At 34.1% G+C, this 72,089-nt stretch overlaps 1 protein-coding gene and 1 long non-coding RNA gene across 2 annotated transcripts; both read left to right on the forward strand.

Moving 5' to 3' along the window:
- Positions 1–650: 650 nt before the first annotated feature.
- LOC138709048 (SLIT and NTRK-like protein 2) lies at positions 651–9,575 on the forward strand. Its single transcript, XM_069839542.1, has 2 exons — positions 651–787; positions 7,728–9,575. Exon 2 carries the CDS (start codon positions 7,731–7,733, stop codon positions 9,066–9,068), a length of 1,338 nt encoding a protein of 445 aa, XP_069695643.1. The 5' UTR covers positions 651–787; positions 7,728–7,730; the 3' UTR covers positions 9,069–9,575.
- Positions 9,576–21,405: 11,830 nt separating this feature from the next.
- On the forward strand, positions 21,406–31,352 carry LOC138709049 (uncharacterized). Its single transcript, XR_011334815.1, has 2 exons — positions 21,406–21,602; positions 27,210–31,352. It is a non-coding gene; the product is annotated as an uncharacterized lncRNA (long non-coding RNA).
- Positions 31,353–72,089: the final 40,737 nt, after the last annotated feature.

Raw genomic sequence — 72,089 nt, forward strand, 5'->3', positions numbered from 1 at the left:
ACATCGTTAGGTTTATCGGATATGATGTATTTCCATAGCGACTAGTGCAATATCCGTTCCAGCAAATCCTTTTATTTTCTCTCTTATTCAGTTTTGTGTGTAAAATTGTAGTGTAATTTGTAAATTTGTAGTGTTTTTGTAACGCAGTCTTTACTCCTGGTTGAGTGTTAGAGAAGGCCGTATGGCCTTAACTCTGCCAGGTTAAATAAATCATTATTATTATTATTATTATTATTATTATTATTATTATTACTATTAATGTAGTTCGAATACAGACTTCATATAATTAGACTTCACAAGTCAAGAAAGACAAATCTCTCGAAATCCTCTTCTGATTTGTTTATATTGTGAAATTTTTTACGTAATTCATCAGAACTGGCTAATTTTATTTTCGGAACGTTAAGATCACTATATTGAAATATAATTGAAGAGCATTTCATATGCATCAAGCTTTGTCCAGTTCACTTCACGCTTAGATAGGTTTTCTTTACAATGGGGACTCACAGGGGTCTTCTGCTTCTGTAATACGTCAATGAGTGAATCACCTTATATTTTCTGTAGGAAATATAGATGTTAGTAAGGACTGAACAAGCGTAGCGTAGTTAGATACATGCTGAGAAGAAAGCGTGACAACTTGGGTTTTTGACATACTCAGGAAACGACTTTGATGCAACAGGAAGCTCTATTCTGTAACAACCAACCACATAATATGACAGCTTCAAGTCCACAGTAATAAGTGGGTCGTGTCTATAGTGATACGGTTCAGCCATACGGCCAGTAAGAAAAGGTAAGAATTATTCAACATACTTTCATGCATAAATACATAATAGCACAGTAGTAGTAGTAGTAGTAGTAGTAATAGTAGTAGTAGCAGTAGTAGTAGTAGTAGTAGTAGTAGTAGTAGTAGTAGTAGTAGTAGTAGTAGTAGTAGTAGTAAAACAGACAGGTGGAGTGCATGCATTGTATATGCACTAGCCTATATTATGTGTTACTCCATAACATACATACATACATACATACATACATACATACATACATACATACATACAGCACATACATACATATCTATAGCTTATTTCTGCAGAAGATCTGTGTGTGCACCGTCATTATCATGACATAACTAATAGAAAGCCATGTTCGACGAGAGGTTTGTGAAGATAATCTTCCGTTATATTCCTGAATGTTTCTGTTACACCAAAATTGCAAAATATTAAAATATATTAAAATATTAAAGTACTAAAATATTACAGAGGTAACGTGTACATTACATTCATTCATTCTTACATACATTACGAACATACACACATAGGCCTACATATGAACATTAATACATACATACATACATACATACATACATGCATTCATACACACGCGTACATAAATACACACGCGTATATACATATACACATTACATATATACATTATATACATACATTCTTACATTATATAGTCTACATACCTATAGCCTTTGAGGGCTGCCCTCTAACAATCAAAAGGTCCAAAAATAACTTAGGAAGACTGGTGTAAATAGCAAGGACATAAGAAAGCGCAGACTATTAAAGATGCAATTATATTAAGCAGAAGAAATTGAGCTACCAGCAGTGACTTTGCAGGGCTGTCTTCCCCTTTGGACTCTTGTTTATGCGTAACTAAGTTGATATGTAATCAAGTTCATGAATGACTTTAGGCTCATTGGTGATAGTAGGTTCACATGTGATTAATTCCGTGTGTACTTGATGTGTATTAATTAAATTGATATTGTACTTAATTGTTGAAGTGTATCGGATGTTGATGTGTATATGTTGTGTAGGTCTATTTAGCCTATGTGTTATTTAGGCTAAATGAGGTATTTTAGGTTTAACCTTAGGTATCTAAAGTTAACTTCAGTTAATTTAGCTTCAGCTTTAAGTACTCAGACTTAGTTTCCTATGTTGTTAGTCTTTTGGGTTATGTATATTCTTGTGATATTGTATGTGTTTGGGTATATTATGTGATACTGCCACCTGGAATATACCAATTCACAGTTAATAATAAATATAATACAAACGTACTTTTTTCTTAAAGTTTAATTCATTTCTTGTGTGCTTCTCTAAAGTTTGATCAATATTGCAGTAACAAAGCGGGTCATGACTTGGAAATAATCGTCCAAAATTTGAGGGAGCGGACGGCATCGGGGTTGTAGTCGTATGAGATTAGCCTCTTTTCAATGAAAAATTAAATAGCGTTGTTCTCAGTTCTTAAGATTACCGGTCAGTTGCAGCTTTTTGCGAGAAATCGGTGCATCCAACTCCGATTCGAATAACTTATTCGTATTGTGACTGTTTTTCTTTCTTTTATATATATATATTTTTTTTCAATTGTAGAATAAATTTCTACACTACTTTTACACTTATACTGTTTTCGTAAACTCTAATAGAACCACATACATAGAAATATGTACAGTACGTTTCTACCTGTACTGAACTGTGAGTTTCTAACATTGGTGTAAATAAGGAATACACCTAAAAATGTGTGAAATTCAATACAAGATAATGAAATTAATAATATTACAAAAAATCCAATGAAATAGAAACACAGCCTATATTAAAAAGAAAAATATACAAATACGGAGATTCGAATCGAAGTCCTGAGAATACTTAAAATTTTCTGAACCTCTACGCCTACAACATAATATTGTGCTCCAGTACACACTTCAAACTGTACATATTTCTGTGCATTTAATTACAATATTGCGTTTTCAGGCCGTGCCATTTTTATTAGTAGGTAACGAATCAATGTACAAACACTATTAAGGATCGTGAATATTTTGATACAGTTGAACTTAGAAACAAGCATTTCTTGAAAACCTTTGTAAATGGAAAGGCATACTTACTAAGTTACGAAAATAATACGAATATGTAAAAGAAGGGAATTTTCTTGAAGTTTAGCGCACTGGGATTTACCCAAGAATATGCTGCGGTGTGACGGAATTCCGGATGTGACTATGGAAACCCGTTGTAACCACAAAGTCAAATATTTTGGTTAATAGCAATAATAAAAGTAATAAAATAGTCGTAATAATAATAATAATAATAATAATAATAATAATAATAATAATAATAATAATAATAATAATAATCTGGTCTCAATGACTTGAAAGGCAACATCTTGATTTGAATCACGCTAGTGCTAGATTTTTGTTCATTGTCAATATTAAGTTGATTAGAAACTTCAAACATTATATCCCAGTAGTGACCCAAGTGATAGGTGGTAAAATATTCAGTTACATTATATTTTAAATTTAAGATTCTTTAGATTACATTATTTGAAATTTATTGTAAAATTCTAAGAAAAATTATATTGTTAACTGAATACAGGGTGTATCAAAAGGTCAGGTCAATCCTTAAGGAGATGATTCAGGACCTTATTTGCAACAAAAAATCCTAATACACTTTTTAAATATTCATCCCCGTTTCCGAGTTACACGAATATCACGTAGGCCTACCGTATCTATCCCCATTTGATTCCACACCTAATGAGCCTGTCTGCTTGAGAGAAGGTAGGTTAATTGTCAATTGTCTAAAGCAGATACTCAAGATGTCCCCCTCTCGCACGAACACACGCTTCAGCACGCCGTCTGACCTCTCGCTGCACATTATCCAATCTGTGCTGGTGTATCTCCATTGCAGCCGTGTTAATCTTTGCAACGAGCTCTTCCCTGCTCGCTGTCTCCTTTTCGTATACTTTCTCCTTCATGCAGTCCCAGAGAAAGAAGTTCAATGGTGTTAGGTCTGGGAACCGGGCTGGCCAGGCAATGGGACCACCCCTTGCAATCTATCTACCTGGAAAATGGTGATCTAACCATTGGCGTACCAGAAGTCTGAAATGTGTTGGAGCACCGTCTAGTTCATACCTGCACAAACAGCGCTCAACGAGCGCGCACGCTCCTTCGGAGTGGGAGAGCTGTGTTTACCGCTCGCTGAAACGGAGAGGAAGATACGTCAGAATGACATAGGCTTGCTATAGGTAGAGGAGAGGGAAACGACCACTTAGCCACCCAGTGGAGTGCAGTGTGTAGGCCTATTCTCAGTAACTGTTTCATGTTCCTTACCTACTGCTGCAGTACAGTATGTAGTAATCTAAAAGACGGAACATAACATTTAACTATTTACAGCTCGAACTTATTGATGTTCAATGTGACCTAAGGGCTAAAGATCGTTTAAATAATACTACTAGCCTGGTTGAGTTTTATAAGACTAAACATTAGCAATAATATCCATGACTACACAGGCTGGTGTGAAAATGATTGCTATGTTTGGCTCAACATTTATATTTGTGAGCAACTGTTTTCTATAAACACCTTTAATAAAGGCAGACATCGAACATCTGTAACTTATGTTTCATTACGATCAGTAGGCTACTGTTCCTTTCAGCTGCCAACAGCATAAAACCTCGTTTTGATGTACTGATAAATAAAAATATAACAACATGATAGTGTACATTTAAGTAGCTATAGAATTTCTATTATTTCTGTAAAATAAATATTTCTTTATTAATTAATAATAGTCCAAGATAGTTTTGCAAACACTGAACGGGAATTCATTTCATAAACACTCGTAATAGTACTTCCTTTTGTGTATATTTTGTACGAGATCACCCCTTCTTCCAGTCCACCCTTATACAGAGAGTAGCTAATATCTGCATTCCACTCATGAGCTGTGAGCCGGCTCGAAGAGCGCAAACCTTGTGCAGGCCTGGTCTAGTTGATACCATAGTTGCCTGTCGAGCCCGGTCCCCAGACCTAATACCATTGGACATCTTTCTCTGGGGCTGAATGAAGGAAAAAATGTACCAAACGGAGATAGCAAGCAGGGAAGAGCTCGTTGCAAAGATTAACAAGGCTGCAATGGAGATACACCAGCACGGATTGGATAATGTGCAGCGAGAGTTCGACGGCGTGCTGAAGCATATGTACATGCGAGAGGGGGACATTTTGAACATCTGCTCTAGACAACTGACAATTAGCCTACCTTCTCTCAAGCAGACAGGTCTATTAGTTATGGAATCAAATGAGGATAGATTCGATACGTGATATTCGTGTAACTCGGAAACGGAGATGAATATTCAAAAAGTGTATTAGGATTTTTTGTTGCAAATAAAGTCCTGAACCACCTCCTTAAGGATTGACCTGACCTTTTGATACACCCTGTATAATAAAGGATATGAACCATAGGCCAGTTTTAGACTAAAGTGAGAAAAAGAGAATAAATAAGAGGCTGAGTCAAAAAGTAACTTTAATATATAAATTACAAATCAGTAGATCGTAGTACTACAAATATACAGGGTGAACCAGAACTCTACCGACAAATTTTCACAGGTTGTTCAGGGATGTTGGCTGAGTGTTTTGATGTAAGGAACCTATAGTCTCCGGTGATTTATTACTGAGTTGATGTGTTTACTTGTAGCATGTCGTTTGGGCTGTAATAAGATGGGCTCTGATAGATTACAAGGGAAAATTAAAAAGTAATCAACTATGTTCTGAAGTAGGTACTGTACTATCATAAACTATAATACAAACAATACAAAAATTACATGACAAACCTTAGAAAAAACGCACACTTCTTTGTTAAACACAAAATGTCGACCGCCAGAATCTCTACAGACTCCAGTCGACACTGAAATGGATCTGGTTGCAAGGATTCTCGCAGCCGCTGAAGAAGTGCGCCAATCGCCTGGGATGCTAGAGCGTATGCGACAGTCCATGGTTCGTCGCTATACAGTTAGTAGAGGTCATGGTGGTCGACATTTTGAACAAAAGAATAAAACAGTCTATTTGTGACAAATGTATGTACCTGGATTATAAATTAAGTGACTGAATATTTCTGGCTATGCTTGGGTTTATAGAATCTTTACAAGGCCGATGATCAATTGCTCAGTAACACGTTATTTGTTTCATTAATTATACATAAATTTTTATCATTGTATAGGAATACTATAACTTGCTTTTTGTGTGTCTTTCACGTGTTTAATTTGAACGATCAGAACCTCCAGACATTCGATCGGATTCACCCAAACTTGGAGGGTAAATCAGATCGTTTGTTGGACTCGTAAAATATATAAAACAGCTGAATTAGAATGTTCCGAAGAAGTATTTTCATACTGCATATTAGAGGCAAAAGGAGCAACGTTTTATTCACAACATAGTCTTGTGAAAATATGTTATATTTTTTAATTTAGAGGCAATTCCCCCAAATTCGATCGGAATCGCCTTACTCTACTCTATTTCTAAGTAAGACGGAACGTTAAGTTATTATAAAAACTGAAACATTGTTCACAACAACAGTATTAGTCTGAGGTCAAGATTATAATATACTATAATCAAAATGCACCCTGAATTTACAAGATTTTCAGTCATTAATTCCAATAAAAATTTAAACATATGCTTATAAAATGTAATACTTAAATTGATCCTATATAACATATTTTTATGTTCTTATTTTTCTTTTGATTTATAAGGTATTTCTGCGCATTAACTTTTGCATTTCTTGTGTTAGGTGGAACTACACCCGAACACGAGCTCTGCTCAAACGGATGTTCCTAATTTTTTGTTTTATATACTACACCCGAACACGAGTTTTGCTGAAACGGATGTTTCTATTTTTTTGTTTTATATACTATATCCGAACACGAGCTTTGCTCAAACGGATGTTCTTAATTTTTTATTTTATATACTACACCCGAACAAGAACTTTGCTCAAACGGATATTCCTAATTTTCTGTTTTATATACTACACCCGAACACACGCTTTGCTCAAACGGATGTTCCTAATTTTCTGTTTTATATACTACACCCGAAAACGAGTTTTGCTCAAACGGATATTCCTAGTTTTTTGTTTTATATACTACACCCGAACACACGCTTTGCTCAAACGGATGTTTCTATTTTTTTTGTTTTATATACTACACCCGAACACGAGCTTTGCTCAAACGGATGCTTCTATTTTTTTTTGTTTTATATACTACACCCGAACACGAGCTTTGCTCAAATGGATGTTCCTAATTCTTTATTTTATATACTACACCCGAACACGAGCTTTGCTCAAATAGATGTTTCTAATTTTTTGTTTTATACTCGTATACTACACCCAAACACGAGCTGTGCTCAAACGGATGTTCCTGATTTTTGTTTTATATACTTAATTTAATATAAATAAATATCAAATATATTCGTGGCAAAAATAATAGTAGAAGTATCAAGGACATTTTAGAAATTCTAACAAAATAGACTTGGTAGCAGAAATTCTAGTGTCAGCAGTAACATTGGTGGTGTTAGTCATGATGATGGAAGTATTGGCGATAGTATTTGTAGCCAGTGATAGTAAGTACTAGCAGTAACAACAGCAACAGCAGTAATGTGTTGTCAGCAAGTGTTATATCAAGTGGTACTAGCAAAAATAGAAATATAAGCAATATTAATAAAATAAGTGTAGTAGCAATATCAGTAGCAGCAATAGTAGTAGAAATAGTAAAAATAATAGGAACAGCAATACAAAGTAGTAGTAATAAGCAATAGTGGTTGTAGCAACTATGGTACAAGTGACAACAGTTGTAGACATGGTAACAGTAATGTTAGTACATGTATCAATATTAAAAAATAAAATAAAATTTGAGCTATTTATTATGAAGACAAACAGATCGCTATATTCAACTTTCGTGGTTCATGATGATGATTGACGTTTCTGTTACAGAATATGGACATCTATTTGGCACTGATTGTAATGTTAACTGCAACCACGTCTACATGTTCGGTAGTCTCACGGCAAGTGAATGGTTCGGCTACACAATGGTGTCCTGGAACGTGTTCTTGCGTCCTGTTGTACCGCGTGGACTGCAAGAATAAGATCGTGGGAGACCTTAATACTGCCTTCTTCCCCAGAGACTCCGATAGAATTCGCGATCTGTGGTTGGATTACAGTAATATCAAAGTTTTGAGGTGGAATGCATTTTCCAAATTGAAAAATTTGAGACGCTTAAACTTGGTTGGAAATGACCTTGTCACTTTGGATCCTAGAGTATTTTCCAATTTGTCCAAACTAAAGTTCCTTGATCTACGTACTAATTCCCTCCAAACACCTCTTCACAACAATCTATTCAAATCACTCGCAGAACTCAAAGTGCTAAGGTTGGATTACAACAAGTTGACAGTAGTACATCTACAACTTTTCGAGATAATTAAGAATAAGATTGAAAAAATAACCTTATCAAACAATCCGTTTGTTTGTAACTGTGAAATACGAAATGTTGTTCAATGGTTTAGAAGTGCTGGGCTAGATTCTGAAGCAACTTGTGCATCACCAGACCCTGGAGTGCGCTGGGAACAACTTCCGTTCACTGGGCCATGTATTGACATGCCCATTCCTAATACAATGTACCCCCCAGAAAAAGGCTTCGATACAAATGAAAAATCATCCGATTCTTCTTTTCCTCTTGTCACAGTTCTAGTGGCTGTCGTTTGTGTTGTTTTGCTCCTAATCTGTGGAGCAATATCTATATTCTACTGGAGAAAATCAAAAGTTCAAATTTCCAATTCTGGGCGAAAAGAAAACGAAAGCAGTATTTACGATGACGTCAAACCACATGGTTATTATTACTACGAAACAGTTCGTCCATTCCATCAAAGATATATCTCCGTTACTCCATCTAGCAGATCAGGTGGTGTGCCAGAACTGCCCAAAAGACCGAAAGCTCAGTCAAACAGAGAAACGAAAGAATATGACGACATTTGCAATCAACTCCCAATGAGTGTTGCTAGCAATTCATATATAGAGCCGGATTCTGAAGACGTAATTACAGGTGTACAAAGACTGCTACGTGATAGGGCACATTACAAACAGGCGACAAAAAGTGATGAACATCTTGCAACGACGGAGTCTTCAGTTGAAGCACAAGAACATAATCAAAGTGGGAGCCAATTAGGGGATTACGTAACAATGTCTAAATCAGTTGCCAGTGCTTTGGATGATAGTGTGCAGTATCGCAAATCTGATATTTCTGAGTTGTCGAAAAGAAGTGCTAAGGACGTAGCATAACTTCGGGACAGAAACAATTCTGGCAGTTGTAATTCATTACACGCTATTGTCCAAAAATTATTTGCCGACTAAAAACGATTATTAAACATGAACGTGTGAAAGAGAATTGTTAATGCATGTGGATATCAATCAGAGTTGACGTGTTTCAAACACAGGTGCTGTTATTATGTGTTGCTACTTACTGGAAAACAGTTTCTAATATTAATATTATAGGAATATTCAAAAGTCAAGAAAGATTTGAATGTCTAACTTTGTTAAGAGTAAGTCTTTTCTTAAATAATACAGGTTTGTTCACAGAAAAATTGGTTTTATTTAGGTGTAAACCAATTTCAAAATATTGCGATATTGTTGCCATTTTCTCTTCTATCATTCTACGTAGAAGATGAACAACATTCAGAAGAAATCTTACGAATATTATCAATTTTTTTAGAAGCTTCCACAATGATAAATTGTGGATCCATACCTCAATCTGTTTAGAGCTCTGAATCTTCTTAGTGCGTTAGAACAGTCTCAATATTACATTCACAATAATACTGAATAAGAAGAAAACCGTTGTTTTCTGATATGAATTTACACAAAATTATAAACTCACTCAAAAATAGCTTGAAAATTTTGAATTATTTAATTTTCCATATGTACAATAGTGAAGATATTGAAAAAGAAGTTTACGAGAATATAAAATAATATTTTCTGACTTTTGGATAATCATAATATTTAGTTTTCGATAAACTGTAAAAATCACCGAATAATTGTGCAGACCCTTATATTTAAGAATAATTATTTATGTATTTAATCACTGTACTGTATCTGTAGTCATAAGCTTTGCAATATTATAGTCTACGTAACATTTTGAGTAAAAGGTCTGTTTTATACTATTTTTCTAAGTTTTTTATTTCTAATTTTTATGTCGTGTAAAGTTTATTTTAATGGTAGAGAAAAGATTATTGTTGTTTAGAATTTCTCTTATGATTAGAATACCTAAATGACTTGAAGGAAATATGAACGAAACAACGTAAAATATATGTATGTGTATTCTAGTGTCTAGAAGCCGGACACTGCAAAGTTGTTGTAGATATGTCTCACTCCCAGTCAATATACATAGGGGAGTTAGGCCTAAAATGACATACTTGGGTAAAATGACATACTATGCGTTTTGTGAAAACACTGTAAGCTGAGTTTGAATTTACAGCTCTATAATGCACAGAAGCTGGAAATAGTGGTTACATCCAAGTTTTAGCAAGCGAAGGCGCTTTTTGGTGAAGCAGGTGCAACTAAAGAAAAAAAGTGCAAGACGATATAATATTGTTGAGGTATGTTATGTATTTTTTGTCCTTTTAAGTTTCAGATATTAGTGAAATAATATTCATGACTGAAAACATGAATATTTTCTCTATAAAAAGCACTACAATATCCAAATTCATAAAGAGGTTAGTTCGTACTAACACTGCTTCTTATTCTTCTTCATTCCGGGTAAAATGACATACCACCTACTTGGCTAAAGTGACATACTATGTCATTTTACCCATGTGCATGTTTCTGACAGGAAATGAGAAGCCATATATTATGGGCGATAGCGATTTGCAAAATTGGTATCAAATTTGTTTACAATGGCTGATTAGTGATTACTTCTGTGAAATTATGTAATATATAGTGGCATCTCTCTCATTGCTCCACTGAATTTTTCGTAAAGCTAACTGATTTTAAAACAGGTGAGATGGGGATTTCTTTAAAATATATAAAACCCTAAAGTTTCTAAAATAAATATATTTTCAATATATAAATGCACTGAATTTTGTTACTCTGATTTATCCTCTTATGAATGAGCTAGGCTTGGCGAGTCTGAAGTTTACTTGCACCTACTTCACCAGAAAGCGCTTTTGTGGAAAACATTGTAAGATGAGTTTGGATTTACAGCTCTATAGTACACAGAAGTTGACAACAGTGATTACACTGTCATGTTAGCCTTCCCTCCTCACTGCACCCACCGACTCCAGCCACTTGATGTCTCTTTCTTCGAGCCTTTGAAAACATATGATCAGGCCGTTAAAAAGTGGCTGAAGAACCTCCTGGATGGGTGATTACACAGTTTCAAATTGCGGACTTATTTCTGAAGTCTATGGAAAAAACTGCAACTATCACCAATGCATTGGGTGGATTTTCTTCAACAGGAATTTGTCCCAATATTTCCTGATCACTTATTTAGTCTTGCAGCACCCACAGACAGACCTCTAACGAATCCAGTCCCTACAGACGGGCCATAGAGTGCAACACAGAAGAGCAGTTCAAAAACAAGAAATACAAAAGAACAAATGATAGAGCCATCACCACTAACTGCACCAGCGGCGGAAACGTCACAAACGAGGCCTTCACCTCATGTGACACAGCAAGAGATCTCCCCGATTCCCTCTGGCACTAGATCTGTGGTGAGAAGAAAGAGAACACATGAAGGGTCCCAAATCGAGCATCTCTTTTATTAACAAATTAAAATTAAAGGAAGTTGAAAGAAGAGTTGTAGAAGAAAGCCGTTCAGCAAACAGAGGAAAAACATAGCTTCAGTTTGATCTAAGCAATGGGGACCAAGGTGAAGAGAGTGACTTCGATGGTGATGTTGAGAACGATGCACCTTGTCTGTACTGCAATGAATTTTACAGCCAATATAAACCAGAAGAAACATGGCTACAGTGCAAGAAATGTTTCTCATGGGCACACAATGAATGTGCAAGTGTATCTAAGAGAACAAACATTTTTTTTTAACTATGTAAAAATTAACTCAAGTGTGTCATTTTACCCTAGTAACTTGGGTAAAATGACATAGTTTGTTTATTTTCAAACATACCTTTCAGTTAAAGATTGTCAGTATTTTCCACTTTCTGTTGATCTTAATATATGTGTTAATATTGTAGTATCAGTTGTATATAATTGACCAAAACAAATTTGGTAAGAATACATATTTTTTCAAGATTTCCTTAAGGTATGTCATTTTAGGCCTAATTCCCCTACACATTAACTAAATAAGATGCTTACAATTAATTAAAATTTTAACACATATTTTAATAATTATTATAATAGAAAGACGCCTGATTTATTCAAGTTCTTTGTAACAACCGTTTATATTTAATTGTTGAATTTTATCGTATAAAATGTTATAATTAAAATTATTTTATTATTACTATTATCATGAAGTAATTATAGTCATAATCATAATCGTATAATCATCATTGTCATCGCCATTACTCAGGAGCATCATGTTTGAGGGTAGAATGTTACACCACAGTCTAATATATACAGTCAAGAAGCTTGGGATGATTTTTTGCATTTCTCGCGATAATTGCTAGCCGTTTGGAACGCTGTGAGTACTTGGAACAATAGACTGTGCCACTACCATCGTGATCTAATACAGGCCGTAAGGCAGACCATGTAACTCGCTTAACCGATCACGAAGGGCGGCGTTTCAACCTTATAAATTAGTTGGAATGCATAAAGAGTAACATATATATTTCTCTAAAATGTAGTGCAATTGCATTCATAAAATTTAAAACAATTATTAGAAGACACTTCAGACATAATTCACTTGCGAGTTAAGGTGTAATATTATTTTTGGTGTGAAAATTACGTTGTTCGTATGTGTAATACCTACCTTTATTTCGATTAAATATTTCGAAATTCTTGTACATTCATTTATGCACAATTCAATAATTTTCAGTTGCATCGCACGGATATTTAGATATGTTGACATTATAGGTTATGTTTACTGTACCAGTTGCCCCTTTCTGTCTGATTTTAGTGGTCTCCAATGTCTTTCTATTCATATCGAAATTATAGTTATGTTTACTATATTTAACCTATAGTCCTAAATTCGCAATTATACATTATAATTAAGCATAATGTCATGTATGATACCCGCACATTCAATTTGTCTGTATTTTAATACTACAATTGAGTACTGAATTATTATATTTATCTACTACCTAACAGATGAAGTAATACAATCATACGTACACTAATTTCAAGGAATGGTGTGGTAAATTTTCTGTCTACAATTAAGGAAATTAATTAAATTAATTAAATTAAAATCACAATATAAATTATTTTTTATTAAACCTCAAAATAGCTTCCATTCTAAATTTAAAATGTTGTACATCTTATACATATGTTGATGCGTACAGATTATGTTAACATGTAAAATTCTCTTCACATTAAAATAACATAGTTTTGTAATTATTTCTGCAACATATTATGCAACAAGAAGTAAACGAAGCTTATGGACGCATTACACTAAATAAAACTTAGCAATGATACGCAATAAAGTTAAAGTTATAATAGGCTATAATATTTCACTGAGCTCCATATACTGAAATAGAAAACCCGAACAAACATTACGGCCTGGTCTAGATCGAAAAGGCATTGACTGTGCCGTATTTCACATTGTTGTGAAAAGTTGTGTAAATTGTGAAATGTTCGTTATCGGTTGCAATAACTGTAAATGGCTAAAATACAATAATTTGAATAATAATATGGGACAAGGAGACGTTTGTAATACTATAAATTGTAAGAAAAAAGAGGTTAGAGTTATTCTTCTTCCGAAAGATCCAGGAAGTTGAGTTTATAAAATATAATATACGTATACTGTACTGTACTGTATACTTTATACTGTATACTTTATGAAAATAAAATATAAACCTTATGTATTTCATATTTCAATAGTGGAAGAAAGGTGTTAATTTTTTCAAAAGAACACCATATTGAAAGTACAATACATTTTATGGTCTGCTAGGGAAAGGATCTGTGATGAGGCGATAGTAGCGATCCGGTGGTTAGCAACTATCTATGGATGCATATTTATTAAGTATTGAGCTTCGTGACTATATATACTAGACTGTGGTTACACCGTTCCAACTTAAATAAAATTTACCTACCTATCTTATTCTTTGACGTTCCACTCTTTTGTTTTAATTTCAGTTAAAATGCAGGTGGTTTCTCTGCTGCTATTTATGGTATCTGAACGTACCAATTCTACTTATAACTCTTATTTTTACTTTCTCATATGGAAATATAAAGAGAAAAAACATTATGCTGCTGGGGAACATTAATTTCGAAATTCTCACGGAAATATACATTCTTAACACCTCTGACAACAAATTACTGGACAAAAAAGTCTAATACAATTTTTCTTTAATTTCGAAATTCTCACGGAAATATACATTCTTATCACCTCTGGCAACAAATTACTGGACAAAAAAGTCTAATACAATTTTTCTTTAACTTTTGTGGTTTCACTAAAAAAAATGTTATCTTTGAGTCTAATGTTTGTGGAAATGATAGAAGACCGTCATTATTTACTTCAGTCCGCCACAAACATTGTAACTGTGGTGATATCCTTGTTTACAAATCAGAGTACTCTGTTGTCTCTCAATTGTGGGGTGTATGCATGTATTGGACGGAAGATCATTGCAATGACGTTAACATTTACTCGAACAGCAAATATTGGACTACTATCAATCCTAAAAACACGATATTTTAGGAATTAAAAACAAAATTAGAACAGAAAACAAAATTTCACTACACATCAGGTTTAGTAGACCGAGATGTACATATATATATATATATATATATATATATATATATATATATATATCCGACTTCAAAGCGAGAAGGGTTGCCTTCCGGATCCTAGTTGCCATCTTCTTCTGTCCTCCCAATCACCATCTTGTAACTCTCTCTGTGACATAGGATTTTTAACTCCTTTAATCTACGTATCTCGCGGTCGCCCTCTTCTTCTTATTCTTCTTCTTCTTCTTCTCCCATTTGGAACCTATTTCAAGATAGTTTTCGGCAGTCTTTCGTTTTCCATTCGCTGAACATGTCCGTACCAAATTAATTGTCTTCTTTGTATTTCTTCGATGAGAGATGTACATACAGTCTGTATAATTTTGACAGTTTATATCGTTTACACCTGTATATACAGAGTTTTTTTTAGTAAACTGCTGAACCTGTCTAATCCATTTTCAGTCTCCAGACCTCGTTTATTTGAATTGATGCACATAAAATAGACTAATTTTGCTGAACGTTATTGAGATTTTATTACTCTAATAAAACTGTGAATTGATATTGACAAGAAATATATTTTCACTATTCCATCCGTCAGAAATTAGAAATACCCAACGAGCGGTGGAGTTCCCAGCCGTGCACACAAGGTCACTAATGTTGTTGGTAGGTGTGACGGGGAATCTCGTAAACGGTCAAGAGAGAAATGAATATATATTAGAGAATAGTTGGATATTTTCAATCTGAGAGAAAAAATTAAAAAACAAAAGCAGAATTGATATATCCATCTAAGACGGATGGAATGTCACAGGATACCAAAACAAAATATTTAACTATATACAAACCGGAAGGAGAAATATTGGGAGGCCGAGGACAAAATGTATTGATGATAAGTCTTATATACTTTGAAGACGAATAAGCCAGCAGTCCTAATCCATGTAGCTGAAAAAGAAGAAAAAGAAGAAGAAGGATTATTATGGCCAAAACATGGAGTATATCATAATATTCCTGTAAGCCATCGCACTTTTAAACTGATACATATTACTATGTGAAACCCGTCATGTGGGAATCACGTCTAAACTAGACTTGGGTCCACAAACGTCACAGACGCATTATAAGAACTTCGCTCATTCTATGCATGAAGGTCCGTTTCGTATCTGTTGTATACCCCAGATCTAGGATTACAATCCGTCCAGCAAAAGGAAGACATGTTCTCTTTATTAATCATTTTATCCTGTTCGGCAGGCATTTAAAAAAATAAATTTCCGGCATTTCGCATTTCAACTAGAATTAATATGAATATTGAATAATGTGCGATATTATGCATAGAATATCTAAACAAATGGTGAAAACCTATGAAAGAATTTAACTGCTTTCACAGGTTGAAGCTGGAGCACATAAAAAACATAAAATATGATGAATTATTGACATGCATTCAATTCTTATACTCTAAAAACGTAACTATTCACGATTCTAAGCTATTTTATCAATTTTATTCTGCAATGTACAAAGATATGCCAATCAAATTAATTTTGACAAAGATTTAAGTTTAGATAAACAATGGTGCAAATTCTTCAATTCCAATTGTTCTGCGAGCACTGAAACTTTCTCAGAACTCTTAGAAATATGTCAATTCTATTTGAAGAGTCCACTGCAAGAATGATGGATGTCATTTGGAATACATTTTGCAGGAGAAGCAATTGAAAGTTTGAAATGCTTAGCGCTCAAAGCTTAACTGTGATTTTCCGATCATTACTAGACAATGACTATCAGTGTTAATGCTATATAACTCTCTATATACATTCTATATTTCTTAAGCTATGCATTGACAGTCTTGGTTCATTTTCGACAAGAAAGTGATATCCATCATTCTTGCAGTGGACTCTTCATTTATTTATCCTAAGTCACAATAGAAGTGCTGAGAGAGTATTTTCCCTAATATCTGCTCAATGGTCAAAAGAACGAAATCGCATGCTAACGGAGATAGTCAGAGGTATCATCATAGTGAAATATAATTTCAAAGACATGTCCTGTGAACAGTTTCATAGTTATTTGTTACAAGATAGAAATTTGTCTCTTCAGGCTCTTGTGCACAAAGTAGGCTCCACCGATAAATAGCGTACAGATGTAACACTGATCCTGCAACTAGTGAGAAAACAAACTAAGGTGAGCCATTGTTTTTATCTTTATTTAATTTTGTTCATACCATTTTTTAAAAAGTCCTCATTTTTCAGCAATGTTCTCTTAATTTAGATTCCATGTCCTCCTATATAATTTCTTCTCATGGTAACCCTACCCAGATCATAGTGAACAGAGTGTATACGAAGCGAAATCGTTTTACTAAATTGGCACTACTGGATGTCGGTAGTTATATGTTTTCCCTGAATTATTTGTGTGTTGGAATGTTGATAAACTTATAAATAATTGTTACACAAGTGCCTCTATCACGTAGCAAGATTACATATCACTAGGACATCCTGTTAGCAAGAGGAATGACGCATTAAAATAATTCCTGAAGTAGTAGCACTATCTTGTTTTCCATGTTCTAACCAGTTCAATGCAACGTCTATAACATAGCTTTGTTTTCATCATTTCTGACATCTAACTTCGAATAGGTGCACTGACTAATACTGAATATTAGAATATACTACAGCTGTCTGCAACCTTTCCACCACTCCAGAACATTCTAACTCACATAGCATATTGTAATACTAGTGCGGGAAAGGCATCATTGCGAAACGAATATGAAATTTGAACCTTGAGCGCAGGCGATGGATTTTAAGTCAAGAAGGGAGATGAAGAGTTTATGGGCACATCACCAAACGTGGCAGCAATAGTGAAGGTATCTTCAAGAGAACTGTTGCCTGAAACATCTGATGGAAATTTAGAGATGTTTCACGAATTAGCATCTATGATCTATTCTAATTCTCAGTCCTTTGTATTTAATGTGAAGCGTTTCATATTTCATTTAGTGTCCTTGATTTTCCTCAATGAATGTAGGAAATCGTACTTCCAATGCCAGTTCTGTTGCCAGGAAACCTATCACTCCGTTTCGTAGAAAAATATATACTTTTTTTGTTGGAAATCGCAAGATTCGAGCCCTGTGCTGCATGATGGAAGCTCACAGACATTTCCTCCGATTTTAGTGGCGCTCTCTCTGCCACACCAACCTTGTGTGGCCCTGCGTTATCTCGAAGCGAAAACCACTTCCTTGGAAGGGAGATGGGGAGGGAATGGAATTTTCTTTCTCCACGCGTTCTTGCAATATTTTAGCCTATAAGAAAAACAACGTAATATTTCTAATTGCTTTTTGCCCCTAGATCACTCAAATGTTTGAGAATAACTATGGTATCAAAGAAAGTAAATAGTATGATCTCAGCAGAGGGATGCAGAAGATTTAGCTCTCTATGTTATCAAAGAAAAACAAATAGTATGATCTTAGCAGAGGGATGCAGAAGTCTAATTTTATTGCTAATGACTGAAAAGTTGAAGACCCATAGTCATTTAAATGGATGTTATATTAATGGCACTTTATAAAAATAAAGCCAGTTATTTTGTGAATGAAATAATGTTTCCATTTATGCGTACTTTGTATTGAATTTTAAATTAATTTCCCTAATTTAAATCTATATTGTAACTGATTTTTCCATTCCTCTATTACACTTAACCCTCCTGCTACTAAGAAGGATAATAGGATTATCCCACTGGTAATTTTTAATATTATTTTCATTTTTCTCCATATTTATTTTTGAAATTCTGTGTATTTGTCCGTTATATGTCTACTGACATTTTGAAATAGGAATACATCAATAATTAATCTATTTACGCAGTAATTCGCGTTATTTTAGTGGGGTGATCTTGCTGTGCTCCTGGTAGTCTGTGTAACGAAAATTCCAGGATATGAAATTCAATTTGTAGCTTAATTTTCTACAATTTTTAGCTTGTCTGCTTTCAAATTATTTTATATTCTGTTATTCATATCATTATTCATATTGTTATTTATGTTATCAGGAGTATCATGACTAGGCTTCGAGACTTCGGACCCAATAGAGCAGTTCAGTGGGAAATCAGCATAACAGCGTACTGAGTATAGTTGTAAAGCGTACAGTGGGTGGGGGTACTGTAGAATGAATGCCAACAAATACGCAAATAAAAACGCTCTGGATTTGGAGGTTCTGACAAATAATTTAGTTTTCATACAAATCTATTTTCAAACTCTCTGAAACTATTACAGGTTAGAAAAGTCAGAGCAAGAGATGCCGGAAGCCATCAAATTAATTTAGAAAATGATGCAGAGAATTAATGAGACACCAAGTACACCGGTTACTGAACGTGTAAAACAGAAGTGAAAATCAATTTTATGTAAAAATAACGGACATGAAACATTTTGTAATATAAACAGCAAATTTGTGGACATAGAGTCACTCGAAAATAAAGGACTGTCTCTTAGAGACTGCAGTGATGTCAGGTTCTTTCGTTTTGCTCCTATCACGTCATGCGAAGTAGAGCGCACCTTTTCACAGTACAAACTTTGTTTGGTAGATAACCGAAAAAGATTTACGTTTGAGACACTAAGAATGTATCTTGTAGTACATTGCAATTCGGTACTGTAACTGCACTTCCTAAAGACGGCCAATAGGATAAATGAAGAAATTAAAATTGCTACATAATTTATTTCTATCATTAACATTGTGTATAATTAAACACAAATGCTTATAAAAGACAGGAGAATATATTCTTTTCACATTCTTTTTACATTGTCATCATGTAACGTATATTTACTTTCAGAATAATACATATGTGTGTGTTTCCCCATACTACCGTACTCTACTCTAAACAGCAAAGTTGTTACCTCAACACATCTCTACCTTTCAGTACCTGCAGCGAGTCAACAACCTATAGCACATGCACAGTAAACGTATTGTATCGGGTCCCAAGTCCCTGATCATGACTTTTGCTTTAATTTTTTTTTTTAAATTTCTGTTTGTTATGGTTATTCTAAAAGTGATTTTGTTAGAAATAATTATTAATAGAGCCTTTTTCCGAGATATTCATTGTAGTTACGTGGTGTTCATATATATATGAATTTCAACAAAAAAATAAATTTGATTTTCTTGAATTTCTTTTATTTATTTATTTATCTTTAGCATTTTTAAAGATTTTATTTTATGAAAAACAAATGTCTTGATGTTCATTTATGTAGATATTGTATTTTAATACTTAAATTTCAACAAATACCGTAACCGAAATGATTTACAATTTCTTTTTATAAATACTGCGACTTTCATTGCTTGTAGCTGTGTATTCCACCCTGTTAAAATTATACAGCATTGAGAGTTTGCCTTGAAATGGAAGGTAGGCAAGTTTAACTTCACTGATATGTTTTCTTATAGTGTCACCAATAACATATCTGAACTTCATTAATTTTGGTACACGTTTTTAACAAAATGGAACGGGACTTTTGAATCACCAGTAATTTTAAAAAGTGGAAAATTATTTTATATTTTTACAATTTGCATAGGTTCATAGTCAATGATATATGCATTGTTCATATTCCAAGTGTTTAACAAAGATTGGTAGCATGAGTGTGATGGGGTAATTGTATTATCCCCCTTGATAGTAGTGAGATGCAAATATCTTGGTAGCATGAGGGTTAATATGTTATATTTTTGTAGTTTCCTAATTTTAATAATTGTAATTGTAATAAATTTGTACTTGAGTATCTAATACTAATACTAATAAAATAATAATAATAATAATAATAATAATAATAATAATAATAATAATAATAATAATAATAACTAATTTATGTATGTATGTATGTATGTACCTTTTTGAGCAGCATGTTCCATTGCAAATGAGAAATAATACTACGTACATGCCTAGGTTTACCTTCAAGTACTTTATCCATTTATATTATATATTGTTATGTTGCTATTCTAGGTTAAGTATGGATTAGTGTAGTTCATCTACGATGTGTAACTGTCAAGATAATATTGTTACTTCTTAGTCTAACTTATTTTCCTATTCCTAACCTATGAAATACAAGAATCTATTTACATAATCTAGCATTTAAGTATTTACAGTATTTACATATTTACTATCTTCCTGTTGAGCTTATTTTCAAATAAATTATATCCTCTAATATTCAAACTTATTTATAGAATATAAGTAACCTATTTTCGGCCCTTATCACTTAATTCTGACTTTTAATCTCTTTATCTTCCCAAACTAACATCCTTATGTACTCGTACTAGTCAGCCTATTGTAGTTGTTCAAAGTCTACACTATTTGCAAACTTTATAACATATTTTATATAACTTTTCACTAATTTTGTCTTGTATGTATGTATGCATGCATGCATGCATGCATGTATGTATGTATGTATGTATGTATGTATGTATGTATGGGAGAGTCGGGTAGTATCGGACAGTGCGTTTCTTTCATCTACCACCATATGGTAGTACCTGAATGACATTGTTACGTTTCTCTATGCGACATCACAGAAACGTATCTATGTCAATCAGGTACTATCATCGTGTGGTAGATGAAAGAAACTCACTGTCCGATATTACCCGATGTCCGATACTACCCGACTCTCCCCTATGTATGTACTGTATGTATGTGGACAAGTGTGTAACATATATTGGTTATTTAATTCGAATTAATGATGATTTTGTGTAGTAAAAGTTGTAGCCACATAAAAGTTATGGTGGACTTTATACGTTATACGTTCTTTCAATCCACATCTTCGGTATTGTAATATGAAGCTCGGGAAGGGTGCGGCGGAGTTTATTGAGTGGTGTTGTAGCCAACCACGTGAACGGAAGGGCTTGTCTCATCGTTGTGGGAAATCCGTTGCGTGTAACCAACAAATTTGCGAGACCGAGACCGTCTTAATGGCGTGTATGTACACTAGTTAGTTCCATGAAAGAAAAAGCCATTTTGTATTCAACGCTTCACGACGTCTCCTTCTCAACGGCCACGCAGGTAAGTTTTATTAAAACTAAGTTATTAAATTTGATATTCGATTGTAGACGTTCTTCATATTTATTTTTTAATTATTGTTGCTAACGTAACTTTAATTATGTTAGGAAAGAGAATACAATACGAATACGATGTAAACTTCATCACATCTCAGAATCAATACGTAGAGTGTACAGTAAGTATGGTTCAATGTAAGAGAGGGACCGGACTTTTTTGGAATTGTGTAGTCTATTCTTTCTCATCTATAAATAAACTAAGGATAAGTATTTCATAATTATGTCTCTATTAAATTTTACTGTTACATATTCGTATATAATATGTCATAATAAGTTATAATTACCGTTGAATCCACATATTCCAGCTTTTCAGTTGCATAATCAATTTTACAGACGTAATGAAGTTTGGTTTAAAATAAATAAATAAATAAATAAATAAATAATAATAATAATAATAATAATAATATAATATTATTATATTATACTAGTGGCTTGTGCAGCAAATGCTGCTGCAAACTAAGTTAGTTAGACGTTCAAATAAAAATTTTTCAGATTTATTTTCAATGAAGAATACTTTTCTTTTTGATAGTTATTTGCTTCCATAATAATGAAACATACTCCCTCTGAATGGGTTTTTTAGGCCACATACTTTTTTTGAACCTATCCACCTTCAGTTTTTGAGTTTCAACGCGGAAACGCAAGTATCAATGTCAGGACGACAGCAATAGCTGTTTCAGGTCATTGTGGATTGTAGGCGAGAGTTAAAAAAAATGTCAGATTTGCTAAGTCTTCGAACAATAGCATTTTACTGCATGTAGAACTTGAAATGTAGAGCGTAAAATCATTTCATCCTACTAAGAGATCATGCTGAAATGATCTGGAGACTACAACATTTTCTAGGCCTCTTATTTTATTAGTAAGTAATACCTTTTGGTCTTTCCTTAGGAACTGTATTTTTTGCGCTCTATAGAGCCAATACTGAAGACAATGACACATATCAATATCTACACTACACCGCCATTAAGTATATGAAAAAGACCCAACCCCACTTGATTAAGAACTATAAAAATATTTGATTTTTAAAAACAATATTATTATCTTACGTAAGTTTTTTAGTTATATATAGCCGCCACTCAGTAAATTATAGAAATGAAGATCTAAATTAAGATATTCTCTACATTTACTTACATAACCTCAAAACGTTTCACTTTCATGTCATCAATATAGCATTAATATTATGTATAATTAATGAAAAATAGACGCATCATCACATTAACCATAATAATATGTAATTTCTAAAATGGTAATAATGTCATCAAACCACCTCAAGTTTCGTAGATTTGAATATCCAATACACAGCTCTACTCACAAAATTATACATTGCAGAATGAGACCTGTAAATTATTTTTAATAACAAATTGAATTTGAGCTCTAAATATGTCGGCAATCCTGCAGGTCATGGCCTTCGTGTAATGGCCTATTGTTTATTGTAGAGTGTGTTTTGTTTTGTTCTGAAATTCAATCAAGTCGGCCGTGATTCAATAAAATTAGTTCTCAAAACTGACAACAGATGGATTTTGGAAAAAAGGAAAATGATGTAGGAAAATTGACATTTCACTGACAACTACTACTTTTCCGAAAAACTTTGGGTTCCAAGCTTCAAAATGAGGGGTCATTTATTAAAATCCGTTCAGCCGTTTTCCCGTAATTTCCATTACCAGTTCAAATTATATATATATAGATTAATTATATTATATTATATTATTATTTAGGCAACAGTTTAATTCTGTTAAATGTAATAAAGGTAATTCTAGACTACTTTATTTATTTTATCACGATAACCCTTTATTCAGGCACTTTATTTTTGTTGTTTTAAGAGAATCTTTTCTTTATTGGTTCTATATCTATTATTATTATTATTATTATTATTATTATTATTATTATTATTATTATTATTATTATTATTATTATTATTAATTTGAATAGGACTTACAATTTATTATTGAAGTATCGACAGGAAATGTATGTTTTTGTTGTTCTATTTAGTTACAATACAAAACATTATGCTTACTTACTTATTTATGACTTTTAAGGGGTTAGGTACAGCTTACAGCAGTAAAAGTTTGGAAATATTCAACACTTTTTTCCTGATTACTGTATCTTTTACAATAATGAAAATTAGTATGTGTAAATCACTGTCCTTCTGCTATATGAAAAAAAAAATTACGATTTAAAACAAATATTTACATTTTTTTTTTCAAAATTCAGTTCACTGTACAGTGATGAAGCGTTTCTCACATAACTCAAAAACTATCCAACATTCTGCGATGACATTTTTTGTGTATATTTTGCATGTCGTATCTACAATATGATGCAAGATCACTTCTATACCTTCGACAAATTGTCCGATAAGAAATAAATTCATTTAAAAATGGTCAAACATTAGTACTTTCTCCTAACACAAAATAAAAAAAAAATATATTACTTATTAAGGAATGTAGTTGAAAGAGCATGATAGTGTAAACACGAGTTTCAGCAAGAAAATAAAAGAAAGAGAGAATATGAACAAGTTAACAAGTTTATGAGTTATGAGGGAAACGCTTCATCACTGCAGAGTGAACTGCCACCATTAAAAATTTTGAAAGAAAAAAACATAAATAATTTTTTTATCGTAAAAATATTTTTTTTCATATAGCAGAAGGACATTATTTTACACATACCAATTTTTATTATGGCACAAGATACAGTAATGGAGGAAAAAATGTTGAAGATTTCCAAAAATTTTACTGCTGAAAGCTGTACCTAATCCCTTAAGGAACCCCGAGGTTCATTGCCGCCCTCACATAAGCCCGCCATAGGTCCCTATTCTGATCAAGATTAATCCAGTCTCTATCATCATATCGCACCTCCCTCAAATTCATTATATTATCCTCCCGTCTACATCTCGGTCTCGCCTAAGGTCTTTTACTCTCTGGACTGCCAACTAACACTCTATATGTATTTCTAGATTCGCCCATACGTGCTACATGCCCTGCCCATCTCAAACGTCTGGATTTAATGTTGTCTTACATTTCCCTACCCATGCAAATTTCGGCAATTTTCCGTATTAAAGTCTTCTGAAATCAGAATCTTGGCTTCTGCATATTGCCTTCGGTACTTTGGGCGAGTATCACTCATACAGAGCAAGGGATCGAATCGCTTCTCTCGCGAGAACTGCGGCGCTTATCTCTACGCTCGATGTGCAGACTTTAACATCTTCGGCGATCCTGCCCTGTCGCTGTTCTGTCGTGCTTCTCTCCTCCCTCATGTGCTAGCTATTAGGTTACGTCCATTTCTCGGCTTTCAAAATTCTCCATTTTTCCTTCAATGGAACGGGGAAAATCGAAGTGAGACAAGTGAACAACAGGTTTGGATCTCACATAAACACTTTCTCTCAGCCCCAATTCCCCTTGCCAAGGACTCGTTTTCGCTCACCTTTTAAATGTTTCTCCTCCAAATTTCCCCATTTACATTAATGTAGAAAGTACGATAATAGTACATTATGCAACGAGCCTATAATGGTAGTAATTAAGACGCAAGTATGATTGTTTATGAAACGAGCGCAAGCGAGTTTCATAATTTTCATACGAGCGTCTTAATTACCATTATAGGCAAGTTTCATACGACTTTTTATGCTCGACTATATTTCTAACTTGAAAGTATTCAAAATTATGGTTATGTGCGAAATGACCTGAATTGTAAGATGTGCGAAATGATCTGAATTGTAAGATGTGCGCAGACGCGAAAGTATTGATTTTTTCCGAGGCCGAATTTCATTGACCTTGGCACAGAATAAGATGAACATTACTCTGATATAACCTGAAAATTGATTTAGAATTGAAAAACGATATGACAACTTGAATTTATTTGAATATTATTTACAATTAACTCTAATTATTATAGTAACAGAACATAACCTTCTGCAACAGTATTGGATTTCCAGCCTCCGTGACTTTTCGCTAATTCTCTTTCGATTGCATATCCGAGAATAATCGATAATGGCGGTTTTATAACGGTACAAAGCTGACTTGTCATTGGCTGAACACCTGTAAGCTGACTTGTCATTGGCTGAACACCTGTACTTTAATGAGTAGGTGTACTTTAATGACATGCATTAAAGGACTGCTACCAGGTGTATAATTACTACATTTCAGCATGGTCGAGCATAAAATTGTTTATGGAGATGAAAACTGAAATGTGATAGAATAACATAAAGTAAAAAGATGATAGAAATTTAATTTATATAAGTCGAAATTAATTGAAAGAAACAAAATGTGCTCAATGAAAAGAAATATAATTAACGTAAAATTAAATTATAACGAAACAAAACAAAATTAAATTACATTTCAAGATATTAAGTAACACATTAATGACAGAAAGGGAAATTAATTGAAATGAAAAGGCGTACAGCAAAATATAAAGTCGTCCACACCTGTGAAGTAACGGTTAGCGCGTCTGACCGCGAAACCAGGTGGTCCGGGTTCGATTCCCCGTCGGGACAAGTTACCAGGTTGAGGTTTTATTCCGGTGTTTCCCTCAACCCAATATGAGCAAATGCTGGGTAGCTATCGGTACTGGACCCCGGACTCATTTCACCGGCATTATCACCTTCACCCCATTGAGACGCTAAATAACCTAAGATGTTGGTAAAGCGTCGTAAAATAACCCACTAAAAAATGAAAATACAAATTCAAAATTATCTTTAACGGATATTAATCCGAACGAAATTAAATGGAATAAAGACAAAATAAGTTAAACAAAGTCAAAGAAAGAGAATAACATACAATACAAAGAAAGTGGAAGGAATAACTGCGAATGAAGGAAAATAAGAGCACATGAACGAACTAAAAATATTTGCGAGGCACGTAAAACTCAAACAAAGTCTGCAATTGAAGTAACACGAAAATATGCATTTAGGCTAATAAAACTAAATTCGATTTAATAAATGCAATGGAAATTAATACGAATTAACAAATAGGACATGAAAAAATAACTAAATTTAAGATGAATATAGTCTATGTGGTAACGTGCAATCAGTCTTAAAATATTGTCACAGAAAATGGCGAAAAAAGTGATAAGTCGTAATATTTCTAGAAGGCATATAAATCATTTACTATTTGTATATGTTGTTGTTGTTGTTTAGTCATTTATCAGAAGACAGGTCTGAACCTCACAAGTAACACCAATAAGACATCACTCATGAGGCAACTAGGCCAGGAGATAATGGTATAGGGTGGTCAGTTCCTTTCCTCCTCCAATGCATAGATCGCCGATTAGCTACATATTCCACTAATCAGACTTTAGATGCATATAAACAATATTGTTTTTCCTCTGACACATATATCAAGTGAGATGTACTTCCTGATAATAGATTTACATATCAGCCAGAACCTCAACCAGAGGTTATTTATATGTAATAGAGTTAAATTATTCTACCATTATTTATTAGTTAATTACGTCATGTTTTTAAAACATCAAGTGCAAACATCTTATTAACATGAGCTTATACACGAACTGTTTTATATACATGTTGATTTCGTATTGTTTAAAGATTTAATTTATGTTTTGATTTCAGACCTATGGAATCTCTTCTCCTCGTGATATGGACAATCACTTCTGTTGGAGGACACTACATTACCTCAGCTGGAGCCACAATGTTAGAAACTTGTAAAATAACTTCCATCAACAATGAATTTATGGACTGTAATTTGAATTCTTTATCTTGCCACAATGCAACTCTTGAAGATTTGAAAAGTGACTTAAAATCAGTGAATCTGCACAAATTAAATTGTTTATCTGTAACAGAAGGCATTTTCGAAAATTTAGATGAAGACATTTTCATTGAGGCAACTAGTCTCAAGTATCTCGACCTACAGGAAAACTCTCTGGAAGATCTTCATTACAATTTGTTTAATAATTTGAAAGATCTCGAATATCTCGATCTGAGATATAACAAGTTAACAGATCTTTCAGACTCACGTCTCTTTATTTCTCAAAACAAACTAAAGATCTTGAAGTTGAGTTTCAACAAAATAAGATTCGTGGACGTCAAAGTTTTGGCACCTTTGAGATCTATTTCAGAGATTCATATATCTGAAAACTCTTTGATATGTGATTGTAAAACATACTGGACAATGATTTGGTGGGAACGTAAAGACTTCAAAGGTTACGTATTATGCGATGCACCGATTAATTTGAAGGGATTAGCATGGACAGTCTTGAGAAAAATTGAATCTTGTAGTAATAATTCCACAAGTGAGGAATCACTCACAGACCTTGCCAATTTAATTCCAAAAGATCTTGAGAAATCTAATAGTGTTATTTCGAAAGGAATCATATTTTACATAATTTTGATAGTCATAATGGTAATGTTAACAATATTCTTTATTGCCATGCTCATTTATCTAAGGAAATGGATAATCAAGAAGCATATTACACCAGTGGTTGAGTGCAATGCGAGATCAAGTGCAGTTTTTGTGCTTACTGAAAAGAATGAACAGTCAGCTACTCCTGATCGATGGCGAGAAAGTTCACCGTATGACAATATAGGTGTGTGCAATATAAGTAGACCAAAAGTAGGCAGCGTATACGTTGTAAAAGATGGAGAAGTTACAACAGAGGAACCTTCCCTATCTGGAGTCTCTAGCGACAAGATCTTGAATCCAAGTTCACAACAAGTGAAAAGCGACAAATCAGAAAATGATGAATTAAACAGCAAATATTTGGGGTTTCAGAATGAACTCTATAATGCAATGAATGTTAGAATGTAATGTATATTTATTTTAGATGCATCTCCGTAATACGAGGATACCTCAGAAAGTAATGCATTTTGATTTATCGTAGGCATTATTGGAACTATGGAAATGACATTTATTGCATCATAATTCAGGTTTCTATTCATTTTTCTGTAAAAGTATTACAAAATTCTATCGCTTTCTGCATCACTCAACAGATTTCTATATCATGGCATGTGAAAGTCCCCATCGGTTTCAGTGACCCACTTCTTACGGGTACACATTCACGGGAATTTTTTATTTCTACATTCAAGCACACTTGGAAAATGTATTCAATTCAGGATACACAATAATGACCATGAATATCATAAAAATGGACGTGCTGACAGCGAAGTTGTGTATTTAAATTATACGTTCTGAAAGGCATCGAACTGCATTTTAATTCCGAATTTTTTACTCTTAACAGACGTCATACGGATTTTACGTGCTGTTGTGTTTAACTGCCTACAACTCACAATGATTACATGCACACTGAAATACTTATAAATAAAGCTGAAGTTATCTAGAGAAAATCAAAACTCGAGTGGGATTTAATTGGCTTTTACAAGATTAGAAGAAAATATATAAAGATTAGAAGAAATAAAGTACTCTAATACAATAAAATATTAATTGACTTACTAAAATTCTATTTCACTAATGTTAGCTTCACCAAAACGTTTGAACGGAGCCACCATTTTCAGTTCACTATCTATGCGGTAAACAAATGACGATCGCAAAGTATGTTTTATTGTCCCGTAAAGAATTTGCAGTTTGAAATGTTGGCAAACAAAGAAACAAATTCAAGGGCAGTGTTAAAATTGTAGTGATAAACAGCCACGATTAGCTGAGACACGTCCTTTCGTACCTTTTATTGGTCTAAAGTGGTATGACGTAGTAAAAGTGTAATAGTCATGAAAAAATATTACAAGAATTGAAAATCTAAGGCATGGTTGGAAATTCTTTGTGTCGTGACTTTTGGATAGAAGGATTTTGAGCATCATCATCATCATCATCCTCATCATCATCATCCTCATCATCATCGTTATCGTCGTCATTTCTCAAAATCAGAACCACTACAGTCCGTTCCGCTTTCATGACTAATATATTCAAGCAAATTTTTAGCAGCCCGAAATTATTAATTCTTTCTACATGTTCTTCGTAATGTAGGTACTTCATTTTATATAACTTTTTCTGTCAATTCGTATATTGAATATCCAGAAAGAAATAATACACATATATGAATGAAGTAGCATTTCATTCTTGAAATATTTAATACGGAGATCTCAAATCGACCCTCCCAAGTACTAATATTGTAAGTCACTTTTTTACATTTTTCAGGAGATGAAAATGAAGTTTTAAAATGATCGTGTAAATTAGTGTATACAAAAATGCAGAGTAACAATAAGATTTTACATACAATTGGGAAGGTTTAGAGCTATACAATGATATACTAGGAGAAAAAGAAACAATTTAAGACCATATTAACTAGGACAACTCAAAACCATAAAAAATTTAGTTACAATGTTAGTACTTGGGAGGGTCGAAATTTTAAGAAAAGAAAAATGTTATAATAAATTAACTTGTAAACATAGTCAATATAATAATATAATTAGACCGCGAAACTTCATGGAATTGTCCACACCTGTGGAGTAACGTTAGCGCGCTGGCCGCGAAACCAGGTGACCCGGATTCGATTCCCAGTTGGGGCAAGTTACCTGGTTGAGGTTTTTCCGGGGTTTTCCCTCAACCAAATATGAGCAAATGCTGGGTAGCTTTCGGTGCTGGACCCCGGACTCAATTCACCGGCATTATCACCTTCATTTCATTCAGACGCTAAATAACCCAGGATGTTGATAAAGCGTCGTAAAATAACCTACTTAAAAAAAAAACTTCATGCAATTGCATGTTCTTATTGATTTGGCATATAGAAAAGTTAAAAGTGGATCTTTCCTGAGCATTGTTTTTACGTTCGAATGAAGCCAACTTTATTTTGCATAAATGCATATTTCGAGGATTTTCCATAAAAAAATATATAGCATATTTGAAAGTGTATTTTAACATTTTTCCTTGTTTGTTCGAGTTACTATTTACTCGTAATTTCAAAATTTCTGTCTGATAAAATTTGTAAAGTCATTTTTAAATCACCCTGTATAATGTTTATTGATATTCAAGTAAATGAGTAATGAGTAGAGTTCAGATTTATAGGTTATACCTCATCTAATCTTTTGTTTTGTCTATTTCAATTATATGGTATGTTTTCTGTTCTTATTTCTTGGTATCTATTATGTAAATCCTACTCGATCTAAAATCAGTTAATCTAAAACAAGACAAATTGTAGCGTATGTTGTTTAAATGAAAAGAAAATTATCTACACTCACTAACTATAAAAAATAAAAAAATAAACTTCTTTACTAAAATTTCGGGTATTGTAAATTAGGTTCAGAAAAATCTTAAAACGTAAAATAATACGAAGGCTTATTGTGAGCTATTTAGACATTATTAAATTTTACACCTTTGAAATAATTAGACTAGTCATAAAGAGGGTTTTCTTACACATTTGGGTGAGAATAACAACTCTGTGCCGTTTAGACGTATGGCAAGCTAAGAGATCAATAAGAAACATTAACTGACTACAATGGTGGTTACAGTTTCTCTGTTATAAGGGTAATGTAGCAATGCAACATGTTAAATTCAGCGTCCGTAATTAAAAATTTTACTTCGATTTACAATATTTAGGAAATTTGAATATTCGAATGTACATTACAGAAGAATAGTTTCTCCCAACAATAAATCTGATTACCCATATTTCATATTCTACCAATCCTGTCAAATGTAAGTGTACAGTCAATTTTATTTAGCCTATAAGAAGTTTTACTCCAAGAAATATGAAAATATGTGAAATTGAGAACAGCAATTAAGTCTAAAAGTAAAAGATGCTAAAGTGATATGTTTGATGCTGATTTTATGAATTTGAATAGAATGGTCTTTTCGTACGACATTTTAAAATGTGTTCACGAAAAGATAAAATCCGAAACTTTGTTATAATAATTTTATAAGATTGTCATGGTAATGATTGAGCAAATACAACATATCAAGTATGTTCACTATAACCTGTGATGAATTTTATTCTAATGCGTTGGAAATATTCAAAGATAAAGGCTACAAAAAATGTTAAAGCTGTTGTATGAGGGTCTGGTCAAGAAAGACTGACTGATTTTTTCACAGATGTTTATTACTCTACTTCAATGTTTACATGATATTTTAAAAAATAGTTCTATTATATACTTGGTTGCACTTGGTATAGCGTTTCTTCCACTCCTCGAACACATGATGCAGGCCATTCTTTGTCAGGTTCTTGAAAATCGCCTCATATTTCTTGAACACTGCTTCAGAGTTCTCAAATCGAAATCCCCGGAGCTCTGCTTTAGTGAAGGGAATAAAAAAAGTCACAGGAAGTAATTTCGGGGCTATAAGGCGGATATGGTAAACAGGTTATGTTGAATTTAGCAAAAACTTGCATGACTCCATTCGCAAGATACAGTCTCCACCCATCCCAAAGAAGTTGTGATCGTTTCTTTGCAATGTGGTTCCTCAGTGTGCCAATATCGACGTGTAGCATGCTTTAAAAGCGAAAACAGAATTTTATCGTTCCATACTGCCTCCCTTGCTTTACCTCCATTTTGTATGTGAATGCAAGCAGGGACTATACGTACGACAGTGCTGACGTCTATGGACATTATACACAAAACCCGCTCTTTTCAAATATTCAAGTTACAGACATGTATAACTACCAAGAAGATTTACGGGAAAAAATTAGTCTTAGTCTTTCTCGATGAGCCCTGGTACTAATGAATCAAATGTAGAGAAAAAACACAAACTTAAAAACAAAACGTTATATGCAATCAAATAGTAAATATGTGTGTATTTTTTTGCCTTTTTTTCTAACAGCATGTTCCATTACTAATGAGAAGTACAGTACAACTCCGATTATCCGTCACCCTATTAATCGATTGTCGGATTATCCGACTTTTTTCTAGCTCCTATTTTCTTTTCGCAGCAGAAAAATATATGTAGTACTGTGCGTTATGTTTCTACATAGTTTTTTTTTGTATAGAAGGTTATTACAAACCTTTGTTCTTACTACAAAGTATATGTTAGAAATGCTTAGCTGTCGGCAACAAAAATAGTTACTTGCAAAAATAATCACTGCTTGCTTCTAAAGAAATTACTCCAAGAATTTTCAATAAACCCGTGTACAATTCAATCCTTATCTTTACTATTCTAGTGGCCGTACTGTATAACTTCTATGCAAAATGTCTTCCACAGTTGTCAAAAGAAAACGAATTGTGTTTATTTATTTTAAAAAATTACAAATAATTGAGAGATCTAGGGAGTGTAAGGTAAGGCTGCGGGTTATCACCGCTCCTCTTTAACCTGGACTTAGATGCAACTCTAAGAAGAGTGAATGTTTCCCCTAGAGGAATCCGTTGGGTGCTCTCCGGTAGACTAGAACATCTAGACTATGCGGATGATATCTGTCTCTTAGCTCATTCCTTTAAAGATATGAAAGCCAAACTGCAACAATTGGAAAAGGAAGCACAGAAGGTGGGTCTTCAAATCAATATTAATAAAACCAAAGAATTGCGCATAGGTACCAATCAACCTACTCTTCTAACTCTAAGCAGCTGCGTAATTGTAAATGTGAAGGAATTCTCATATTTAGTCAGTATAGTCTCCCAGAATGGTGGTACAGATAGCGATGTGAGAGTAAGAATAAAGAAGACAAGATATGCCTTTGGGCTGCTAAAGCCTATATGGAAGAGTGCTTACTTACTTACAAATGGCTTTTAAGGAACCCGAAGGTTCATTGCCGCCCTCACATAAGCCCGCCAGCGGTCCCTATCCTGTGCAAGATTAATCCAGTCTCTATCATCATACCCCACCTCCCTCAAATCCATTTTAATATTATCCTCCCATCTACGTCTCGGCCTCCCTAAAGGTCGTTTTCCCTCCGGTCTCCCAACTAACACTCTATATGCATTTCTGGATTCGCCCATACGTGCTACATGCCCTGCCCATCTCAAACGTCTGGATTTAATGTTCATAATTATGTCCTAATTGGTGATTATTGTTTCCTTCCCCATAATACAACAAGTAATCTCCTATTTGTGATATGCCATTCCCATCTAACCTAACCTCTTGTACTCCTACGAAGTCTATTCTATATCTAGCTAGTTCTTTTGCTACTAATGTTACCCCTCCTGTTCTATAAAGACTAGTTACGTTCCAAGTGCCAAATCTCAAAACCTTATTCCTTTGCTGTGGTCGTGCCAGAGAATCAGTCCTATTCCGAGGCTTATTATAGGAGTACGTAACAAGCTGTTTTTTACGGTGATGGGTTGTTAGCCCTTCGCCCAACCCCCAAGCTGGAGGACCACCCCTTATCGGCTGTCCACGACTGCTTATTCAATATATTCGCAGCTACCCTCCATATCTGGAGGCCGTCTCCTCTATCCGCAACCTGAGGACGCGCCATGCCGTGGTGATAGGGACCCACAATACATGGATGGAAGAGTGCTACCTATACAATAAATACTAAACTGAGAATTTTTAACACAAATGTAAAATCCGTGCTTTTATATGGCTGCGAAACCTGGAAAATAACTAAAACTATTATCAATCAACTACAAGTTTTTATTAATAGATGTTTGAGAAACATATTAAAAATATTCTGGCCGGTCCAGATATCCAACGAAAACCTATGGTTAAAAACTAAAAAAAAAAAAAAAAACAGTTGAATTTGAAATTCGGCATAGGAAGTGGGGATCGCTGGGACATACACTTCGCCGACCTCCAGATGACCCCGCCAGGAAGGCATTGGATTGGAATCCGCAGGGCAGCAGAGGAGTTGGCAGGCCCAAGATAACATGGAAACGAACTGTTCTCACAGAAGCAAAAACGATGGGGAAGACATGGAGTGAGATTAAGGCGTTGGCCAGGAATAGAGTTAGATGGAGAAGCTTTCTGAGAGCCCTATGTTCCACCTAGGAATGATGGGAATATTGAGAGATCTAGGAAATAAGAAACTGTGGTTAATGCTGCTTCAGAGTAGGAGATTGGCATTACAACTGTACGCGATTAAAAAATAAAAAAAACAAGGATAAAGTGTATATGGTACGTAAATCTACAACATGAGACTTCAAGTATTCCTATATTTCAGCAGACAACCATCAATCATCAACCCTTGATCCTCAAGAACCTGTCGTTGACAACCGAACTTTTAATGAACTCCTGATCCACTACAAAGCATGTTAAACACAAGATCACAAAGGAAATTACGAAATTTTGTATTATGAACCTAAGTTATAAACTTCTTTCATGGTACGGATTATCCGATTTTTTCGATTAACAGTTCAGTCCATCCCCTTCATTACCACGGATAATTTAGGTTCTACTGTAATACTATATGCCTAGGTTCATTTAAAGTATATACGTGTGTGTATTTGTGTTTGTGTGTGTGTGTGCGTGCGTGTGTGTGTATAAACAACTCTCCTCAGCGATTCAAATAGCGCTTCTAGCTACAAATTCTGAAGAATTTTGTTCCAATTCGCGGAGATACCGTATTAGTGGAGTTCATCTTCCTGAGACAGAGATACAGCTCGACCAAGTTAAGTCTGCGAGCCGAGAGGGGAAGTTGGAGGCAGTTCTGTAGTGAAAGGAGGCGGTAACGAGAGGAGACCAGTACAGTCTCATATGACAGCAAAGTTTTCCTACTGCGCTTCAGTTCATAGAGCGGTAACAATTTAAGACGCTTTGAAATAGACTGTACTTCTACTTCTGCTTGACAGTGAGGTTTGGCGTTCTGATTGGCAAGCGTGGAGAAAGTTGCATGAGGAGGGAGGCTGGGAGACAGCGTAACTGTTGCCTTTATCTGAAGACAAGGACAACAAATGCGTGCGCTCCGTAGTGTATTTTAAACGATGTGCACACGTTGAAATCTGAGCGTCAAGTGACCTATGTGGCAACTGTGTTTTGCCTCTACATTCCATCCTGTTATCCCCACTCGCAGACTTGACTTGGTCGAGCTGTAGGGTAGGTATTCGGTATTCTGTGTTCGGTCTCTGCTGTTCTGAGAGATGTTCTCGCACAGTGCTACCTGACCCGAATTTGTAGTATCGATTCATATCTCTTACAAATGAGAATGAAACTAGGGAAAAGGTGGCTATCCTTGAGGATGGACGATAAGATAATGATACAATTGATGGACATTAATAAGTGATAATTGATAACACTTATGTTTGTGGTGTAGGCTTTAAAACTATCTGTTCAGACATGTTACCTTTAGACAGAATTTCCAATTTGTCGCTGACAACAGTGATAACAGAGGCTTTTTGAGTAAGTTATTTTATCATGTAGAATGTAGATTAAAGAAACAGCAAGTAAAAACCAAGTGAAAAACAACCAAACAAATGTCGATGCTGACATCGTTTTAAGTACATGATTTATAGCAGAATCGAGTTAAAGATAAGAGAGTCGAGACAACGATTTAGTTGCATTTCTCTGTCACAGTTATTCTAGGTCACGAACATCGCTGTAAGTCCGTAGTCTTGCTTTTCAGTTTGATATACACTGAGTATGGTGAAGTTTCTGAGGAGGAATAACTGTCATAACACCCGGGAATCCCTTGTTTGAATTTGATTTTTTTTCTTCCTGTTGATAACAGAAGGAAGATAAGTCCATTCTCAACAATAAAACACGTTCGTCTCTATTTCCTTATCTTCTTTAAAGAAGAGCAAATATGAAGACTTCTCTGATTCTGACATACATGAAAAAAGTTACATATTTCGTGTCCTTTCTAGTAATTTTAACTTCATAACATGGTGCATGTATTTTACTTACCAATAATGCAGAAAGTTCCGCGCCGTATCGTAGACTCGTGGTTTAAGGCAGTGATTCTTAACCGTTGTGTCTCAGCCCTCTGGAAGGGCGGAAGAGCAGTTAATGATGATGATGATGATGATGATGATGATAATAATAATAATAATAATAATAATAATAATAATAATAATAATAATAATAATGAAATGAAACTATAAAAATTGGAAATTTATCTTTGAAGAAGTGGAAAAATTAAAATATCTTGGAGTAACAGTAACAAATATAAATGACACTCGAGAGGAAATTAAACGCAGAATAAATGTGGGAAATGTCTGCTATTATTCGGTTGAGATGCTTTTGTCATCCAGTTTGCTCTCAAAAAACTTAAAAGTTAGAATTTATATAACACAGTAGTTATATTACCGGTTGTTTTGTATGGTTGTGCAACTTGGACTATCACATTGAGAGAAGACCAGAGGTTAAGGGTGTTTGAGAATAAGGTGCCTAGGAAAATATTTGGGGCTAAGAGAGTTGAAGTTACAGGAGAATGGAGAAAGTTACACAACGCAGAACTGTACACATTGTGTTCTTCACCTGGCATAATTAGGAACATTAAATCCAGACGTTTGAGATAGGCAGAACATGTAGCACGACTATTCTGCAGTAAATGAAACATAATTAAAATAATGATTTTTAAATTGATACTATCTGTCAAGTTCTCCCCCCCTCCCCACTTGCCTAACAAAGGCAAAATGATTCCTTCAGAACAGAATGAAAAAGAAAGGAGAGTTAATTTTCCTATTTTTCGTTTATTGTTGAGATGAACTGTAAAATAGATGGTTCAAAACAGGTTCCACATTTTACACTTACGTCAGGGGACCTCACTAAAGTAATTTGAGAAAAAAGGAACTCATGCCTAGGATCCACGTTACGAAATGGAAGGGATGAAAAAGGACAGGTAAATAAAGAGAGAAAGTGGACTTTGAAAGGTATATATTTTGTAGGGCCATCTTACTCTATGCGATCAATTACATCAATAAGTCAGTTGTTGAATGTCATCAACTGTATGTTTCCATCCCAATCATTAGTAATATTGACGCCGAAAACTAAGACAGTGTTATTTATCTTCTTATTGATAAAGTGTAGACTAAACATGGAGAACAAAATCTGTCTATGATCATTATATTTAAGAGTGCATACCTTAAAGAGATGCTGTGTTATACAATGTACTATGATGTATACAACGTTTGCTTCAGGTCTGGGCCGGGAGAACTGCTGAATCGCAGTCGACTGATGTCACGCCACCTCAAGGCCACGTAATGCACGTTTATGTCGCACAGTTTAATTCCGCTGTCTTCTTCGTGCAATATACAGTGTACTTTTTTAATTTCATTTATTCTATTTGAAGCTTTAAAATATGGAACAAGTCGAGAGTTGTACAATTTCATGGCGAGATAAGGTGTGATAAGTCTCTTGAAGATCAAGACGAGTTGTTACTTTTAGTGTTAGTTCCTTCAAATGTAATTTCATTGCGTTCTGCATTAAAATAGTTTGTTAGACCATTGAAATGACAGCCGAAAAATTTATATTAGAAAGAATAACTTTTATTTAATACACATATTATGTGATTTGGGTTAAAGGAAACGATAAAGGCTAGAATTTCTAAGCCAAAGCGAAGGGTTTTAACAGAACAAAAACTCTATGAAATTGGTGCATCATAGAAGCGTTCTCCAAAGAAATCTCTACGTCGTGTTTTACAGCAAGTAGACGTTTCAAAAACCTCCATCCATATGGCTACTGAAGTTTGGCTATAGTACAAAGATTATGGCCTCATGAGAACATGGCTCCAGTGAATTTCTATAATAAACCAAGCGGGAGGCTATAGATCGAAAATGCATGCACTTTATCGGTCCAGACCCGAGTTGAATGTTTTGAACATAATCGAAGAAATAATTTTTAGAATTACTGGACTGCATGTCGGTCGATATTACAGGCGTATGTAGAAAACTGAAGAAAAATTATCATCTGATAAGAAGTGGGTATTTATTAAAAATCAGGGAAGAAATTTACGGTGATTTTCTGCAATTAATTTTTGTTTTATGCTTCGTTGCTGTGTTCTTTAATGTTAGGCTTAATATCCCATAAGAATGATTTTTATATCTGGCAACTAATATTTTCTGCATTTGTTATATCTACAGGTTTTCAGCAATTCACTTGTCACACAATCATTAACATTAAAACAGTTTAGCTCAAATACTGTGTAAAGACTAAAAATGAATGTTTCACTTTTCCAACTTTCATACAGTCGACTGGATGTGTAGTGAGCGATTACAGGTGACTGTTTTGTTCTCAATGACTGCATTCACATCGTGTTGAAGTGTCCCTTTTACATAATAATTTTCGTACATTAATTGCACGATTGTTGGTCTTTAACCTCCGCAACACATGCTGGAAATGTACACGGAAAATATGAGCTTCGAGGTAAGTACTATTTTTTGATGATACTTAAAAAAAAAACAGGGCTCTCAAAGCAAGCCAAACCGTGGTAAGGAGTGGTTAACATAGTAGTATGCAGATTCATACACTGTGAATTGTTTCGATGGTGCAAACGAAGTAAAATGAATCATGCATATACAAATAAGTAGGTTTAATTGTTTAAACAATTGAATTACATACACTGTACGCATTTATCTTGAATTTTAAAAATATCAACTGGATATAAAATATTAACACACTTAAAGTGAACACAAAATGAATAAAAGATTATTTGAAAAATGAATTAAAAGAAAAATAATATTTTTTTTTCCGAAAAGAAGTTCGCTAGTAATACTTAACATATGGTAGGCCTATACAGTAGGATTAAATAAATTAAATTCTATAATTATGATATTCATTCAGGAGGGTTTTACGATCCACTCCATCTGCATACTGACTAATATCGTATGTTTTATAATGTTGTCCTAAATGGGATTTCTAAACAGTGATAATAATTTTTCTATAAACTGAACACTGTGCCCCATTTTCTACTTCCGACAATAAATAGTGACTCTCTCTCAGAGAATTCAATTGAGAACCTGATCGTGGTTTATTAGGCTAAGTATTCGCTCAAAAAAAATCTGTTTACGTACAAGGAGCAATCAATAAGTTTCCGAACTACACTGAATGTAGGCAACACACAGACCATAGGAAACGCAGAAGTTATCTAGGACCAGGGAAACGCCTGGAATCTATACTAAATGTATAATTTGAAAGGCAGAGAAGGAGACTAGACATAAGGCGTATATGGAGAGGTTCCAGGAAGAATCGTAATACGTCCTGGATTATGTTTCCAAAAAATCACGTAAAGAATCTCAGTTCTTAAAGACAATCTGATGCTGTTTGATAGACTGAGCAGGCATGGAAGCCAGAGATGAAAAAAAACTAACTGCCGCTCTCGCTCGCTGTGTTCGTTGCATTTGTCTTTCGAGTCTCGTCTCGTCATTCTCGTGCGCTTCGAGTCTCGCTCATCATCCTCGAAGTAGTATTTGGTCCACATGGAAAGAGTTCGTAACTTTGAATAACATACATAATTAAATAAGTAACATTTAAAATGTTTAAATGAGACAAAAAGACAAAACAGAACAGTATCTTAGTTATCAAAATATTCTGGTTCTATTATATGATATTACCTATGGTTATATAAATAGAAAAAAAACAATTCTCAAATAAATTTGGATTTCTAAAAAACATAAAACATAACATTAATATCTCTTTACTTGAGATTGCACACCTGATTTTAAACATATGAAAAGAAAATTCCTAGCTTTTTAATAAGTACCTAGTAATTAAATAAGGACTGGGGAACGAATTATTATACACTGAAAGATACAGATGATACTTGATTGCACATACATATATAACAGTTGCCAAAGTAGATAAAAGTTCAGTCAGGTATGAACAACTGTGGCGATTCAAGGCTGCTTGACTTCGGGAGTGATCAATCTTGAGTCTCGGAATACTCACAACCACTCTTTACGTCAAGGACGCGCCGTAATACAACATTGTCGTGCGGGTTTTCGGCTTTGTGGGCGCTGTTAGTCTCGCTTTCTCGATCGTTGTTCATCTCTAATGGAAGCAATGATCTTCAGTGACACGCGCATGTATGTTTAACGGTACAATAAATACAAATGCAGTTCGGAAATATATAGATTGCACCTTGTACAATATTAATTTATTATTAGTAATTTGATATACGAATGTACTTTACTGAGGAGGGCACCAACAGTATGTTTCTTTGGTGACAAAATGCTGTTATTCAGAGTTCTGAATCAGTTCTACAAATGACTGTCTACACAGATATATCAAATAAATAATACGTATTTTAGGTCGTTTTTTAAGTGCTGCAATCGATGTTTGTCAGTCACTGACTTCTGAAGTGAAAAGCGCCTAGAGGTTAGACAATCTTCAGGGCAGTGCACACGAGTATTTTCACTGAGTACTCACGGTGCGAATTCATATGACTGATTGCCCATCTCCGAGATAATAGATTGTTAATAGACTTTTAGTCTGTAGTCAGTTTCTTTATAATTGAACTACTCTGCCACCTGACAAGCCAATAACCTTTTTATTTTTTGCAAATCAAGATTTCAGGTATAACTCCCTGTAAAGTTGATTTGAATAATTTCGAGGAAAAAATTGTTCCGGGGCCGGGCATCGAACCCGGGACCTTTGGTTTAACGTACCAACGCTCTCCCAACGGAGCTACCCGGGAACTCTACCCGACACCGATCCAATTCTTCCCTCTTATATCCACAGACCTCAAAGTGGGCAACCAACTTCGAGTGCACACTAACTCCGTGTGACATAAATTGTGGTTTTCTGTTCACGAACAGTGACGTGTATTATGCAAATCAAGTCACACGGAGTTAGTGTGCACTCGAAGTTGGTTGCTTGACGGTTGTCAGCCCACTTTGAGGTCTGTGGATATAAGAGGGAAGAACTGGATCGGTGTCGGGTAGAGTTCCCGGGTAGCTCAGTTGGGAGAGCGTTGGTACGTTAAACCAAAGGTCCCGGGTTCGATGCCCGGCCCCGGAACAATTTTTCTCTCGAAAAAAAAAATTTTTGTTAAATAAGGTTTGTTTAGCTAAATAAATTTTTCTTCAAATTTCGACTGTATTTTTTATTATTAGGGAGTTACATTTTTCATAATATTTTAACATCGTATTTATACAAAATAAGTTTCTTGTCTATGGTTGCCATCAAAACAGAAGCGACAAATCTCCTTGAACTTGAAAATATCACTGTGTATGTATCGACTACAGAGTCCACGTTTGAGAGGCTAATTTCTGAAAAAGAGGTTCAATTATCACACTAAAATTTTTTTTCTTTACAAATACTGAATGTTTATATTCAGAGTTGTTTATATTTATATATCTCTAAATGCAAAACAAAAGTAGATTAATAAGGTATTTTTTTGTTGCTTTTTTTAGTAAATCATCTCGCGATCCTCTCAGCCCTTTATACGACCCACTTTGGGAACCACTGCCGTAAATCTTCACGTTAAATGAATCAGATTAACTTGTCTATCGTTACGGAAAGGTTAAGAATGCTTTGGGCGTCAGCTGATGTTAGCGTTTACCGTAAATGCTGGCAAGTTGAGCAAAATCTACTACGTGAAGTGTCAACGCAACAGAAACGATTAATATAGCTTCTATTTTAATATTTCCAATTTTTTATGTTTAGGCGTTTTACTCGCCACGAATGTATGAGTAAGGAGCGAATAATAATAATAATAATAATAATAATAATAATAATAATGATAATAATACTTACTTACTGGCTTTTAAGGAACCCGGAGGTTCATTGCCGCCCTCACATAAGCCCACCATTGGTCCCTATCCTGAGCAAGATTAATCCAGTCTCTACCATCATATCCCACCTCCCTCAAATCCATTTTAATATTATCCTCCCATCTACGTCTCGGCCTCCCCAAAGGTCTTTTCCCCTCTGGCCTCCCAACTTACACTCTATATGCATTTCTGGATTCGCCCATACGTGCTACATGCCCTGCCCATCTCAAACGTCTGGATTTAATGTTTCTTATTATGTCAGGTGAAGTATACAATGCGTGCAGCTCTGCGTTGTGTAACTTTCTCCATTCTCCTGTAACTTCATCCCTCTTAGCCCCAAATATTTTCCTAAGAACCTTATTCTCAAAACCCCTCAACTTATTGTTAGGTTTCGTAACAAGCTGCTTTTTACGGTGATGGGTTGTTAGCCCTTCGCCCAACCCCCAAGCTGGAGAACCACCCCTTATCGGCTGTCCACGACTGCTTATTCAATATATTCGCAGCTACCCTCCATATCTGGAGGCCGTCTCCTCTATCCGCAACCTGAGGACGCGCCATGCCGTGGTGATAGGGACCCAATAATAATAATAATAATAATAATAATAATAATAATAATAATAATAATAATAATAATAGTTTAAAAACTAGATAAAGTTGAGACAAATTACTCAGCGAGTCAGTAAAAATGGAATTACATAAAGAAAATGCATTCTGCAAGCGAAAACATAAAATTATTGTATGAAGCAGAATATTTCCAGAGCAGTGTATATTGGAGAGTACCGCATTCTTTTGATCCGACAAATGCCGACGCGGCGGCCATATTTACTCCTGCGGAGACTCAGTACACCGCAAGACTTGCTTAGGAAGACAGGTTTCTAGTGTGATATTCCATCGTTATCATGAAGAATGCCTTGTTGTTGCGCAGTTAATCAATGTGTAATCAATTGCTGTTGTACTGAATTAGCATTACAGCTTATTGTCTATGCGGGTGACATGAATATATTAAGAGAAAATACACGAACTATTAGAGAAAACACGGGAACTTTACTGAAGCAAGTAAAGCGGTAGGTTTTGGAAGTAAATCCCGAAAAGACAAAGTATATGATTATGTCTCGTGACCAGAATATTATATGAAATGGAAATATAAAAATTATCCTTCAAAGAGGTAGAAAAATTAATATACCTTAGAGCAACAGTAACAAATATAAATGACACTCGGGAGGAAATTAAACGCAGAATGGGAAATGCCTGTTATTATTCGGCTGAGAAGATTTTGTCATCTGATCTGCTATCAAAAAATCTGAAAATTAGAATTTATAAAACAGTTATATTACCGGTTTTTCTGTATGGTTGTGAAACTTGAACTCTCATTTTGAGAGAGGAACAGAGTTTAAGAGTGTTTGAGAATAAGGTTCTTAGGAAAATATTTGGGACTAAGAGGGATGAAGTTACAGGAGAATGGAGAAAGTTACACAACGCAGAACTGCACGCATTGTATTCTTCACCTGACATAATTAGGAACATTAAAACCAGACGTTTGAGATGAGCAGGGCATGTAGCACATATGGGCGAATCCAGAAATCCATATAGAGTATTGTTGGAAAGCCGGAGGGAAAAGGACCTTTGGGGAGGTCGAGATGTAGATGGGAGGATAATATTAAAATCTATTTGAGGTAGGTGGGATATGATGGTAGAGACTGTATTAATCTTGCTCAAGATAGGGACCGATGTCGAGCTTATGTGAGGGCGGCAATGAACCTCCGGGTTCCTTAAAAGCCATAAGTAAATACAATGACGTAATATTTATAATTGAAAATATCAAGGTGGAGAAAAGCGGACGTTGGAAACTATTTCAAACTGGTATAATGCTGGTAATAAAAACAGTTCTTGATTTTCAAGAAATTGTCTTAATAAAGGGAACTTGAAATATCTTATGCTAGATAGATGCACTCAGGATGCGTTAGAAAATTTATTTTCTACTGTCCGTTCCTTAAATCCAATCCTGGATGCAATAGAATTCAAAAACTGCATTACTATTTATCAGTTAAAAAAAACGAAGCATGAAATTACGCAGTTTGCGATTCTGAACAATTACTTGAGTTTCTAGGTACATATGTAAGTAAACCCGAAAGAGAAAGGTCTAGTGAAGATGAACGTGAGCAAAAGAAATTGATATAGGCTAAATTTTAATTTAACTGAAAATGGAAATATTGACTTGGGTGAACAACAAGCTCTTTACTATTTGTTCGGATCAGTTTTGTTCAAAATAAAACTAAATAAGTTATATAATATTTGTGAAAACTGTGTTTCATATCTAATAACTGATAACAGTGATGAATCTATAAATTTTATTAGCATATTAGTGACTCTCAAGTCGTACATGGAAATGTCACGTATACTCTTGTAAATTCGTGTTTGATATAATTCTAAATGCAGAAAAATGTGAAACGTTGGTAGAAAATGTATTGACACTAAAGGATTTTAAGTCTTTATTCATTAACACTTCAACTCATACGTCCCCAATTCGTTATAATATATTTGAAAAAGTCTTATCACTATTTTAGGACTAGAATATATTTATTGTTAAGAAAATTATCTGTTATAGCAAATGCACGACAACAATTTGCTAAATGTGGCGGTCGAAATGTTGGTGTGAGAACTGTACTAGAAAATTGCTGATGTTATCCCTATTGAAATGGACATAACATAAATAATAAAGTGTTATCTCTAATGAGTCATTTCACTAGGACAATAATGTTTATTAATTCTTGTCTCCTGTGTTCAATAAACCACAACAACATGTATGATATCGCCTTTAATCACCATTGTTCTAGCATTACTGCTTATGCTTCTGTGCCCAGCAAGGAGTAAATATGGCTGCCGCCGTCGAGAATGCGGTACTCTCTAATATACACTGCTCTGATTAGCAACTTTAACCGTGAACTTTCCAGTATTGCCACAGTCTAGTATATACAGTCACGAAACTTGAGTTGTGAGGTTGCTAGGAACAATAGACTGTGCCGGTACTATTTCGCATTATCTGTAATGAGGCGATATTAGCGATCCTAGTGGTTAGCAATATCTATGGATGCATATTTACTACATATTGAGCTTCGTGACTGTATATACTAGACTGTGGTATTACTATTAAAGAGTATTTGGTTTTACTGTACCCACTGTCGTCCCATGGTCACTTCGATTAATCATATCATCGCATCAACAATAGAAACCTATTTTCAGGATAACAATAAAGGAGAGCATTGCAGGAAAGGAAAAATTTAATTTTAAAAACAATTAATTTGTATCCCTAGATTTACTTTCAAGCTGACTAAATATCATTATTGATCATTGGTGATAATCATGTTGTTTCTATTAGTAATTTAACATTGGTAGGTTAGTAAACATTAGTAAAATTCTAGGTTTTCTTATTATAAAATCAAAAAGTACTTATCGTACCGAATTATGTCAAATTGTACCAAAAATCAACTACGTACCAGCGTTCAGACCATTTAAAATTGTAACAAATTTGTACAATTGTATCAAAAGTGGCAACACTGGATGAGACACGGAAGTTGTTTAGAAAAAGCGTGCTGTTGTGCAAGCATGCGATAAGGAGCATACCAATGCTAGGTCCCGGTGTATAAAATCAACATCAAGCCTTGTTTCGAAATATTCAGAGCAGTGTATATTAGAGAGTACCGCATTCTTGACGGCGGCAGCCATATTTACTCCTTGCTCGGCACAGAAGCATAAGCAGTAATGCTAGAAGGAAGGTCATTAAAGGCGATATCATACATGCTGTTGTGGTTTATTGAATACAGAAGACAAGGATTAATAAACATTATTGTCATAGTGAAATGACTCATTAGAGATAACACTTCATTATTTATGTTATGTCCATTTAAATAGGGATAACATCAGCAATTTTCTATGCAGTTCTCGTACCAACACCTCCGCTACCACCATTTAGCAGTTTGTTGTAGTGCATTTGCTATAACAGACAATTTTCTTAACAATAAATCTATTCTAGTTCTAAAATACAGTGATAAGACTTTTTCAAAAATATTATGACAAGTTGGGAACGTATGAGTTGCAGTGTTAATAATTAAAGATTTCAAATCCTTTAGTGTCAACTCATTTTCTACCAACGTTACACATTTTTCTACATTTAGAATTATATCAATCACAGATTTACAAGGGTATACAAGTGACATATCCTTGTACGACTTAAGAGTCACTAATGTGCTAATAAAATTTATAGATTCATCCCTGTTATCAGTTATTACATTTAGAGATAAACAGTTTTCACAAATATTATATGCCTATAACTTATTTTGTTTTACTTTGAACAAAACTGATCCCAACAAGTAGTAAAGAGCTTGTTGTTCACTCAAGTTAATATTTCTATTTTCAGCTAAATTACAATTTAGCCTATATCAATTTTCTTTTGCTCACATCTTCACTAGACCTTTCTGTTTCGGGTTTACTTACATCTGTACCTAGAAACTCAACTAATTGTTCAGAATCGCAAACTGCGTAATTTCTATGCTCCGTTTATGCGAAAAACTGAGAAATCGTAATGCAGTTTTGAATTCTTTTGCATCCGGGATTGGATTTATGGAACGCAGAGTAGAAAATAAATTTCCTAACGTATCCTGCGTGGATCTATCTAGCATAAGATATTTGAAGTTCGCTTTATTATGACAACTTTCTTGAGAATCAAGAACTGTTTTTGTTACCAATATTATACCAGTTTGGAATGGTTTCCAACGTTCGCTTTTGCCCACCTTGATAGTTTCAATTATAAATATTATGTCATTACTTACGGCTTTTAAGGAACTCGGAGGTTCATCGCCGCCCTCATATAAGGTCCAGATCGGTCCCTATCCTGTGCAAGATTAATCCAGTCTCTATGATCATATCCCACCTCCCTCAAATCCATTTAATATTATCCTCCCATCTACGTCTCGGCCTCTCCAAAGGTCTATTTCCCTCCGGTCTTCCAACTAACATTCTACATGCATTTCTCGATTCGCCCATACATGCTACATGCTCTGCCCATCTCAAACGTCTGGATTTAATGTTTCTAATTATGTCAAGTAAAGAATACAATGCGTGCAGTTCTGCGTTGTGCAACTTTCTCCATTCTCCTGTAACTTCATCCCTCTTAGCCCCAAATATTTTCCTAAGAACCTTATTCTCAAACACCCTTAATCTCTGTTCCTCTTTCAAAGTGAGAGTCCAAGTTTCACAACCATACAGAACCGGTAATATGACTGTTTTATAAATTCTAACTTTCAGATTTATTGACAGCAGACTAGATGACAAAATCTTCTCAACCGACTACCACCACCACCACCACCACCACCACCACCACCACCACCACCACCACCACCACCACCACCACCACCACTACTACTACTACTACTAATAATAATAATAATAATAATAATAATAATAATAATAATAATAATAAAATATTTATTCTGCGTTCAATTTCTTCTCGAATGTCATTTATATTTGTTACTGGTGCTCCAAAGTTATTTAAATTTTTCCACCTCTTCGAAGGATAAATTTCTAATTTTTATATTGTTTTTCCATTTCGAATAATATTCTGGTCACGAGATATAATCATATACTTTGTCTTTTCGGGATTTACTTCCAAACCTATCAGTTTACTTGCTTCAATTACCGTGTTTTCCCTAATAGTTTGTGGACTTTCTCTAGCATATTCATGTCATCCGCATATACAAGAAGCCATAACCCGTTCAATTCCAAACCCTCTCTGCTATCCTGAACTTTCCTAATGGCATATTCTAGAGCGAAGTTAAAATGTAAAGGTGATAGTGCATCTCCTTGCTTTAGCCCGCAATGAAAATATTATGCCGTTGAGAAATTAATCATTGAAGTATATTCCTCCTCTTGTTTGTGACTAAATGCTAATTTTGTACATCGACAGTTGATTACTCATTGATTAACTGCAAAACAACACGGCATTCTTCAAGATAACAATGAAATATCACACTAGAAACCTCTGTTACTACGCAAGTCTTGCGTTGTACAGTCTCTCCGCAGGAGTAAATATGGCCACCGCGGCGGCATTTGTCGGATCAAAAGAATGCGGTACTCTCCAATATACACTGCTCTGTTGCTAATGACTCATCAATGCTATCTAGCGGCAGGGATTGTAGGCGGCGAGGATGACGTGAGGCATTGCGCGGTTAGCTGTGACACGAGTTTTGTCCTTCAATAAGTGCGTCATGTAAGCAACACCACCCATATATTGGTGTAAGTCGTAAGGATTATTATTATTGGTCAGGAAAATGTGGAATTGTTTATTCTGTGTTCTTCCGTATAAAGTTCACTTGGCAAAAGATGCAGATAGGCGAAAGAGTTCTAGACAAAAAGTTTAAATTAGAGGGACGTAGTACCTGTACAAAAATTGCAAAATATATTCAGATCATAAATTATCGGACTTCAATAGCAGTAATAAATTTGAAAAGTCAAAGCTAAGTAAAAATGAGATGTAATTGGAAAAGTATACCGAAGTTTCAAATCAGCCGTAGGTCTGTTATGTTTAATATTTTGTTTTAATAACAGACTGAATAGAATAGCCATTCCTTCACTGAATTCAAGAACTTCTTCTTCCGAAAATATGGGTGAAATTCAGAGCACAATGAAAGAACCGCGAAGGTTCCAAAAACGTATTAGATCTTGCATCAAGAAGGCTGCAGGTTCTCTTATTTCAGAAACTACGGACGATACTCATCTACCATGTAACTGGATAATGCATTAGCAATAATATATTATTCTTTATTTTAACTGAATCAGTTTCTAAACAGCATGAATCTACTTTACTGTATTTATACAAAATATAATTTCTTGATAGTTTATCCGTATAAAAGACTGAAATTCGTAATTTTTTTCGAACCAAATAGATGAGACTTAGAATCAAGGCTCAAACAATATTGAATGAAGAAAAATTCTTGAATGTAACGAAGTACATCATTACAATTTCGAGCTAGTTGGCAAAAAATTAAGTCGAAATACCTAGATAAGCTTTAGTTTATAGATAAAGAAAGATATGAACACCACTTTAAAATTGCTATGGAAAGAATTACATTTTAAGTATGGATTTAAATTTTTTATTAATAATAAGAAGGTTGAAACAAGACTGCACAGAAAATCTCTTTCTATTGTTCGATCTAAAGGTGAAAACAACGTTGATTCTGGCCGCTCGAAGTTCAGAGCTACAATTAGACAACTATGACGAATCAATTTCTAAGCCGTCCTGGAAGAAGCAACTGATTGTGAGAAGTTGGCATATGTCCTATTTGGACGAAACTGTTAATGATGGCAAAAAATGTACAGCATAACTTGCAAATAAAGAAAAGCGTATTGCAAGAAAATGCAAGAGCTTATGTTACAGGTTGGGTGTATAGCTGAGTGTATAACGAAATTTGCAGAAGAAATGATGTAACAACACACATTGCAAGAGTATGTTATTGGGATGTTCATCTCTTCTGATAATAACAATGCGGCTTCTTTAGCAACTTTGTCGGCATCTTCGTTGTTGTGCAAGATATAGGTAGATATCGTACATTAACTAAACAACAACAAAAATGCAGTTTGGTACAATGTGGTAGAATTTTCTGTGAGCTCTGGTACATTTTAGTTTTGGTCAGTGGCAACACTGTTAATTTCTTACACATATATATATATATATTTCCAATGTTTAAGATTGGCTGTTTTACTCGCCACGAATGTATGAGTAAGGTGCAACCCCGGGCCATAAGCTGGAAACGGTGGAACCAAAAAGTTGTACTAGTATGGCCGTCAAATTACCCATAGTTCATCTCATTTCCGGTGGGTTTATCAGCTGTTTTGTTCGTATTATTACGATTACAAATTGTTTCGTGTTGTTGTGAATATTTCAAAACTGTATTCAAGTTCAGCAGGTGTTATTCTTTATAAACAAGCTAATATTCTGTTCGGCTCAACTGTAGAATCAGCCCGTTGATATGTCTCCCTATGCTTAAGATATGAAGGAATGCCAACATCCTTCTTGATAAGAGAAAGAATGTGGGAATGAAGTGTTAGTCCATGTCACAACCATATCTTCTTCTTCTTCTTCTTCTTCTTCTTCTTCCTCATGGAATTAGGCCTTTGATCTATTTCCACATCAAGAGATTGTATCTTTCCATCTTGTAATTGGACGTCCTACTTTCCTTTTGCCTTTAGGTTGATATTGAAGTGTCAGCTGTGGAAATCTATTTTGTGGCATTCTTTCAATATGTTCTAACCAGTTACTTCTTATTTGGTTTATTCTGTCATTTACGTTGTATATATTTGTGTTCTTATGTCATCATTATGTTTTTTGTCTAAAAGTGTATAACCCGCCACGGAACGCAAGAACTTCATTTCAGCTGTCTCTATTTTTCTTCTGTCTGATCTATTAAGTGTCCAGTTCTCACAGGCGTACGTTAACATAGGTACTGCCATTATTTTGTAAAATTTTAGTTGAGTGGTTTTTAATGTTTTATTTTTTTATGTTGTTCTTATTGTTCCACACATATTATAGAATCTATTTATTTTTATATTGAAATCATTTTTTGACAGTAGGATACATTGCATCTCAAATAGTTAAAGTTATTTACTTGCTCTATTATTTTTCCGTTAATCACTATTTTGCATCTCAAGTGGTTTGTCCCTTCAAAAGCCATAACTTTTGTTTTTTGTTCCGAAATTCTCATATCATACTCGTTAGTTATTTGAGTTAATTTAAATATAGTAATTTGTAAATCATCTTCTGTGTTGCTTAATATTATTTGGTCGTCCGCAAACAGTATAGTGTTTAAGGCTTTGTCATTCATTTTAAAATTATTACTTAATTGTTTCTTCCATTGTTTAACGACATCGTCAATATATATACTAAACAATGCTGGGGAGATTGGGCAGCCTTGTTTAACACCTTGATTTGTTTTAATTATTTTATTACCATCACTGATTGATATATTTGTAGCGTAGTAATTATAGACTCTGGATTGCTCTTGTCAAATGTTCTGGATAGCCTCTTTTAAGCATTATTTCCCAGAGTTTGCTTTGTGATAATCTATCAAAGGCTTTCTCGTAATCTATAAATAATATAAAAGTTGGAAGCTTAAGTCACAACCATATTACTTTTAATAAATATACAGTGAAATATGCATTGATATAATAATCTGCTAGTAGTCCTGTTACTTCCACATCCATTCTAATCCGTTTACGTACGACCAAAACCGACAGTAGCAATTTAATATTTGGCAATTGGCGGTATTTCGCGGTGGATTATGGGGGGTAAAAGATGTAGTTTGACGTCATATCCGTCGCACCGATTTCAAGTATATTTGCCTTGGCGTACTCCCTACTTTTTTTTTATCCTCTTAGGTAAGGTGTGAATAATAATACAGTTCGAAAGCGAGATAAAATGGAGACAAATGATGCAGCGGGTCAATAGAAATATAATTACTAAGCTGCGGATTTTTAGGCACTAAAACAGTTGAAATAGGCAGGCAAAATAGGCATTCAAAATTATAAAATAGGCATTTAAAAATGCACTAACAATTTCTAATTCTTAACGGCTAACACGACCATAGCATAGCATTATACACTAGTTTCTATAGTAATGCCATTATGGCAGTGAATAACTAAATATGCCTCCAAATGTTATAATGAGAACTGACGCCTGTTGTCTGTTAGAATGTTCTTAAATTGGGAGAAACTTCTCTCCACTTCACATGAAGTGATGGGGCAATACTTCAGGGATCCAATCTCAGCTGAGGACCAAACCAGTGAGAACGCAGTAATGTCAATGCCATTTCCAATCAGCAATAACACTTGCTCCCAACCAGGATTCTTTTCACAATTTTCAGATAGGCTACTTATTTCTCATTGTTTCTCCCACACTGCTTGGTATTTGTTTAAGAATAGTTTCTACTTTCTTCATAACTTGCACAGCACTGTGGAGTGGAATACTCCTCATTTCCAGTTTCGTTATGTAAGCAGGCAGCTTTTCAAAGTTTGCTTTGATGAAAGCAAGATCAAATGTTAGCTTTGGGTTAGCCAGGATAATATTTGCTGCTGGATAAAAAAGAAACAAATTACAGATTTAAAAAAATCGATAGAATAGTCAATAAATTTAAATATAATATATAATACGGATATTTAGGCACCTTTTAGGCATTTATAAGCAAATAGGCATTTACTAGTGAAATAGGCAATTATAGGCACTATAGAATTCGCATATAGGGGAGAGTTGGGTAGTATCGGACATCGGGTAATATCGGACAGTGAGTTTCTTTCATTTAGAACCAGATGATAGTACCTGAATGACTTTTTTTATTTATTCACTTGTTGTTGAACATAACAGGCAAAGCCCAATTACAATGTTCACGACTAACAGATTAATTTATAAAACAAAAACAAGGAAAAGGAAACATACACTTATTAAAAACTGAAACAAAATAGAAATAAGAGAAAGAAAAAAAGAGGAATTGAAATAAGGTGTGAAAGTAGCTTCAAATTAACTAACAACAATATTCTGTAAAAGATGATAACAAATAATTCTGTATCTAGAGAAATTCATATTGAAAATATCAACATTAGGATGAGAATGTAATTTATTGTATAATTGTAACATTTGGAAAACTGGGGAATTTTTGTGGGATTCAGCATTTGTCCTTGGTATGTAAAACAAATTTCGAAATTTCGTTTTAAGCTTAGGTGCATATAATGTTATATAATAAAATAAACCAACACAGTCCAACTTATTGTTAATAATTTTATAAAGAAAGTTTAAAGATTGACAATTTCGTCGAATTTGCAAACTAGTAAAATGGAAATGTTGAAGCATTGTAGCATAACTCTCATAGGTAGGATAATCATTATAAAGTCTGTAATATAACCATTTTAGAAATTTATTTTGAATTTTTTCTAGTAACAGAATATATTTGTTAGTAACTGGGTTCCAGATAACAGCAGCATACTCTAATTTAGATCGAACAATGGAATTATACAAAATTATTATAGTTTTGACTTTAAATTTACAACAATTTCTCATAACAAAACCTAAACTTTTATAGGACAAATTTATAATATTATTAATATGACTATGAAATGTAAAATTACTGCGAAATAATATACCTAAATCTTTATGTTCATTTTCTGCTGGTAAAACTTTTGCCTCTATTTTATATGAAAATTTAGTTGTATTTTTCAATTCTAGAAAAGGTCATATGTATTCACTTATTAATATTAAATAACAATTTATTATTAATACTCCAAATATGTAAGTTTGTAATATCTGTTTGAAGTAGCTTACAATCTGATATAGTTTTGATTTCTTTATACAATTTAATAAGTATCATCCGCAAATAATAAAATTTTAGAATGTTGTACACAATTCACAATATCATTAACAAACAATAAAAACAATAATGGACCAAGATTGGAACCTTGAGGCACACCAGAATTTACCGTGAAAGGCTTAGAAGTATGTCCATGAAAGTTCACAACTTGTACTCTTCCTTTCAAGTAAGATTTAATTAACGATAGCAATGAGAAAGAAAATCCAGATTGTTTCAATTTTAATAAAAGAATATCATGGTCAACTTTATCAAATGCTTTCTAAAAATCTGTATAAATGACATCAACTTGTAATTTATTATCTAGTTGGGTTGAAACAAATTGAGTGAAATGTAGTAAATTTGTAACAGTTGATCTTCCAATCATAAACCCATGTTGATCATGTGAAATTGATTTTGCTACATAAGTATAAATTTGTTTATATATTAATGATTCAAATATTTTAGCTGGTGTTGATAAAACTGCAATAGGTCTATAATTTTGAATTTCGTTAATTTTACCAGACTTGAATATTGGATTAATTTTTGTACATTTCCATTCTTTAGGGAAACAGTTGTGTTTTGTAATGAGATTGAATATACTAGTTAGTGGTGATACTAAATTATCTACACAAGCTTTAAACACATAAGGTGGTATACAGTCTGGTCCTGCAGATTTTTTGGGACGTAATTGTCTTATAGCACATTTTACATCTTCATGTGTAAAATACATTATGTTTAAGAGATTACACTCACTGACTATATCAATTGATACATCACACACAGGGTCCACATTATAAGTGGGTTCAGTTGAAGAGTAAACAGATTGAAAATAGTTGGCAAAACCTTCACATATGTCATTCAACAATGACAATTTTTTCCCCATTATATTCCATGCAACGCAAATAATTTGTGTTTTTTCTTTTATTTTTAACAGAATTCATGTGATGTCGCAAACAGTTACGTAACCACGTCATTCAGGTACTACCATCTCTGGTAGATGAAAGAAACGCACTGTCTGATATTACCCGATGTCCGATACTACCCAACTCTCCCCTAATACTCACAATGCCTTAAAATGGATATGTAACCTAAAAGCTTGCGTCTTCAGGTTGAGGATTAAAATAGCCATATAGGCATAAATCCGCAGCTTAATAAATACACATATAAAGAAAACGAATTCTGGGAGCGGAAACAGGCAGTAATATTGCATTGAAGCAGAGAGAGTTGTGAAACAAGGCTTGATGTTGATTTTATACACCGGGACCAAACATTGGTCTGATGCTATCACACGCTTGCACAACCGCACGCTTTTTCTAACAACTTCCGTGTCTCATATCAGTGTGAGAATGGGCGACTCCCTGTAGTGCTCCACTCGTCTCATACGTTGAAAGATCGATTCAGTGCATGTTTACTTCGCTTGACAGTACATCGATAATGCGAATACGTTTTGTGGTGACGCTTGTGGATTATTAGAGTTTGTGAATTTTAATGCATGATGCAAATTTTCTAACATTCGCAATTAACTTCAAAGAGGTAAGTTAATATAAGTTTATAGTTATCATTATTTAGATAGCCAATTTCATACTATTCGCTTCGAAGTAATGTAACACTGACTCCTTACAAACAGTTATTACTGAATTTTTACTTTGTTATTATAAGATTCCGGATGAGGTCATAAATTTTTCATATCGATCTAATCTTTCGGCCTCATTATAACCCTGGGGTTCATTCACCCTCCATTAGAAATGAGAACCAAGGTGTTTCCATGGGGGGAAATTGCCAGTACGTAGGACTAACATGCCTACTGCTATTCAGCATCATTTTCTCGGGAGTTAGAAGCCTCATCAACATAATAATAATAATAATAATAATAATAATAATAATAATAATAATAATTTATTTAATCTGGCAGAGCTAAGGCCAGTAGGCCTTCTCTTCCTCCCAGCCAGACTCTAATTCTAATTGAATACAATTGGTTACATAGTTATTACATTAATATCTAGGCCCTAAAACAACATGAAAGTAAATAATGAAAGTTGCATAAATAATGTTAGTGTGACAATAATAAACATTGGTAAGACATAGTGATAATAATAATAATAATAATAATAATAATAATAATAATAATAATGATGAGATAATTTAAATATTTATTCTGTGATATATATAACCATAAACATTGAGAAACCTGAAACAGCTATTATTGTTAACAAGAATTGTTAGAAAATATTTCGTTAGTCTATTCTTAAATTGGTTTGATGTCTGACAGTCCCTGACATTACTCGGTAGGGAATTCCAAAGCCGAGGAACAGCCACAGTGAAAGAAGATGAATATGAGGATGTTCGGTGGGAGGGAATGGATAATATTGAGGAGTGTTGTGATCGTGTGTCCAGGTTATGACGGGTGGATAAATTTTGAAAACGAGACGCAAGATAGACAGGAGTGGAGAAATGCAATATGTGAAAGAGAAACATACAACCCTAAGAGATTTTTGGGGCGTATAGTGTGATCGCATTACCTTTATTAGAAGAAATATGAAGGGAGTAGATTGTGATGGTGCGAAAGTGATTTCGAATTGTTCACGTAAATAGGGTAAAGGTTGGTAAATTGTGATATGAGTAATATTGTGATAGTTCTTTTTGAGAATGGATTACAATTTTACTGAGCGAGAGGAAGATCGTTTTTTTTTGCGTTAACATATTAAGGGATTATTCGTGAACAGGTTTCTGAACAAAACCGGTTCTTCTCTCGCTCAGTAAAATTGTAATAAATTCTCAAAAAGAACTATCACAATGTTATTCGTATCACAGTTTTACCAACTTTTACCCTAAACTTCAGCATGCTTCATGCCAAAAAAAAAGTTTTTGTACTGTGATTTATCCTAAGCCACTGACAATAATCAATTACTAATTTCACCATAATTATAAATAAATAATAATCAAATAAACAATTTCAATGGAATAAGTAATAATAAATTAATAAAGTAACAAAATATTACTTTAACAAAGTTAATTTGATAGTTATTTTAAAACGAACACAAAAAATGATTAAAATTATAAAAATGGTTTCATTCAACATGTACTACATACGGGCAAAAGGTTTGCTGAACCGAAGCTTCGCTCGGCCATGGGTTCGATTCACATTTGGGCCGACCACCTGCTTGGTCTTTTTCCAAAGCTTTCTCCAACTCTAAGGCGAATGTCAGGTAATCACATAGCGAATCCTTGGCGTCATCTCGCCAAATACTAGTTCCATCGACTCTAAATAACCCAGTTTCTGATACAACTTCGTTAAATAATCAATTAAACACTCACTACATATGCCTACGTGTCATAAATTAGACCCATGCACATGAAATAGGTATATTCAGTTTGCTCAAAATTTAACAGAGGTTTATTAGAAAAACACAGCACAAATTATTTTATAAAACCGAGTTAAACCTAAGTATTAAAGTAACTGAGCAAAAAAGGCGCAGTCCTGTTGTGAAAATATTACAATTCTGAAGAAATTGCGAAATGCAAAGACAACATTTCTTTCTTTTTAAAATTTATTTATAGTACCTTTGACATCTAAGTAGGTCAAATCGCGACTAGTTAACAAGACATTATCGCTTACATTGTTTGTTGTATGTAGTTATATTAAAGTACTAAAACTTAAATTAATAAAGTTCAGTGACCATCATCTTGGAGGTATTCGAGTATCTTCGAACGGAGTTGTACAGTAGATTGTTAAATGTAAGAGATGGATCGTTCGGAATTCCATATTTTTGTCTTTAATTACCATATTTTCTGCATTCGTTGAAGTGTTAGTGCAGTGATCGTCAGCACTCACTGAAATGGGTTACGGGTAAGCAGTGCATGGCGATATGCACCCTCGTGCAGGAGGAAGCATACCCGCCAGCAGCACACGAATGCACGCTGGTGCTGTAAGAGACGCTAGCCCGAGAGTGCAATGTTCTGATGATCGCTGTGTTAGTGGATAGTGAGTGGGTGAGATAGGGTGACCAATTATTCTGGATCGGGTAAGTTTCACCTGTTCTTTACAGGTAGTGGATTTCAAATACGGTGAGCTGGATCTTTACCTCACAGTGTGCAACTTACTTCGTGGTAATTGGTTTCAGTGGTGTTTTCATTTTTCTATGAGTGCTTTGAAAAGGTAGCTCTGTGCGTCGGAGTATGCTATTGAGATGTTTATCTCTTCTGATAATAACAATGCGGCTTCTTTAGCAGCTTTGTCGGCTTCTTCGTTGTCCGGTATGGGAAGGAGTACTTATAAATATAACTTCTTTACTTCCATTGTGAATGGTGATGAATAAAGACTGTGTCTCGTGTAAGAGTTTGAAGGTCAGTTGATCTGAGAGGCTTTGTAGAGTGCTTAGGGAATCTTCGTCCCGCTGTTCGATCAGAATATCGTTTTTTTTATTATCACCTGTTTTTACAGCCAGTTAAAAAAATGTATATTCTTTCCTCTTTCATGCTTGGTTTTCATAGTGTTGTTTATCTCAGGAAAAGTAAATGATAGAGGCTACTGTAGTTATAACCTCATTAGCGATTAATAAAAAATTGTACATAAATATGTCTGGATTAAACCCCAAATCTCTCCGCAGTGCATATGAAGAGAAGGCATATGTCACTGTTGATAATGATTCGTCCGTCGGATGGGGACGTTAACCCTTCTGCTACCAAGGTTTATTACAACTTACTAATACCAAGGGGAGTAATCCATCCAAATCAAATACCAGTCTTTGTTAACAATTTGGAATATTTAACAATTTATGTATTATTGGCTGTCAATGTCCAGAAAATATAAAATAATCGTCCTATTTTTTTAAATACAGAGTGGTCCAGAAGTTTCGTTCCGTATTGTTGAAAACGTAGTCTATTAATACCTACCAAAAAAAAAAAAAAAAAAAAAAAAAAAAAAAAAAAAAAAACTTAAGATATGTTACTGGCGACACTATAAGATAACATAAGCTTAGTGGTATACAGTAAATTTAAACTTGTCTCACCTCTATTTCAAGACAAACTCCTCAAAGCTATATAGGTTTGATATAGTAGACAAGCTATGATTGTCACATTACTATAACGTAAATTGGAAATAATTTCAGCTATTTGTTTAAATTTAAATGAAGGGTTCAAAACCATAGTGGACCAAGCGCCATTTACTAAAACCGCAGAAAACAAGGGTTAAAATTAAGTTATTACCATAATTCAATGGAAACATATAGCAAGTAATATAAAGTATACACATTCAAACTAAATGATATGTCAATCTTCATTAAACTAGGTATTCACTTAACTTTAACCCTTGCTTTCTCAGTTTTTAATAAATGGCGCTTGGCCCACTATGGCTCTGAACCCTTTAAATATTGTAATACACACTATACAATCATGAACATCTTTAAAAGATTTGTTTACAATAAAATAAAATTATAAAAAATATATAAGAACTTCTAAAAATAAATAAATAAAAATATAAATTTAATAAAAAAATTAGTTCTTTGTTTAAATTCAAATATTCGAACACTACCTATACTACAATGGTCCTCTGAAAAAAAGAGTCACTAGTAATTATTTCCAACAAAATCGCTTTTAGAATAACCATAACACACAGAAATAAAAAAATTGGAAACCAAAGGTCATGATAATATAAATAACAACATGAATAATGACATAAATAATACGAGAGAAAATAATTTGGAACCAAACTCATAAATGAAGAAAATTAAGCTACAGATTGAATTTAATATCCTGAAATATTCATGACACAGACTACCAAGGGGAGTAACTAGATAACCCCACATGAATAACAGCAAATCACTTCTTAAAGTAGATGAATTATTTATATTATTCTTATTTCAAAATGTTAGTAGACATACGAATATAACAGACAAATACAAGGAATTTAAAAAGTAAATATGGACAAAAATGGAAACAATCAGTGGGGTAATTCTATAACCCCCTTTGGTAGCAGGAGGGTTAAGGCTGGCGACCCCCTTGGTGCTATTCGACAGGAGTAGGCTATGTGCCGGCTACAGGTTTCCGTTTCTCCTTTCCTGACCATCATCATCCTCACTCATTTCCTACACCATACTTACACGAACACTTTCACATACACTCACCCTAGTACACGACATACAGAGGTGTTAATTTTAATACAATTAATTTTTTTATGTGTCCTATATGAAATATACTAAAATTTATATCATGTTTTGTGACTTACTTTGTTTTTTATTTTCAAAGATATGGGCATTCATCTAGTCTACTTTTGCATAAATGGATGTGAAATCAGTTTTCAAAATTTCAGCATTCTATCTCAACAGTTGTGGAGTTATGAAATAATATACGTGGAAAAATGGCAACTTCTGGGAAATTTAATTTAAAGTTAAATTTGAATGTCTTAGCTGATCTGTATTGTCTTAGAACATGTCAGTTTAAATAAATAAATGAATGAATGAATGAATGATTGAATGAATAAATAAATAAATAAATAAATAAATAAATAAATAAATAAATAAATAAATAAATAAATAAATAAATAAATAAATAAGCTTATATCACTGGATTCAGAAAAAAAACTGCGTAATTTTTAATACAAAAAAGAAAGAAAAAACTTTTTTTTTTAAATATTCACGTAGATATACCCTTAACGGAGTTCTAGGAAATACTATTTGTGTGCGATGTAGAAAATGAAAATTGTATATTCTTCTAATTCAAATGGACACTGACAAATCTAATTTTACTAGGAAATCTGCACACTGTCTCTTTACAGATGGAATGTGATGTTTTAACGTCATCATACAGTTGTCATAGTAACGAGTTTGTTATTTAAAAGCAGTAGAGATTAATATGAAACTAATCCCGTTGGAATTGTGTTTTATCAATTTCACAGTTTCATCTCTGCGTACTTATAGTGGATTTATTCTGTATAATTAGGAATGTGGACAGAGTTTTCCAGTGGCCTTCCGAGGGCATCGTATACATAATGATTTAAATGTTTGTCTCTGATTTTTGGTTCTTTAGAAAAGATAGCATCAAAACTTGAAGCAAGTGTTTTGATTGTGTGATACTATTATTCCAAGAATAGTAGGCCTATATTCTCCATACATTTATTTCGGTATAATAATTTTTAAGCAACAGTTTTGATGACTCTGTAAGTACAGAATTTCCTGCAATTTGATGTGCAAGATAGCCAGGTATTAACCTCACGGATTTCTGGTAATGGGTTATTTAAAAAGATATTGGTTTCAAGAAAATATACGAAAAATGATTACAAGTTGAAAAAAAAAAATCCATCACGAAAAATACGATACGGTAGCTATTTTGTTGCTTCTACTAGAAAATGGTGGACATACATATTTACGAATGCTTTTTCCCTGCAAAAATCTCAAAGGATTCTTAAAACTTCGAATTCCGGTTCCTCTTAGACAGTGGTCGTCAGCACTCTCTGAAATGTGCAAAGGGTAAGCGGTGCCGTCCCGTGTGCCCTGTCGTGCAGGAGCATACCCGCTAGCAGCTACGAGTGCACCATGGTGCACTGTGTTTTCCGCGGGTAAGAGACGCTAGCCCCAGGGTGCTCTGCGCTGACGACCGCTGCTCTAAGAGTCTAAAGACTCGTTTACACTTTTCAAGTAACTTGAATTCAAGTCACTTGATTCGACGAACTTGAAAAGTGTGAACTTCGTTTCATGTTGGCTTGAAGTCAAGTAGCAGCTTGAATGCAAATTTCAAGTGAAGTTGAATTCCTTTCTACTTATTACTTGACTTGAAAGGGCACTTGAAACAACTTGAAGATTGTAAACTTCATTTGATAACTTGAATTCAAGAGGAAAAGCGCGGGAATTTAAGTTAACACTGTTTTAAGCGCTTTAAATTAACAGCTGATTGTTTTTCTGTTGTACTGGGAAAATGAAAGAATAGTAAGTCGAATAATGACCAAATATTTGAGTTTCTGGAGTTGTATAAAACTCACGAAGTCCTGTGGATTATAAAAAGTGCAAAGTATCGTGACAGAAATGCAAAGAAAGTTGCCAAATCCATGACCTTTTATTGATTTAATATGTGAAGTAGTAGTTCATTACAGCTTATGAATGGAAAGAACCATATACAGCTCAGAAAATATTCATGCAGTTCTTTTCATAAAGCAAATGTGTTCATCGTAAAATTATTGACAGTGTCGCTTGTTATGATTATGCCTTCAAAGTTATCTACAGTAAATATATCTCCAAAGAGATTAAGAAATAACATTTTCTCCCTTGAAATGTTCAGTAAAATGTTAATAAAATGTTAATAAAGAAAGCTTCAATGAGGAATTGAATAGCAGAGATTTTAACATGAAAATGAGGTACGACAGACGATTATTGAAAACCATTAAACTGTAGATAGAGAAGAAGTGAGGGAGATAGGAGGGATTAAGAAGAGTGTTACTTGAAGGGATATTTATGAGCCGAAACTGGCATGATCCAATGTTGCTGATAGCTTTTTTTTGGGAACTGTAACAGCTTCAAGAAAATAATTTCAAATTATGGTAAAATAGACCTGGTTATTTTATTAAATTTACATTGAGAATAAAATTATTAAGCTAAATTTTTGCTTGAAGATTTCACTTATTCTATTTGTAATTGTCAATGGCAAGGGCGCCCACAGGGCGTAGCCAGTGATAGCAATTTCTACCACTGAGATTTTTATTTTTACGCGATGTTTTTTTCTCTGCGTGGTCGATACATGTTTTCTCAAACCCTCGGTAAACAATTCAACAAAAGCAAGTGCTTTCATCTATGAATGCGTGTGCAAGGTAATGTAGATTTCAGAACTGGCTATTTTTCATGTTCAGTTTTCTCTCTTCTCGTCCATCCATTTATCTCTAATATTCTAACCATCTTGCTACCACTAAGATTGGATCCTGCGGACGCCCTTGGTCAATTTCTCTTACTAATCAAATTCCTAACCCAGGGGTGCAAAACTGTGCTCCATTTGTACCACACGTCACAAGCCGTGACTCATCCATTCCTTTCACCGCCACACGTCATTGGACATGGTAGGGGGAGAGGAAATATGTATTCAGTGTGCTTGCGGACGTCACAAATACGTAATTCAAATCCGGGGGATTGTGGACGGGGAACAAACTCTTTCCCCATGCTTCCACCTCTCTCTTCCTCAGTTCTGAATCCCTGTCCTAACCAATACTGAACAACACTTCTTTCATTTCTTCATATCTTTATCAGTTCCTCGGCACGGAGGCTTGCTTCTATAGAAATTTCTATTTGTGCAACTTCTACCGACTCCATTTTATCCTACTTGAAAACAAAATAACTTGACTAGGCCTATGTCTGACTGAAACTTGAATTCAAGTTACTTGAAAAGTGTGAACGAGACCTTACGACAAGGATGCAGACGAGTCTTCCTTATTGCATGATGTGACTCAAGCACCTACTGTATGCACATCATGTAGGCATGAATCACACACTCGTGTCACACAGATAAGAAGACGTCCCTTCTCCTGAGTCGCAGTTCCTGTCAGGAAGCATTAAATCATTCAAGTGTAGTTAGTTATATTATAAGGATGTACTTTAATCCTGCACGTTGATAGAATATTTTTATAATGAGTCAGAAAGTTATTAGAGTTTTTGCATGTTGATCATTAAAAGAAAATTTACATCAAACTGTGATGTTGTGACTTCCCCGTAACATAGATTTCTTATGAGTAGAGCTGAAAAAAGTATTGGTTATAGGCTACGCTGCATCGTACTTAAGCTCTGTGTTTACGAAATGCTTGTGTGCACGCGCGACTGGTTACGGTAGTGGCTGCTTGTACAGTCCGCTCCGTATAAATGAACTCATAATAGAATTTACATTTACAGAATTACTTGTGTTCCAAATTGATTAACTCGGAACAAATATTAAATTTACAAACACAATTTCCTCATGTTCTGAATTCATTCCTCTTTATTATCTGTTTTCTGTTGGATTTTTGTTTGGGCATTCTGATACAACCTCACGTCACTTAAGCAGGTCTACTATTGAGGAGAGTCGAATCACTGGTACTGAATGAATGTGTTTTGGTATAATTCTAGGGAACTAGGCCTATCTAGGCGTTAATGAACCATCTGAATTAACAATCCAGATTTTGATGGAAAGACTGAGAGAAACAGTCATTTTTAAATGAAAGTGGAAGGCTAATAAATCACGCTCTAACTGAAGAAAAACTCGATGACATAGGGGGCTTTAGGGTGGAACAGTTACCCAAGAAATCGTTAAGAAAGGTAGGCGGGTGTATCCATACCATCAGCTTGGAAACGACGAAATTGTTAAAACTAAAGCGCAGTTAGACAAGAGTCTTTCAAATTAAATGAAAAGGACCATATGCATAGAGTTCAATTATGTCCATAGAGGCGGAATCTTTTGAAAAGATGTGAATTGTGTATTGGGATAGTCGACAGTTCCAGTACCTATTACAAGTTAAGCTAATAAATTACACTTGTAGCACATCAGCCGCGAGATTTTACTACCGAAAGCTGACGTGCTGTATCACCAACAAGCGGACGGTTACTTGCACAGATCAATTTTATACCGGCTCGGCGCCGTTCTCAACAAAACCTGTTTCCAGATGCACTCATCCCTTATTATGTAATATAATATACATAGAGGGTGTAAACGATGTATGTAAATGTCCCAAATTACTGTATATAGACAGCGAAAATCGGTCTACTGAACAAAATGTCTTGTTAAATTTAACGATTTCTTATAATTTTATTTTTAACTAGCCGTACCCGTGCGCTCCGCTGCACCTGTTAGAAATAAATATAAAGTAATTACATAATTAAAATAGGACGTTTGATCCAGGGAACATTCGTGTTTGTTAGAAGGAAAAATCCTTTAATATGTTACTTAATTTGAAATTGTATTTAAATAATTAAATTCCAATCATTTTGGTCCAGAGAGCACTCATTTGGTGCAATGACAATACCTTTAACATGTTTCTTATTTGTTATTACACGCAATAGTTTAATGAAGATTGACATATCATTTAGTTTTAATGTGTAAACTTTATATTACTTGCTATATGGTTCCATTGAATTATGGTAATAACTTAATTTTAACCCTTGTTTTCTACGTCTTCAGTAAATGGCGCTTGCCCCACTATGGTTCTGAAACCTTCAAATAACTTAAATAGTGATACAGCATAAACAGTGATATGTAATTATATTTCTTTCTTTCGAAAATGTAAGAATTCACGATCTCCTATGTACCATTGCCATGGTATGAATAAATGTGTTTTTTCTTCCTACTCAAAAATTTTATATTTTGCACATGGGAATTACTGCAGGAACAATCTGAGGCGGCGGTGAAAACGTATTGTATTGTTATTTTAAAAGTCTATCAGACCTACCAAATTTTGCATAGAATAAAACTTATCGGAAATCATTTTTAAAGAAACTTTTGTTATGTAACATTTCTCACAAAAAAGCAATAATAAGCGAGATATTTCGATTTAATTCAGGTCCCGTTAAATGAAGTATTTTGAATGCCATATAGCCTAAAATCTAAATTACAACGAACTTAATTTATATTTCAATTTTCATCGAAATTCGTTCAGCCATTATTGCGTGAAAAGGTAACAAACATCCAGACAGACAGACAGACATACAAACAAAAATGTCAAAAAAGCGATTTTCGGTCTCAGAATGAATAATTATACATGTTAACACCAATTATTTTTGGAAAAGCGAAAATTACCAGAAAATTTTCGGCTACATATTTATTATTAGTATATATTATATTATATTATATAAAAGGTGCGTTGATAACGGATGTACTCCGATAAGAAAGTTTTTAATTTGTTGTGGGAGGTCTTGAATCTCAGAAGCAACAACTTTTACAACAGCGCAACATAATCTGCTTGGCTAATCACCCAATTTTTTTTGCATTGCATTTATTGCATATATAGTCTATTTTATGTATTTTACACGATTCGATTGAGCATAGTTAAAATTTGAATTATAAAATAATGGATTGCTAAGCTAACGTACTATTACTGCATACTAAATCAATACACTCTCGTTGTTCGTTAATTCTCTGAGATTAAAATGAGTGTGTACATAAATGTTATTTTAAGAAATACAGAAAACGAATGTACAAAAAAGCCTATCAAATTTTCTATGCATAGGAAGCTATTTTAATCTTACCTATCCTCGATTTACTAAGAAGTTACTGTAATAACATTATAGCAGTATGTCCATCTAGAGAAACTACACTTTCCAATGGTGAAATAATTAATTATACAAATCGGTTAAATTAGCTTCCAATATTATTTCATACAAACACAGAAACATTGTCTGTAGTCTAAGTTTAATAGCTTTCGATTGTTGCTGTCCAAGGCCGCTTTTTCGATTGTTGTTGTCCAAGGCCCCTTATAGACGAAGTCATTTGTTATTTCATTGCACCGTCTTAGATAACGTTGTTATTGTAATTTTAAAACTCATTTATCTCATTAAATATCAGTCCTATCAAAATTTTGTAAAGTATAAAAATTTTCGGAAATCATGTTTAAAGAAATCTTTGTTATGTAACATTTTTCACAAAAATCAATAATAAGCGAGATATTTCGATTTATTTAATTCAGGCCCCCTTATAACCCCCCTTTTAAATAAAGTATTTTGAATGCCATATAGCCTAAAATCTAAGTTACAACGAACTTAATTTATATTCCAATTTTCATATAAATCGGTTCAGCCATTATCGCGTGAAAAGGTAACATACAGACAGACATACAAACAAAAATTTCAAAAATGCAATTTTCGGTGTGAGGGTGGTTAATTATATATGTTAGGACCAATTATTTTTGGAAAATCGAAAATTACCAGAAAAATTTCGGCTACAGATTTATTATTAGTTATAGATTTGTAGAATGCCATGTTTTTAAGATTTACAGTAGTCTAATTATTTGTTTACATTTCGACTGAACGTGAATGTCACTGCCAATGACCTTGGGCTCGACACATACCAATGCACAACAGAGTAATGAACGACTGCTTCAGAGTAAATATCAAGGTAAATAATGACTATCTATTGTCGTATTTTCATTTTCTTTCTGGAAAATCCTTGACAGTTACAGAAAAAAACATTCTTGACTTTTTTCTTCAGTTATTGATTCTCTACCACCAGTATTTTTTCAGTAGCTTATATCGTATATGTATGTATATTATATATTTACATATGCAATAATAATAATAATAATAATAATAATAATAATAATGATAATGATGATAATAATAATAATAATAATAATAATAATAATCGTCGTCGTCGTCTTCCTAACAAATATTAGGCCGAGTGGCCTGTTACGGTCTCAAACTAGAATTTTCAGTCCATCTCTTCATCGGATGACCTAGAGATCTTTTACCATGCGGGTGGTAATGAAACAGTGCTTTTGGAATTCTGCATCGATCCATTCGTTCGAGATTACTCTTCCACTGAAATTGATATTTGCTGATGAACTGCATAATAATAATAATAATAATAATAATAATAATAATAATAATAATAATAATAATAATAATAATAATAATCATAAAAATCGTCGTCTTCCTAACAAATATTAGGCCGAGTGGCCTGTTACGGTCTCAAACTAGAATTTTCAGTCCATCTCTTCATCGGATGACCTAGAGATCTTTTACCATGCGGGTGGTAATGAAACAGTGCTTTTGGAATTCTGCATCGATCCATTCGTTCGAGATGATTCCTCCACTGAAATTGATATTTGCTGATGAACTGCATAATAATAATATTAATAATAATAATAATATTAATAATAATAATCATAATAATCCTTGCGCGAAAACGCGTACTACTGGAATCGCGTCCATATTCTTCACAGCAGTGAACAATCCCAACCATTACGGAGTAACGTATGGTTAGCACGATGATTCTCCAGCCGTTATAGCTGCCTACATTACGCGTATATTATTAGAAATGGTTTATAGAAAAATAGCTGTTTTTGTGAATTTGTGAAAAATTAATGATAATTTCTCTAACCCTAGCTACAATTTTTCCTTTCGTTCAATCCAGGAAACGAAAATTATTATGGATGTAAAACAAATTGCCTCATTTGTGCACATATTATTCTGAATGATAATTATAGAAAATTGATTACGTACAGGAATATCAATAGCAATATGAAAAAGCGTGTTTTTTCCGAACGCGTAAAAAGTAAAATGTTAACTTATTCGTAATCTTTTTGAAATCGTACTTACTTAACTTTTCTTGAAACGCCTTCATGACTGTCTTGAGACTGCCTTGAATTCAGTGCATCAACAGTTTATAATTTAGCTTGATTTATGGCAGTCATGCTCTTGTTTGACTTATCCCAACTCAAGTCCCCTAACAGTGATGTTAATGTTTGTCATCAGAATCATAACTCACGTCAAGACTCATGGTAAATGTAGGCCACAAAGCCGCATCTTTATTTATTGCATCGCCCACATAATGATATCATGCAGACTATATCAGTTTTAGAATACTAGAAATAATGACAAATTAACAACAGAATGGAAAAGCCGAAAAGTTTAGGGGTTCTCCCAACAAAAGGGTCTGCCATATTCGAGAGTTTGGTTGATCCTACTGAACCTGACGATACCTGATTGACATGATGAGGGGTTTATTTCAAGAAAGTATGAAGTAGTAATATACAGGGTGGAATTAATAAAACTGTACAGATTTTAACACCTTATTTATTCATTTGATAGAGTACAAGAAAAAATTCTAATACCATATTAGTCCTAAATATCTTAATTTTTAACTGGTATATCCATAGATTAACATTGTGTGACATATTTACTTGCATATTATATTCTCAATTTCCTTTCCCAATGTGGACTTTTTTATCTGGTTATTTTACGACTTTGTATCAACATCTCAGGTTATTTAGCGTATGATTGAAATAAAGGTGATAATAACCGGTGAAATGAGTCCGGGGTCCAGCACCGATAGTCGCCCAGAATTTGCTCATACTGGGTTGAGGGAAACCCCCAGATAAACCTTAACCAGGTAACATGCCCCTTCCGGGATTCGAACCCGGGCCACCTAGTTTATCAGTCAGACGCACTAAGTGTTACTCCACAGGTGTGGACTATAAGGACATTATAATATTATCATTTACATTATACCTATTGTATGACGAAATTACTTTCGTGTTATTAGTGCATTTAAATTGGTAACCTGTATCATGTTCAAAATCTAAGACTTGAAGATGCTCGATCAAGAGCGAAAACGTTTGTCTATATAAAAAGTTAAAATAAAACACTTACGAAAGAGATAAGCCACAGACAGATTTATCATTCACTTGTATACATTATTTGAATGAATGAATGAATGAATGAACAAGCAAATAAATAAATAAATAAATAAATAAATAAATAAATAAATAAATAAATAAATAAATAAATAAATAAATAAATAAATAAATAAATAAATAAATAAATAAATAAATAAATAAATAAATAAATAAATAAATAAAAAATAACCATGTTAATATTACAAATTTTCGGTGTTACGACTCCTTTTTTCTTTTTTGACTAGTTTCGAAGATATTTGTATCATCCTCTGAATCTTAGTGAGTTCCTGATCTTTCTTCTTTTTTTTTGTTATGGTGGAGTGTTTTCATGATAGTACCGGAAAGGGTGTGTGTTCTGAAATTCAATTGAGTGTTGAGGATGTGTTGTGGGTGTGTTTTTTGTGTCTGTAAAATTCATGTTGTTCTAGAGTTATATTGAGTTCCTGTTTCTTGTGTGTAGTATTTTATGTGTGATTTGATTATGACTGTGACGTGTAACGTGTTTCAAAAGATCTTTCAGTCTATCCAATGTAGAAGTCATTACAGCTATTGCATGATAGTTTGTACATACTCCTGTTAGGTTAGGTTTTACTTGTTTATGTGTCTTGACATGTTTTTGTAGTATGTTTTGTATGCAATGTTGTACTTTAGTTTCTTGAAAGATTATGCAATCTTGTATGTATTTTTATTTTCGTTTGTTAGTGTGATGTTTTTATTGTGTTCGTGTGTTTATGTTGCGTTTCTTTGTTTGCGTTTAGTGTTTTTTATGATGTCTATTATGTTGTATCCATTTTTCTGTGCTCTGTATTTGATAGTGTGTATTTCTTCCTTATAGTCTTATTGGCTCATGGGGAATGTTGATTAGTCTGTGTACCATGGATCGAAATGCTGCGTGTTATGTTGTATATGTGTTATAGTGGTAATGGGTTAGAAATATTCTTGCCGGAGAAACTTTTTGTCTACAACAGGACATCTATAATATTCTGGCAGACTAAATTTCATATACGATGTACTGAAACCATTAATTTATTTGTAAGAAAACTTGATAGTCATGAAGAACTACAAAATCGTAAAAGACACTTCAAAGAAAGCTAATGTTTTTTTTAAATATTAAAAGCCAGATATTAGTACTTGTAATATCTATCACTCTCTTTAATAAACGCATGTGATATAAATGGTTTTAATGTGTTTCAGGTAAATGGATTACATACTGTACTTATGGACTATGCTTTTGGCAACTGTTTTATACAGTGCCACATCTTCAAGAACTCCACGTACTACTGCCTGCGACAGGAAGGACAGTCTAAATTTGGAGTACAAGAGTTTCACTACCTTAGAAGAGACTGGATGTGACGTAACACAGCTTCAAATTATCCATCTCACATTTAACAACATCACTCATCTGAAAGCGGAAGTGTTCAATTCAGCCACCAGTCTCATACATCTCCTCATTGTTGGAAATTTCATGGAGACACTTGACCCACTCCTTTTCTCAAATCTAAAAGAGTTACGGTCTCTAGATCTATCATATAACAAAATTAAATCCCTTACAGATCCAAGAATTTTTAGCTCTCAGAGTAAACTTCAGATTTTGAGATTACATCATAACAAAATTAAAACTTTTGACTTAAAAGTTTTGGTCCCACTTACCTCGTTAGAAACTCTGCAGCTCCATCACAATCCATTTTATTGTGACTGTGGTCTTTATCTTACTATAAAATGGTGTGTTGAAAAAAAATTCAGCCAAAATGTGACGTGTAATAATGGAACTTTGTGGGATGATCTAAACTCTTTTGATTACTGCGAAGTTTCCGAAAATTCTATAGCTGAATTACAGATATATCTCATTATAATTGCCGGTTTGGTGTTGTGTGTGTGCATTCTCATACTTGTTATATACTGTGTGAGAAAAACAAGACAAACGCGTGTTCGAAAAATTGATGCAAACTGTGAGGACATTTCAGCAAGTCAGGATTTCAAATACAATGATTTATTATCAGACGTTGAGACGACGCGATGCAGGACTATGTCTCCGATGGAGACACTTGTAAGAAGTAACGCTGAGCAGTGCCAGTATAACGTACCCCAGGAATACGCAAAGGTAGTGAAAAGACAAAATACCGGTACCTGTGACAGAGGAACAACTGAGAGTTGTCACCAGGATACTGATTTAGTAAAAGATGAATTGTTAACAAGCGATGCGGTAACTTACGCTGAACCGTTTCAACAAAAGACAGAGATATCTGAAACCTACGCCGTACCATATCAATATTCAAGTATAAGCAATAGAGTATGTGGAGAAAGAAATGACGAGTTAAGTGTCGAAAATGTATTATACAGTAAACCTGACATTACAATTAACCATAACGAAATTTCAGTGCGTAATTCCCTTTACGCTGAAACGGAACGCATTTCACCAAAGACATGAGAGTGATATGATATTTAAACAAAAAACTTTGTAGTGCTCCTTTAGTAAATGTTTGTCTCTGCAGTGTCTACTGAAGATACCGGCAAACTGATAACTAAAACCGGAGATTCATGCTTCAACACCTAAATATACAAGGAATTGTAACCTTAAGACTGAAAACATGCCGATGAATATGCACTAATGAAGCACGATTCTTATGGCAACACGAATACTAAATAGGTATGAACTTGCATCAGTAGAAGTTGAAGCAGATTCGGTTTTGCTGTGTAAGTCCAGATATGAATTGCAGTTCAAGGCAAACTCTTTGCTGAGGTTTTGAATTGAGTAACTACGTCTGATGATCAAAAGAGGATTAATACAAAAAAAGTCTTTCTACTCTATGTTGGAATATAACAGCATTAATCGTCACGTAGATAGGTAGGTCTTTTGTATGATGGCGAATTTACCTTTCAGAATGTCTCGAATTTCTCAGATCTATTCATGATTGGGAAGGAATTTATAAAGTTTTTGAATACTTTGAAGAACATTAATCATCCTATAAGCGAAAAACAGCGGATCCCTGAGTCGGTGGCAAACAATGATGAGTTGATGAGTCCTCTATTCAGTCTTATTTATAGTTGTCTATTTAACGACGCTGTATCAGATATCGAGTTTTAGAGTTGATAGAATTGGTGAAATGGCATTTCGAGAGATGAGGCCGAGGTTAGATATGATTATCTAACATTCATCTTACAGTAGAGCAAAACCTAACCAACCAGGTAATGAGCCCAAGTTGGGATCGAATATACTTCCGAACGCAGCTCCGGATCAGTAGGCAAACACGCTTTTCACCT

The sequence above is a fragment of the Periplaneta americana genome, chromosome 11, assembly GCF_040183065.1.
Source record: "Periplaneta americana isolate PAMFEO1 chromosome 11, P.americana_PAMFEO1_priV1, whole genome shotgun sequence".
Lineage (NCBI taxonomy): Eukaryota > Metazoa > Arthropoda > Insecta > Blattodea > Blattidae > Periplaneta > Periplaneta americana.

Excerpts from the sequence above, each read along its gene's own strand:
- LOC138709048 (XM_069839542.1), top strand. The coding sequence starts at position 7,731 with ATGGACATCTATTTGGCACTGATTGTAATGTTAACTGCAACCACGTCT.